This window comes from Equus przewalskii, chromosome 19, assembly GCF_037783145.1.
Source record: "Equus przewalskii isolate Varuska chromosome 19, EquPr2, whole genome shotgun sequence".
Classification (NCBI taxonomy): domain Eukaryota; kingdom Metazoa; phylum Chordata; class Mammalia; order Perissodactyla; family Equidae; genus Equus; species Equus przewalskii.
The window spans coordinates 52,823,941-52,884,519 of NC_091849.1; the positions used below are offsets into that span (position 1 = coordinate 52,823,941).

General features: G+C 36.6%; 1 protein-coding gene across 1 annotated transcript; it reads left to right on the forward strand.

Moving 5' to 3' along the window:
* The first annotated feature begins 8,086 nt into the window (after window positions 1–8,086).
* GFRAL (GDNF family receptor alpha like) lies at window positions 8,087–59,139 on the forward strand. Its single transcript, XM_070584805.1, has 7 exons — window positions 8,087–8,225; window positions 20,365–20,421; window positions 21,261–21,591; window positions 26,789–27,039; window positions 55,698–55,793; window positions 55,882–55,954; window positions 58,327–59,139. The coding sequence occupies exons 1-7, from the start codon at window positions 8,087–8,089 to the stop codon at window positions 58,424–58,426; spliced, it is 1,047 nt and encodes a 348-aa protein (XP_070440906.1). The 3' UTR covers window positions 58,427–59,139.
* The last annotated feature ends 1,440 nt before the right edge of the window (window positions 59,140–60,579 follow it).

The window sequence follows — 60,579 nt, forward strand, 5'->3', positions numbered from 1 at the left end:
TGTTTCAGGTAAAACAAGGTCTTTAAAGTAAACTCAAATGATTTAAAATTTTTTTTTAATCTTATTGAGGTCATAATAGTTTATAACATTGTGAAATTTCAGTTGTACACTATTATTTGTCAGTCTCCATATATATGTGCCCCTTTACCTCTCATTCACACTCCCCAACCACCTTCCTCTCTGGTAACCACTAATCTGTTCTCTTTGTCCATGTGTTTATCTTACACATATGAGTGACATCATACAGTGTTTGTTTATCTTTCTCTATCTGGTTTATTTCACTTAACATAATACCCTCAACGTCCATCCATGTTGCTGCAAATGGGATGATTTTGTCTTTTTTATGGCTGAGTAGTATTCCATTGTATATATACACCACATCTTCTTTATCCATTCATGACTTCTCAGGCACTTGGGTTGCTTCTGCATCTTGGCTATTGTGAATAATGCTGCAATGAACATAGGGGTGCATAGGTCTCTTTTAATTGTTGATTTCAAGTTCTTGCATAAATATCCAGTAGTGGGATAGCTGGGTCCTATGGTATTTCTATTTTTAATTTCTTGAGAAATTTCCTTACTGTTTTCCATAGTGGCTGCACCAGTTTGCATTCCTACCAGCAGTGTATGAGGGTTTCCTTTTCTTCACATCCTCACCAACATTTGTTGTTTTTTGTTTTGGTAATTATAGCCATTCTAACAGGTGTAAGGTGATATCTCATCACAGTTTTGATTTGCACTTCCCTAATGATTACTGATGTTGAACATCTTTTCATGTGCCTGTTGGCCATCTGGATATCTTCTTTGGAAAAGTGTGTGTTCATATCCTCTGCCCAGTTTTTGATTGGGTTGTTTGATTTTTTGTTGTTGAGTTGTATGAGATCATTATATATTTTGGAGGTTAAACTTTTATCAAATATATAATTTGCAAATACTTTCTTCCATTTGGTGGGTTATCTTTTCATTTTTTTCCTGTTTTCCTTTGTGTTGCAGAAGCTCTTTAGTCTGATGAAGTCCTATGTATCTATTTTTTCTTTTGTTTCCCTTGCCCAAGTAGACATAGTATTCAAAAAGATCCTTCTAAGACTGATGTCAAAGAGTGTACTGCTTATACTTTCTTCTAGAGGTTTTATGGTTTCACATCTTGCTTTCAAGTCTTTAATCCATTTGGAGTTAATTCTTGTGTATGGTGAAAGATAATGGTCTACTTTCATTCTTTTGCATGTGGCTGTCCAGTTTTCCCAACACCGTTTATTGAAGAGACTTTCCTTTCTTCATTGTATGTTCTTAGCTCCTTTGTCAAAGATTAGCTGTCCACAGATGTGTGGTTTTATTTCTGGGCTTTCTATTCTGTTCCATTGATCTGTGTGTCTACTTTTGTACCAGTACCATGTTGTTTTGATCACTCTAGCTTTGCAGCATATTTTGAAGCCAGGGATTGTGATGTCCCCAGCTTTGCTCTTTTTATCTCAGGATAGCTTTAGCTATTCAGAGTCTTTTGTTGCCCCATGTGAGTTTTAGGATTCTTTGTTCTATGTCCGTGAAGAAAGTCATTGGGATTCTGACACGGATTGCTTTCAATGTGTAGATTGCTTTAGATAGTATGGACATTTTACCTACATTTATTCTTCCAATCCATGTGCATGGAATATCAGTCCATTTGTTTATGTCATCAGCAATTTCTTTCAATAACATCTTAGAGTTTTCACTGTAAAGGTCTTTCACATCCTTGGATAACTTTATTCCTAGATATTTTATTCGTTTTGTTGTGCTTGTAAATGGGATTATCTTCTTGAGTTCTCTTTCTGTTACTTTGTTATTAGAATATAGAAATGCAACTGATTTTCATAAGTTGATCTTGTACCCTGCAACTTTGCTGTAGTTGTTGATTATTTCTAATAGTTTTCCAATGGATTTTTTAGAGTTTTTTATATATAAAATCATGTTGTCTGCAAACAGCAACAGTTTCATTTCTACATTGCCAATTTGGATACCTCTTATTTATTTTTCTTGCCTAATTGTTCTGGCCAAAACCTCCAATATTATGTTGAATAAGAGTGGTGAGAGCAGTCACCCTTGTCTTCTTCCTGTTCTTGGAGGGATGGCTTTCAGTTTTTCCCCATTGTGTATGATGTTGGCTCTAGGTTTGTCATATATAGCCTTTATTATGTTGAGGTACTTTCCCTCTATACCCATTTTACTGAGAGGTTTTTTTTTTTTAAATCATAAATGAATGTTGGATCTTGTCAAATGCTTTCTCTGCATATATTGAAATGATCATGTGATTTTTATTCCTTATTTTGTTAATGTGGTGTATCACATTGATTTGCAGATGTTGAACCATCCCTCCATCCCTGCTACAAATCCCACTTGATCATGGTGTATGATCCTTTTAATGTATTGCTATATTCGGTTTGCCAATATTTTGCTGAGGATTTTTGCATCTATGTTCATCAGCAATATTGGCCTGTAATTTTCCTTCTTTGTGCTGTCCTTGTCTAGCTTTGGGATCAGGGTGCTATTGGGCTCATAAAATGTGTTAGGAAGTGTTCTGTCTTCTTCAATTTGTTTGAAATAGTTTGAGAAGGATAGGTATTAAATCCTCTTTGAATGTTTGGTAGAATTCTCCAAAGAAGCCATCTGGTCATGGACATTTTTTTTTGCAGAGGTTTTTGATTACTGCTTCAATATCTTTACCCGTGATTGGTCTATTCAGATTCTCCATATCTTCTTGATTCAATTTTGGGAGGTTGTATGATTCTAGGAATTTATCCATTTCTTCTAGACTGTCCAATTTGTTGGCATGTAGTTTTTCATATTATTTCCTTTAAGTCCTTTGTGTGGTATCCATTGTAATTTCTCCTTTTTCATTTCTAATTTTATTTATTTGAGCCTTCTCTCTTTTTTTCTTGGTGAGCTTGGCTAAGGGTTTGTCAATTTTGTTTATCTTTTCAAAGAACCAGCTCTTAGTTTCATTAATCCTTCCTACTGTTTGTTTGCTTTCAATTTCATTTATCTCTGTCCTAATTTATATTATTTCCCTCTTTCTGCTGACTTTAGGCTTTGTTTCTTCTTTTTCTAGTTCTGTTAGGTGTAGTTTAAGATTGCTTATTTGAGATTGTTCCTATTTGTTAAAGTGGAACGGTATTGCCATGAATTTTCCTCTTAGGACCATTTTTGCTGCTTCTCATATGAGTTTGTATGATGTCTTTTCATTTTCGTTTGTCTCCAGGTATTTTGTGATTTCTCCTTTGATTTCTTCAATGATTCTTTGGTTGTTCAGTAGCATGTTGTTTAGTCTCCACATATTTCTCACTTTCCCAGCTTCTGTCTTGTAGTTGATTACTAGTTTCATAGTGTTATGGTCAGAAACGATGTTTGATATGATTTCAATCTTCTTAAATGTATTGAGGCTTGTCTTTTTTCCCAGCATATGGTCTATCTTTGTGAATGTTCTATGTGAACTTGAGAAGAATATGTATTCTGGCTTTTTTTGGATGGAGAGTCATATATGTATCTATGAAGTCCATCTGGTCATATTTTTGTTTAATTCCAATATATACTTGCTGACTTTCTGTCTCGATGATCTATCTATTGATATAAGTGGGGTATTGAGGTCCCCTGCTATTATTGTGTTGCTGTTAATTTCCCCTTTTAGGTCTGTTAATAGTTGCTTTATGTATTTTGGTGCTTCTATGTTAGGTGCATATATATTTATAAGAGTTATGTCCACTTGGTGGAGTGTCCCTTCTCTCGTTAAATACTGCCTTCTTTGTCTCTCATTGCGTTTTTTGTCTTGAAGTCTACCTTGTCTGAGAAAAGTATAGCAACACCTGTTTTTGTGTGTGTGTGTGCATGTGAGGAAGATTGTCCCTGAGCTAACAACACCTGTTGCCAATCTTCCTCTTTTTGCTTGAGGAAGATTGTCCCTGAGATAACATCTGTGCTAATCTTCCTCTATTTTCTGTATGTGGGATGCCACCACACCATGGCTTGATGAGCGCACACCTGCTTTCTTTTGTTTGCTGTTAACTTTGAGTGTCATCTTCCAACCCTTTGCTCTAAGACTGTGTTTGTCTGTAGAGCGGAAATGTGTTTCCTGGGGTCAGCATGTTGTTGTGTCTTGTTTTTCAATCCATCCAGCCACTCTGTGTCTTTTGGTTGGAGAATTCAATCCGGTTACATTTAGAGTGATTATTGATATATGAGGGCTTAGTGTTGTCATTTTATCACTTGTTTTCTGGTTCTGTATTTCCCTTTTATCTCATCCTATGTATTTCCAACTGCCAATTCAGTTTGGTGCTTCTTTATGATGGTTTTCTCTTTATTTATCATTTGTGTCTCTGTTCTGATTTTTTGTTTAGTGGTTACTGTGATGTTTGTATAAAAGATCTCATAGGTGAGATAGTCCATTTTCTGATAGCCTCTTATTTCAATAGACTAAGCATGTTCCATCCCTTCCTTTTCCCCATCTAAGTTGCTGTTGTCACAGCTTATTCCATTTTGTGTTCTGAGCTGGTGGTTAAAATGAAGTGATTATTGTTATTTTTGATATTTTCCTTCCCTTTATCTTTAATGTTATAATTAAGTCTTGGGTGATCTGTTCTGATAAAGAGCTGCAATTTTCTGATTTTATCTGTCTATGTATCTCCTTTCTCAAGGCTTTTAAACTCTTTCTTTTTCCTTTCAGGCATGAGGGCCTTCTCGATCATTTCATGTAGGGGGGTCTTGTGGTGATGAACTCCCTCAGCTTTTATTTATCTGGGAAATTTTTATTTCTCCACCTTATCTGAAGTATGTTTTCACTGGATAGAGTATTCTTGGCTGAAAGATTTTGTCTTTCAGAATTTTGAATGTGTCATTCAACTCTCTCCTAGGCTATAAATTTTCTCCTGAGAAATCCACTAAAATCCTCATAAGGGTTCCTTTTTAGGTTATTTTCTTCTGCCTTGCTGCCCTTAATGTTTTTTCTTTGTCATTGACTTGCCAGTTTTACTAACATATGTCTTAGAGAAGGTCTTTTTACATTGATGTAATTAAGAATTCTATTATTTTCATTTACTTGTCATTCCAACTTCTTCCCCAAGTTTGGGAAGAAGTCCTCAGCTATTATTTCTTTGAACAAGCTCTCTGCTCTTTTCTCCCTCTCTTCTCCTTCTGGAATACCTATAATCCTTATGTTGCATTTCCTAATTGAGTCAGATATTTCTCAGAGAATTTCTTCATTTCTTTTTCATCTTAGTTCTCTTTGCTTCTCCATCTGAAGTTTATCTATGTTTCTGTACCTCAAATTACTAATTCTGTCTTCCATAATATCAGCTCTGTTATATAAGGACTCCAGATCTTTCTTTATCTCATTCATGGTTTTTCATCTCCAACATTTCTGATTGTTTTTATTTTATAGTTTCAATCTGTTTTGTGAAGAATTCCCTCTGTTCATTAATTGTATTCCTGACTTCATTGAACTGTCTTTCTCAAATTTCTTGTAACTTGTTGAGTTTTTTTTTATGATAGCTATTTTGAATTCTCTGTCATTTAGATTGTCAGATTTCTGTGGCTTCAGGATTGATTTCTGGGTACTTGTCATTTTCCTTCTGATCTGGGATATTGGTATGTCTCTTCATGCTATATGATGGTGGGGACTTGTGCTATCACATGGTCGTAGTATCTGGTTGCAGACTCCACCTACTACCACTGAGGAGAGGAGCAGAAGCTGTGTGTTCTGAGCCCACTGTGATCCATGGCAGCTATGTCTGTCCTTTGGAAGCTGTGCTGACAGGGCCCATCTGTATTTGCCCACTGGCTGCCACTGCTTTACCCACGTAGGAATGCAGGTGCTCTGGCTGACCAGCCAAGTTGGTACACCAAGCAGGTGGGGGGGAGGGGTGCTTTCTTTTACATGTGCAATCCTGGCACTCCCACTATGCATTCACTATCTGTCCTCTTGGACTGCTCTGCTTGGTGATGATACCCCTGCAATTGCTTAGCCTCCTTGGTGTGCAGCTTCCCCACAGGCTGGGAGGCAACTCCAGAAGTGAAGACATTCCCATAGATGGCTGACCTCACCCTGCCTCCTCTCAGAGTTGCATGCTGGGTGCTGTGCACAGTCCCGTACCCTAGATCACTGCTCTTCAGGGAAGGAAAGGAGATCCCCTTACTTGCCTCCCGAGGAGTCTAGCACCTCCACCTTCAGATGTATGGCTGCATGGATCTCTCAGACATCTATTGTATTGTGTGTGTGTCCTCTTTTGATTTATGAACGTCCTTTTCATTTTTCCTTGTGGGCAAGAGACTAAGGGAAGAGCTAACTCCACGATGATGCTGATGTCACTCCAAATGGTTTCTTTTTATTGAGTTAAACTAGGATTTGATATTTTCTCTCACTAGCCTAGGAACTAAGATTATTTTGTTCTAAATACTTTCAAATACCTATCAAACTTGATATTCAAGGGATTCACCTTTAATTGCTTGTTAGTGAATTTAGTTACAAAAGGGTACTATTAGTTAATCAAGGGCCCTGACACATTGAGATTGAGGGCAGCTTTATGCAAGATTTCAGATTATTTTTTTACTTATCTCACCATGTATAATGCTACAATTGTATACATACTTCTCAGCAGCACGGCAACAATTTTTCAAATAAAATATTCTTTTGCTTATATGTTAATATATCAATGATAAAAATAGAAAGATATAATAAACTTTTCAAAAAATTGTATTCTAACATGTTGGCAAGTTTTATCATCCTGTATTATGAATAGTATAATACCATAAAAACCTGATAACTTTTCTGGAAGTTTCAGTAAGAGAAATCCAAAAATAAAAATAAAAATATGTTCTTCCATGACTCACTTTGTTTCTGCATTCATTTCAGGGTGAGTAAATTCTGTACTGCTCATGTCCTTGCCCATCTGCATGTGCTTCCTCTGTTTCCCAAAAGATATTAGGTGTGGTGTGTTGGGTTGAGAGGCAGCAACCTATAATTCTGACGATGCCAATGTTCACAATCTCCATCATCAGGGCTCCTGCCCAACTACATGATCTCAAAGAATGACACAGGAAGTGAGATTTCCTTCTCTTCTCTGTCCTTGAGGGAGTATATGGAATGTTCATACTCCAGAGAAAATTACAGCTCTCTAATCCCACATTCTTCTTACTGTTCAGGAAAAGAATTTCAGAGACATAATTTGCTCAAAGTAACACAATAATTTTAAGATGAGAATAGAGAACAATGACCCAAAAGATCTTTTATTTGTTTTGATGATGAAGCTCTTTGTTACGTTATGTAGTACAATTTAAGAAGTATTGTTAAAATATTGCATTCAGTGTGTCATGAATTATAGCCTATTTATTTCAGTATACAAATAGCAACTCATTTGTAGTGAATTGCAAGATTTGCATAATTATCCCATACATGAAGCTGAAATAGAAATATTCTCAAATACACAAATGAAATGAACTCAAGTAGTTTTATTCAGAAAAATGAATAAGAGAAAGTTGTTGGGTAGATGAATATGGCTTTTTAAATTAAGAAAGAAGATGAAATATTGGTAATTGTGAAAGACTCATTATTCAATAGTATTTATCAAGTGTTTTCTAAGTGTCAAGACCACTTTATTTCCCATGATAAATTTAGAGTTACCTGCACATCTCTTATTATAATGTTAGAATAACATGTAAAATCAAATAGCAGATTAAGACAAAATAACTAATAAAATAGCTAAACTGACAAAATGGCTAATATTCCAGAACATTCTGGTCACCTCATATAAAGGAAGCCTTGATTATTATTGAAAAGCAAAAGTTGGCATTCTAAGTGGAGATAAAGCTACTTTAAAATACAGAAAGTTTTACTCTAAATTTTTGAAAGTAAATATTGGAGAAAAAGACAGTAAAAGATAGATTTTTATTTGCTTAAAAAATCCCTTATATGGACATCTTACAGGAACCCCAGATAATCTTACTATAACAAAGAATTACTCAGATTAATGGGTTAAAAGCATTTTGGGCAGAGGGCTCAAAAACTCTATTCAGATTAATATCTGAGGTGTTAACTGTTTACCTGTGAAATCTAGGTAACACTCGCAAGATGAAGGATTCATCAAGGTGTAACGTGAGCATCCAGTCCTTTGTGGAAAGCAATGGCCAATTTAAAGATTGTCTCTGCGCTGATGACCTCTATTGTACTGTTAACAAATTGCTTGGAAAAAAACGCATCAATGAATCAGGTAATACATTGTTATATGGAATATTTACAGTCATGAAAAAGAAAAACACAATTTCAAAAGTAACCACATCTATGTAATTTGATTAATTCTCTTTTTGATAACAATTAATTCTTCATATAATTTAAGGTTCTATGAGCTGTAGATCTCAGTAAGTGCATGATATAGTTCTCTAATTGGTATCCACAATTTCAAGCTTCATTCAATTATAATCCATCAGAATATAGATTCACTCATTCAATGTGTATATTTGTGGGGCTCATTATGGTTTTGCACAAGACCTCAATGATAGAAGACAAGTAAGATATCATTTCTGTTGTTAAAGAACTCCAGGTCTCCTAAGAAAGACCTAAACATAACCACTTACCTAGAATTATAATTGCCTTTGGATAGGAGCATTTAATATGCATTTATTTACTGCCTACTCAAGGTGCCAGGCAAACGCTAAAGTAGTGGTAAGCAAAATAATCTGCATGTGCCTTGAGGGCACATAGATTTTCCAAGGGACATGTGAGATCAAATAGTTCTAGAGTGATCAATTTCCGGGTCCTTAATGTCCCTATGTACTCTCTCTGAAAAGCGGTCAGGTTGGAAATGCACCTGTTATCATAGAGTACTCACCTCTTCTTTCACAATCAACCTTCTCCCGCTTTATAGGAGTTAGGTTTAACTCTCATATATCTTGAATGGTCCCATTGTTGAACCCCTCCAATCATTTATGGTGAACTCATTTGGTAATTTTCTTTTTGTTCTTTTGAGGAAGATTACCTCTGAGATAATGTCCACTGCCAATCCTCCTCTTTTTGCTGAGGAAGATTGGCCATGAGCTAACATTTGTGCCCATCTTACTCTACCTTATATGTGGGATGCCTGCCACACATGGCTTCTTAAGCAGTGCATAGGTCCACACCTGGGATCTGAACCAGTGAACCCCAGGCTGCTGAAGCAGAGCATATGAACTTAACTGCTAAGCCACCAGGCTGGCCCCTCATTGGACAATTTTCTGTTATGTAAGTTTGCCTTTTCCAAAATTTCATATAAATGGAATTATGCAACATGCTGCCTTTCGAGCCTGATTTCTTTTATTTACCATAATGCATTTGAGATTCATCATTTTACGCATAAGTTCTGTTTTTTGAGGAGTAGTTTCCATTATATGGTTATATCACAGCTTGGCTATCCATTCTCCTTTGAAAGTTATTTGCATTATTTCCAGATTTTTAGAGATTATAAATAAAGCTGCCATAAATATTCACATACAAGATTTATATAAATGTAGGTTTTTATTTTTATTGGGTAAGAAATTATTGGGTCATATGGTAAAGTGTATGTTTAATTTATAAAAAGCTTTCATTCTGTATTTCAGATTTGATGTAATAATCAATGTATGAAAGTTCCAGTTGCTCAACATTCTCAGTAGCACTTGATTTTTTTTTTTTTTTTGGCTTTCTAATACATATTTAGTGATATCACACTGTGGTTTTAATTTGCACTTAAATAATAATAATGTTGAGCGTATCTTCATGTGCTTATGTGTCATCTCTTTATATTATTTGGTAAATTGTCTCCTCAAAATTTTCCCCATTTTTAAATTGAACTTTGGCGTTTTTCTTGAGTTTTAAGAGTTGTTTCTCTATATTGAATAGTATCTATCAGAATATGTGTTTTGTAGACTATATTTCCCAGTATATATCTTTCATTTTCTTAAGTGTCTTTCAAAAAACAGAATTTATCATTATTATTATTTTTATGGATCATGGCTTTAATGTTGCATTTAAGAAATTTTTACCCAACCCAAATTCACAAAGACTTTCTCATATGGTCTAGAAGTTGTGTAGTTTAGGTTTTACATTTAGGTCTTTGGTACATTTCAAGTTAATTTTTGCATATGGTGCAAGCAATGGGTGGTATTTGATTTTTTTCCATATGGATATCTGATGGTACCACTATATTTGCCGAAGAGACTATCAGTTTCACCTTTCTCAAAAATCATTTGGTTGTATATTAGTGGTTTTATTTCTAGACTTTCTTTTCTCTCCAATGATCTATATTTCTGTACTTCTGCCAATACTTTACAGTCTTACTGTAGCTTTATAGGATGTCTTGAAATCAAGCAGTGTAATTCTTTTAACTTTATTCTTTTTAAAAATTGTCTTAGTTATTCTCCTTCTTTGCTTTTCCATATGAATTTTACAATCAGCTTGTCATTGTCTACAAAAAATCCTGCTGGCATTTTGTTTCAACTTACATTGAAATGTAGATAAATTTGGGTAGATTGACATTTTCACTATAAGAGTTTTAAAATCCATGAACATGGTGCTTCTTTCCATTTAGTTAGGACTTCTTTGGTTTCTTTTATCATTATTTTATAGTTTTCAGTCAATAGTTATTGCAGACATTTTGTTAAGATTTATACAAATATACGTCACTTTTTTGATACTATGGAAAATGGTAATTTATTTTACATTTTAATTTCCAATTAATCCTATCTAGTATACAGAAATACAGTTGATATTTTATATGGACTTTATATCCTGTGACTTGCTCAACTCAATTATTAGTTCTAGTAATTTTCTTTTCCAGAATGTATAGGATTTTCTATGTGGACAACCTTTATCTGTGAATAGAGAGAATTTTATTTCTCCCTTTCTAATCTATAGGCTTTTATTTCTTTTCCTTGCTCTATCATTCTGAGTAGGACTTTCAGGATCATTGGGAGTGGCCATCCTTGCCTTTTTACCTATGTTAGGGGGAATGCATTCAGTTTTGCACCATAAAGAGTGAGTTTTCAGCAGTGCTTTCTTCGCAAATTCCCTTTATCAGGCTGAGGAAATTCCTTTTTATTTCTAGTTTGCTTAGAGCTTTTTATCAGGAATGGATAAATGGATGTTAAATTTTGCAAATGTTTTTTCTGCCTCTATTGAAATTATTATGTTTTTACTACTTTAGTTTTTTATATGGCAAATTTTATTGTTGATGTTTGAATGTGGGATCCAATCCTTCATTCCAAGGCTACATTCTGCTCAATCATGACGTATTACTAATTTTATATATTTCTGGATTTTCAATTTGCTAATTTTTTGTTGAGAGTTTTTAATCTATGTTCAAAAAGGATATTGGCATGTTGTTTTCTTTTTTATAATGTATTTGTCTGGTTTTGTGGCCTGGGTAATGCTGTTCTTTTAAAATGAGTTGGGGAGTATTTCTTCCTCTTCTTTATGCTAGAACAGTAAACAAATAATTGGCATTATTTCTTCCTTAAATGTTTGATTCAACTCACCAATGAAGATATCTGTGCCATTCTTCATCGGAAGATTTTAAATCTTCAATGTGTTTAATTGTTATGAAATTGTTCTGCTTGTTTATTTCTTCTTGAGTGAGCTTTGATAGTCTGTGTCTTTCAATAAACTTGCCCATTTGTTGGATTTATGCTGAATTTTTATTTTTAGAATTTCCATTTTATTCCTTCTTTTTGTTTCTATCTCTCTGCTAAGTTGCTCCTAATAGTCCCAAACTGTCTTTCAAATGTTTGTGGGATTTGTAGTAATGTCTTCTCTTTCCTTCAGATACTGGTAATTTGTATCCTGTCTGTCTCTGTGTGTTTCTGTCTTTCTCTCTCTGTCTCCGTCGTCTCTTTCTCTCTTACGCTCTCTCTCTCTCTCAGTTTTGCTGTTTATTATTTCTTTTATTGTCTTTGGTTTGACTTGAAGTAGCTCTTCACTCTCTATTTTCTTAAGATAAAAGCTTATATCACCGATTGGAAGTTTCCTTCTTTCCTCATATAAGCATTTTATTATATGAAGTTCCTTCTAAGTGCTGTTTTAGTTACATTCACAAATTTTAATATGTCGTGTTTTCATTTTTATTCAATTCAAAATATTTTCTCATTTCCCTTGTGATCTCCTCTTTGATTCATGGCTTATTCATAATACTATAGTTTAATTTCTGAGCATTTGATGATTTCCCAGATATCTTTGCTATTTATTTCTAATTTCAGCCTCATTAGAGAACATATTTTATATAGTCAATTCTTAATGACAATGATCATTGCTATATATCACTTGGATATTGTGATACATATACACTCACAGAGTACTTGAAGTTACAGAGGAAGAAATAATGATGACTCAGCAGGCTTCACAGAGGAATGGTAGACTTGGGGCTTGTTGGGTACCTTGGATTCATTTGGGAGACAAAATAAAATGTACATTCTAAACAGAGGAAACAGAATAAAACAGAGCACATTTGAGGAGCAAGAAATCCTTTGTTAAGCTGAATTGTAGAATGGAGGAGCATTAGGTGATGAGGCTAGAAAGAAACCAGATGTTTATATAAAGGAGGAAAGCTGAACTTACATATCTTTCTAAAGAGATTAGACTTTGAACTTGTTATGATGAGCTGCTAATGCATTTTAAACAGAGGGAATGCAGAATCAGCTTTTCAAAGGATATCACAGGCAGTGGTGTAGAGGATGGAATGGAGGGGAGGGAAAGATGCAGGCCAGGGACATAGTTAAAAAACCGTCGGGATAAATTGGGACAGAGGTGATATATGCCTAAACTAACACTCTGGTGCTGAGGACTATAAGGAAAAGACATAGTTAAGAAAAATTTCTGAATTATAATCAATAGGAATTGTGACAGCTGGATTCGAAGAGTATGAAATGTATTAATCTTGTTGTACAAGTTGCTAGCTTAGGACAAGGGTCTTGCTGTACATTGAGACAGAAAAGAAAGAATCAAGTGCAGGGTTGGGGACAGAAGTGATGAGTTATATTTTGGAGACATTGCATCTGGGACATGCTTTAGAACATTCAAAATGTTAGCATTTTAAGTTTCACATGATAAAAAAAAGTAGTTTAAAAAAAAACAAATGAAGGAAGCTGCCACATCTAACTGGCATTTGGAAACGTGGATCTTGCACTGAAGAGAGTAATCCAAAATAGCTATTCAGATTTTGGAGTTAAATTTTATAAGAAGTAGATAAAAACATGAAGGAGGATAAGATTGGCTGGGAAAGGATATAAAGTGAGAAAAGATATACAGTGAGAATAACATATTTTGATAATAACATTTATGATCTAGTTGAAGAAACCAAAAAGAAGGTGTTAAAAACAGAAAAAGAAAGCGCAGAAAGAATTTTTGAAGCCAATGAAGCAGAGAAGGACATGGAAAAAAACAGTGAACAATTACAAATGCCAAGAAGAAGTCACATAGGATAGGGACTGAAATGTATGAGTTAGCTAATTAGTAGGCCTTTACTAGTTTTAGATTGAAGTGGGATGAAATGAAAGCATATTGAAATACTAAAAATATTTCTTGGCTTTTGTTTCAAGATGATGAGACAATTTAATTTACATCTCAATAGGCATTTTTATCATACCAAGTTTTGACAAAATATAGTTACCAGTCAACAGGTACATACAAATTTAGGGCAGTTAAACTGAAATCAGTTCACATATTTAAACCATCTTTTTCTATAGTAGATACTTATTAAATGCTACTATGCGGTAACATTGATAAGCCAGGAATATAAAAACCCTGTAGAAAAGAAGAGCTACACGGTCTCACAAGTGCACTTCATGATGGACCTGCCCTGGTTGTTATGCTTACAAACAGCATTAGCTGATTGCTTATGATTTAGCTTAGAGTGAGAAAGGAAGTGATCATTGAAATCTTACCATTCATCCTATCTCAACTGCAGCATCCTCCGCAAATTCTCTGATCATCGCTCCAACAAGACATGACCTCTCTTTCTCTCTCCTTTGCATTCCCAAAATGTTCTGCAGCATATATAGGCATGCAGTTTTCTGTGCATCGATAGGTTGTAACTTTCCTGAGCAAACCAGCTTTGGCATTTCTATCTTTCTTTTTTTTTTTTCTTAAGATGATAAAGCATTCCACCTAGTGCTTGACTCGCAGTAAATAATAAATATATAATGTATTTTTAATTTAAGTATTTTTAATTTTTAAGCATATTTTGAGCATCTAAATCGTATATCCATTCACAAAATATTTATTATTCAGTTAATGTGTGTAGACATTGTATAAATGCTGGAGGATGGATGCAAAGATGGATATGACAGTCCCTGCTCTTGATTAGCTGAAAACATAATAGAGTAAAATTGACATTTAGCCAGATTATTTAATTAGTCTAGCTTATTAAATATATATATGCATACATATCATGTATGTATATTATACAATAGGTTGACATTTAAACAGTTTTACCAGTTATGTCAAAATATATAAAATTAACAATATAATAGAATTAATTATATGAAGATAGTATTCATTCATGTGCATCCTGTTCATGCAAGCTTGCATATGCTAGCCAAAAGGGATAGAAGAGATGGCGTCTGTACTGGTATAGGAGCCTGATTTACATAATTATAACACTCCATGGCCAGCCATTATTTGAGAAATGTAGAAAAATGCTACAGCAGTGTGTGCTTCAGAATACATGCAGTTCAGAGGCTACTCTGAACGGTGCTCTTAAGGATGCCCCAGCAGTTTTTAAGTAAACATTTTCATGGCGTGAAATTGATTATGTTATCTTTATTGTGCATAAGTATGAGGCATTTGTAAAAACTAAGTTGTAAGAAAACTCATTTAATAAAGCAACATTTTTTTTTAAAGAGTGACACCTAAGCTGGCATGTGTTGCCAATCTTCATTTTTTTTTTTCTCTTCTTCTTCTCCCTGAAGCTTCCAGTACATAGTTGTATATTCTAGTTGTAGGTCCTTCTGGTTGTGCTATGTGAGACGCCACCTCAGCATGGCCTGCTGAGCGGTGCCATGTCCACATCCAAGATCTGAACTGGCAAAACCCTGGGCCACTGAAGTGGAGCACACGAATTTAACCACATGGTCAAGGGCTGGCTCCAAAGTAATCATTCTTTTTAAAGAGCAGAATACCCTAGAAAAAAAAAGTGATTTTGGGACGAATGTCAGTGTGAAGGTAGTTTTCGTTGTGGAGATCCACTTAAAGTGCCTCATGAAGCTAAGACATTCAGAAGTAGAGTGCGCACTTCTGAAGCCTATGTTAAGCTTCCTTCGAGTCTAATATTGAAGTTGTTTTTATCTTCTTTCTATAAAGTTTATATAATTATTGGCTTATTGGAACTATCTAACAGAATATGCATTCTCAGTGAGACATATAACCTCAAAGGGGTGAAAATTGATAGCTGGGAGTGGACAAAAAAACTCTTACTCTTTACAAGGTATACCTACAGTTCCTAAACAGATATGCAGAATGTCCACGGAATTAAAATTTCACAAGCGGGTAGGAGAATTAGGAAAAACTGTCTAAAAAGATTTGTTAAGAGTGAAATAATGAAAAAAGGTGGAGAAGAACTTCAGTGTAGGTACATTTCTAGGAACAAATGGAAATTCATGAAAATTTATGCAAGAGAAATAGTGAATTATAATTATTTAAAGTTACACATGATTTCTACCAATCGTCACCAAAATATAATGAAAAGACAAAAGTAAATGATAAAAATGAAATATCACTAAAAGAAATAGAACATTACCATTGTATGGTTACATACACTGTAAATAATCAGTGTTTTTTATTTTAATTTTAAAAATTCAAGATTATTTATAACAACCCTCTTGAAATAATTTTTTAATGATTTTTAAAGATAATAGATATTGGAATATTTATAAAAGATATGTCTATATACTTTTTAGAAAACATTAAAGGTCATTAATAAATGAACTTATTTAATTTTTAGTTAACTTTTTTTTTGCTTTATTCCTAGAAGAATCAGCAGTGTCCTCAGATTTGGCTTTACAATCAAATATCACACAACGGCTCAAACAGAAAGATACATCACTAATGGTTGAGAAAAACAGTGACTGTGTCATGGCAGCACACATCTGCCAGGAATCTGAACACTGCCCTCTACTATATGAGAAGTTTAAGAAAACCTGTAGGAGGGAATCAGAACAATGCAAGACCCTGGATGGACGCTACCTGTGTGCAGCTTTAAGAGAAAATCTGAAAGAAACAATCTTGTGGAATTGTCAATGCAATGACTCTTCAAACGTAGAGTGCATTGAAATTTGGAAAAGTTTGTTTGAAGACATTTGTGTACAGGATGCTCAAATGAACCAAGTTCCAGCCTTCCAGGAAGACTACGAAGATGGATTCAACCAGGATGTTGTTTCAGGTTGGTATCAAAAGAAGAATTTAGGAACATTAAGTATAATCCCAAATCTGAGTTAATTAAAGAATATTTCATTTCTGATTCCAACTCTGTCATTTCTTCCTGTGTTTCTCCTAGAAAATTAAAATAAAAAGTTAATACTATGACTATGTCCAAAAGTTATTGTGAAGAAAGAGGCAAATGCTAAAAGGTTTTAGCATAATGTTAATTTTATTCATTCATTCATTGAACAAATACTTATGAGGCATTTACAATGTGCTAGGTCTTGTGCAGGAGGGTTAAAAAACAAAAACAAAAAACCCATCCTTCATTCAAGGAGCTTATTATTTTTTAGGGGATTTAAAAATTAAAGAAATAGATCAACTGTGGTAAGTGATGATTATTTATTTACTTAATAGACATTTCTTTTGAGTGCCTACCATGTCCCCGGCCATGTTCTAAGACCTGGGGAAAAAGCAGTAAACAAAACAAAAAATCACTGCTCCCTAGGAGTTTACATGCTAAATGGAAGAGTGTCTCGAGTCAGTTTCCCTGGAAACAGACTCTGAGACAGAAGTTGCACACACAAAATGTATTGGGCTGAGGACTCAGGAACAAGAGCTAGAAGGAAGTGAGGAAAACAGGATTCAATGAGGGGAGTCATTGAAATGCAGTACAATTGCCACAGCAAACTTAGTTGATTCCACAGGAAGCTTGGACCTGGAAGGACTTTCCAGAGATGTAACCCATTGAGGCTAGGGAGCTAATCCTTGAACCCCTCCTATGAACTAGTCCTTAGATATGAGCCGTCCAGTGGAAAAGTCTGTAACCTTGAGTGTGGCAACTGTCTTTGGATGAGGGCAGTGCCTGGAAGAGGACTAGTGTGAGCCATAACCCAACAATACTCCCAGCAGCTGGGAAAATGAGTACCCAGATTACTAAAGGGGGGATCTTGGGAGTGGGCCACAGTATCCAGTACAAGAACAAAGAGAACATTAACAGGGTAAATGATTCTAAGATATAGATTTTAAACAGTATGAGCACTAAGGAGAAAATTGAAATCGGTAGGGGAGAAAAGAGATCTGAGTGAGAGATTTGGAATTTTAATAGGATGGTCAGAAAGTTGCTCTGAAGAAATTATTGTTTGAGTAAAGATGAAAAGAGGTCAGGAAATGAACCATGCAGATATCTGGGGAAAGAAAACTTAAGGCAGAAGAAACAGTAAGTTGAAGATCCTGAGCTGGGAATATGTCTGGAGGTTTGAGGCAGAGCAAAGAGGACACCGTGGATAGAGCTGAGGGAGCGAGGGAGAGAGGTGTAGGAGACGAGACCAGGAATAAAACAGGTGGCGACATCATGTAGGTCTTCCTAGGTTGTTTCCAAATCTTTGGCTCTTATTCTGAGTGATATCGGAAACCGTTGAAGAATTTTGGCTCAGGGAGTGTCATGGTCTGATTTATATCTTTAACAGGATAATTCTGTTTTTTGTGTTGTTAAGTAACTGGAGAGAAGCAAAGGCCCAAGAAGGAAGACCAGTTAGGAGGCTTTTATAATGATGCAGCAAAAGATGATGGATGATGGGCCAGTGTCGGAAGTCATCAAATTCTGGAGATAGTTTGAAATTAGTGGTTCCTATGGGATGCAAAAAAAATAAAAAGGAATCAAAGTTGACTCCAAGGTTTTTGTCCTGAGTAATTACAAGGATGTGGTTACCATTATTTTCATTAGCTAGTACAGGAAGAAGCTTAGGAAGAAGAGGCTTTAGTGAGGGACAGAGGAGAGGTCAGGAGTCAGTTTTGGACATGTAAAGTCTGAAATGTTTATTAGATATCCTAGCAAAGATATCATATTAGGCAGTTCTATGTATGGAATTGATGCCTAAATTCTATATATGACATACAGAAGTGAGATCTGTGCAGTAGATGTAAATTGGGGGTTATTCACTAGACCATGAGACTGGATGAGATGGATAGAGTAATGCATTGGGTATTTTGGACCAGAGTTGTAGCAGAGTGAGAAGATACCAGATTCTGTATGTATTTTGATACTAGTGGATCAATAAGATGGAACAGTGTATATTTTTTGATGTATACGATGTTTTAACTCCAATGAAGTTCTGATTGGTACATGCTTCTATTTAGTCCCATGAAACATTAGCCTTTAGCATCTCTTCAGCAATTAATGTTTAAAATATCCCCTGAGAAAAATATGTATATACATACGTATGTACCATATGAAATTAGAATTTAACGTGCAAACAATTTATTATAAGACCTTACTCATAGCATAGAAAATAGTACACCTACAAGACAGAATTTATTTTCTCATGCTAAAATAACTATTTTGCTGTGTTTGTAATAATTACTCACATAGCGAGTATATCAGTCTGCTCGGGCTGCTATAACAAAACACCACAGTCTGGCTGGCTTAAACAGAAATTTATTTTCTCACAGTTTTGGAGGCTGCAAGTTCCAGATCGAGGACAGGCAGGGTCGGTTTCTAGTGAGAACTCTCCTCCTGGCTTGTAGACTTCCTGGCTTTTTGCTGTGTTCTCGCATGTCATTTTCTTGGTGTTTGTGCAGGGAGGGGAAAGAATGAGTAAGCTCACTAATGTCTCTTCTTATTAGGGCACTAATCCTATCTGATCAGGGCCCCACTCTATGACCACATTTAACCTTAACTGCTTCCTCAGAGACGCCGTATCCAAACACGGCCACCTTGGGGGTTAGGGCTTCCACATATGGATTTTGGAGGGACACAAACATTCAATCCATAACAGTAAGTAAATTTAGTGTTTATGTTTCAATGATAGTTTCTTGAATATGTTTCAGTCAGTGGCACAGCCATAGCAGTCATTTGCAAAAGCAGAGTTATTATTAATCTATAATAGAAGGTCTAGCCTAGACTTTTGTATCTGTTACAAAAACTACATCACTCTCCAACATTTGCTTCTTGGGATTTCATAGCACGGGAGAAGGAACATCCCAGGCTTCCTCAGAGGCCTAGGAGAGTAGACTCCAGAAGAGACAGTGATTCTTGAGCTGAGACTTAATCAGTAGTCAAATGAAAAACTGCATATGATGAGAACAGATGGAACAATGTAAGGAGTCTGGAAAAGGCTGTGACATACCTGGGTGTTAAAGAATTTTCTTGTGATGGTGTCATCATATGTGTGCAGTAGGTAGGCAGACAGGGAGTTTGGATAGACAGCTCAAGTTGGGACAAATGGAATCATGAAGGGACATTTATGCCATAACAGAAGTCAATATCTTACTCCATAGCTAATAGCAAAAATTTAATTTTTACTTTAAAATGAAAATCATGCAAAACCCCATCATTTTATGCATATGTTTATTAGTGCTCCTTATATTTTATTTTGATTTTTGTTTATATGTCTATATTTGCTACCAGGCTGTGATTGCTGAATGACAGGGACTACAGATTTGTGTCTTCAATATGGTACCTGGTACATAGTAGGGATTCAATTAATGTTTCTTGAATGAAAGATTTTAGAATTAGCTGGCTACTGAGTTCCCTTCCATGAATGAGATTCTCCAATTCTGTAACTATAATTCCTAAGAACTCTGGGAAGCTAAGATAATCAGAGGTGGAAATAGTCTTTAAATTATATTTCAATCTAATGAAGACCCTACTGGGGAGAGTGTTTTGATTCCTACAATGCTCCTCCTGTTCTTCCTCCCAGACAGATTCCTTGTTTACTTCAGTGCACATGGCCTAGTCATCAGCATTTGTTTAAATCTTCAAGTAACTGAATCCTCAGAGCAGGGCTGTGTCACTCACTTGAATGATATTTCAGGGGTTTATTTTTCTTCATCTGTACCTCACTAATTTTGAGTATCATGAGTTAAATAAATGTTACATGAGCCTGTATGTATTTTTGCTTGGTTACTCATTTATAAATGTCACCCACATTCTCCTTTCAGATAGAAAATTGTTCAGTAATGAAATAATCTCTTTTATTTCCTTCTAGATAACATGAAAGAGGGTAACAAATTCAAGTGGAATCTGACTGCTCTTCCTTATCATGGTAATGTTTATAAATTGTAATTTTTATCTGCACTGTAAGCACTGGACAATATAATTTAAAATGTAGTTACTAGGCTTCTTAAAGATATACCAATGCAAAATAAATTTTATGGCTTTTTAATAGTTCTATTATTACCAAATGCTACAAAATCATTTCATTTCTTCCACTAAACTATCAAAGCAAGGGCTTTGCCCGCGTGCATCGTCTATTTATGATCATGCTGAGGAATACTTTACAATGAAAACCAAAGACTAGATCTTGGTTAAATTTCAAGGACATTTGATCACATAAATTAAATCATTTGAGGCCAAATCTTTTTGCATACAGTATATGCGTGTAGGGGGGAGACATTCACAATGTACCTATGTTTTCTAGAATATAAACAGCTTTCTATGCTGAAATAACTATGTGGAGCCTTTAGTCAAGATTCTCCCTCAAAATATAAAGTGCAACAGAACAAGGCTCATGTTGATTTGAACCAATGAACTCACCATCAGCTGCATAGCTCAAATGCAATTTCTGAAGATTTATTGTTTACATTTCAGAAACTTGGACTCAAGGATTTTTCCTTCAGCTCAGTTTTGGCGCTACACACTTCCCATCTCTTCTGCATCACAATGGGTATCCAGCATAGATGAAAGATGATTCAAATAACCCACTACTCGGGTCTCAGGAAATTCAGACTAACTCAAAAAAAACAAAAAAAGTAATGTTTGCCAAAAATAGCACATTGGTACATCATTGTATTTTGCTCATAGACTTCTCACAGTATTTTGCAGATTCTGTATGTACAGCTTTATGTTTACTTTTCCATGACCCAGGCATATCATTGATTTCAGGAATCAAAGGGATCCCGTCCTGTTTGGAAGTGGCAGAGGCGTGTGTAGGGGATGTGGTCTGTAACGCACAGTTGGCCCCTTACCTTAAGGCTTGCTCAGCAAATGGAAATCTGTGTGATGTGAAACATTGCCAAGCAGCCATACGGTTCTTCTATCAAAACATGCCTTTTAACATTGCCCAGATGTTGGCTTTTTGTGACTGTGCTCAATCTGATATACCTTGTCAGCAGTCCAAAGAAGCTCTTCACAGCAAGCCATGTGCAGTGGACATGGTTCCACCCCCGACTTGCCTCAATGTAATTCACAGCTGCCGAAATGATGAATTATGCAGGTGAGTAAAAACACGCATACCTTACTTTCTTATTTCGGCACCTTATTTGTTACAGTCCAGTCCTAACACTTGATCTCATTACATTAGCTAGAGTTCCCACCATCACCCAACATAATGTAAACAAGGCCAGACAATGCATACTTTTGGATCTGTGGTGCATGTGTAGCATGCATTTTGAAATTCAAATGCAGATGTTTTTGGAATAAAAAAATTCAGTATGTCAGGAGTTGGTAGCCATGAAATAGCATTATCAAAATTATATATTCAAGTTAGACTAATGAATTAATACACTTGACTGGTACGCCAGGTTTTTAATTTGTTTTTTGGTATGATTATTTAAGGCTGCTAAACACCATAGAATTTTAACAAGGTGACTCTTCAAACTTCACATTAATCCTTTCTGTCTCAGACTGGAGATCAGGAAGAAGTTCACTTGAGTACTGCTTGGATATTACCAGGACACACGTATGACGTGATGTCAGAAATCTACCCATTCTCCTCTTCCCAACCTCATACCTTGATTCTCAGGGGAGTAATGTTAATCATTTGTTTGTTTGTTCAAAAAATTTTTTTCTCAAGCACCTACTACTACTCTAGGCATGAGTGTGCAAGAAACAAAAATATCTGCCTTGTGGAGCTTATAGTTTAGTCAGAGAGACAGATAATAAATAAGGAAAATGTATATTATAATACAAAGTAATGAGCACTCTGGAGGTTAACAACAACAACAACACAGAATAATGGGGATTGTAAATGGGCAGAAAGTTTTGCAATGCAAATGGGGTGGTCCCAGTAGGAAGCATTTGACAAGACTTGAAGAAGCGAGAAAATGAAACTCTCTCAGTAAATACTGAGAAAAGAGATACCAAACAAATGGACCAGCCAGTGCTGAGGAAGAGATGTGCGTGGCATGTTCAAAAAGCAGTGAGGGTAGAATGTGCAACGGGGAGAGCAATGAGGGGTTAGGTCAGAGATGTCACTGGATGAGGTGTGGGCAGGTCTCGATCATGGAGGGCCCTGAAGGACGCTAAGAACATTGGGTTTTACTCCGAGTAAAATGTCTGGACAGGTTCTGGAGGATTTTGAGGACAGGTAGCAATGATTTGGCTCGCTTATTAAAACTTCCACTCTGGCTGCTAGTTGAGCCTATACTGTACCTTTGCAAGTAACTCCTCCTGGGAACCGTAAATCTAATCCAAAATTCAGGCTTTTTCTATTCCTCATTATGGTCTTCATTAACACATTTCCTTCTATATTCACGATGAATTTATCTTTTGTGTGGTAAGAGATTCACAGTTAAGTGGGCTCCTTGGACAAGAGTAAGAAGATGGAGGAAGTAAATTGAGGACAGAGGAAAGAAGACAGAGGAATAAATTAGATGAATCAAAACTACCTGTAACATTGATGTTACCATGTTGAAGGAGATTTCTTTAAGACCCAGCATTAAACTGTGTAGTTTTTGGATTCATCGTTTGCTTCTTTTGGGGATAATTCGTCATACGAATTTGTTTACCCAGTGCCTTCTATCAGGGACTGTTATATTTAATTTTACTTAAATGAATAAAGCTCCATATATAGCAAATTCATTTAACTGTCAAAATAAACATTAGTGTAGAGGTGTCACTCAGTATGTGATAGCTTGGAGCAAGATGTCACATTTGTGACCTTGCTTCAACCACTGGCAAATGAGCTAAAAGATTTAAGGCTATCGACTTCCCGAAGGGTCTGGGTCTTGGTAAACTGCTTTCTTTTGGCCTTTTAACTGTCTTCACTCCACTACTCTCAGTCGTTCTAACTTGCAAAGTAGCTCCAGATCTTGCAAACATTTGTCAAAAAAGACAACTGCTTCCCTATAACACACATTCTATACGATAAAAGGGAAAGATCTAAGCAGAGTGCTAGAGCATTGACATATTTTTTTGCTTCAACTTATTATATAGAATGCCAAAGTTCTTAAGAAAATTATCTTTGAGGATTCTGTCGTACAAATGTTTATCAATTATTTTAAGGTGTATTAATTATTTCTCTTGAGTGAAAAATAAAATTGACAATAAAGATATTTTATAATGCAATTATACTTTTCAAACTCATTTATATCTTAAAAATCCTTATTTAGTAAAATATTGTATCTCATGGATTCTAAGATGTTAATTTTTACACTAAATTTAATATCCCGAATGTATTTGGAATGAGTCAAGCACAATGACAAGAAAGCATTTATTAAATTTAAACAATAATTTAATTACCAACAAATGATTTTAGTTGTAAGAAAACAATGGTATTTCTTACAATCAATGAAATATGGTAAAAACATTTGATTATACTATTTTTCTCATATCACAAGTAGAATATTACTATCTGTTAATCTATCTGCACTAAAAATGAAACCGAATACCATTTTAATCAGGCATGGGATGCCTTTTTTATTTGTTTTAAGCAATCCCTGCAGAAACACCAGATGTCTCCAGGATGGGTACCCAGTTTTACCTGATTTCAGAGCCAGGCCCTTGGTATTCTGCCTCATTATCCTGAAGTTAGTAGCCCTCAACCTTCAGAGCATGATATATGGGAGCTTCCCTATCAAATTACATATTTTAGTGGCAAGTGATGGAATCTGCTGTTATAGCCCTTGAGAAGCCCATGGTGGATCATGAAGCACACACTTTTGCATTAACCTCACATTGGCATCAACGCCTTTTCAGATTGAGTGGTACAGAGTTGGGGATTCTGATTCTCCTCCACAAGGACTCCTAGGTTTAACGGCCTCTCCAGACTGCTTGGTGTGGGGTCTTGAATATGACAGGCACTCAAAAGATGTCATCTCATTTCCCTCCACTTTTGAATATCTTGCTCTTACTTAATTTCTGTAATGTTTTAACGTCGATATACACGTATCTTCTTATGTAATTTCTATCTTTCATAGATTAGTTCAGAGAGTAAGGACTGTGTGTCTTTGATTTCTTTTCACTATGTGCAGATAGTCCCTTAAGAGTACTTAATAGAGGTGATGGAAATATTATACACTATTAATAGTCAAGGTGAAAAGACAAATCTTGTGATTTTCTCAAGCAAATTTTGCCTTAGAGAGATTTCCAGCATTTATATTAAATTATTGTTAATGTAATTCAGATGGAAAAAAATCTCCAAATGAAAAACCACTTCTTCTGTGCAGAAGTTCAGCCCTTTCTCCCTTATCTTTTTTGCAGAAGAGCATGTACATGGGGCAGAGTAGGGCACTTGGGTTTGAAAATCCAACTTCTGTCCCTGTTCCAATTCTTCAACTCATGATAGGTCTTGGAACTCTTTTGTTCATTTCAAAAGGCCAAAGAAGGTGATATAAAGGCCATTTTTCGATTAATTTTGTCCAGTACAGATGGGAGGTGAGATTATGTTTTGCCAATTATAAATGTTTAGAAACTTACAAAAAATTATAATACATTGTATTTTAAAGTGCATGAACTCAAGAAAGTAGTGAAAAAAAGTATTTGCTTGGAAAAAAATTCTAAAACTACTTTTTAAAGGCAAAACTCCACAATATACACATTTCTTTTAAATGCTGTGGAATATTCACAGAGTTTGACTACATATTAGGTCACAAAAGCAACTATAATACATTCTGTGTGTAGAAATTATACAGACATTCTCTTACATTTTGCAATGTGTTGGAAATAAATAGCAAAAATAAATCAAAATGACTAATTCCATTTTTAAAATTATTCTTTTAAGCACTCAATTGTTTGAAGAGTAAATCAAAATAAAAAATTGCAGAAGATCAAGAAAATAGAGATAATGAAAATACTGTATATCAAAACATTTCAAACCTAAAACAAAATTTCTATAATATAAATATTTTTTGCCATATATAAAAAGATTTTTAAATGATTTAGGTAACTAGTATACCAAAGTATTTTTATGATCTTTGAATTTTTAATTAAATGTCCTTTAGTTCATCATTTTTGCAAAACTTCGCAACTAATTTTCTGAATGAAACAACTTCTGAGTGAAATACTAAGGAGGTAAATCATGCAACTTAAACTTAGTAAACGCATATTTAAAAAAGAATAAATGGCACCTAGGTGCAAATTTATTCTCTATCAACCCCATAAATGACAATTAATATTGTCAATACTTACATTTAGATGACATCTTTTATATCATTCTTAATGGCATTAAAGGAACTTATTTATTCTTCTGGCCTCAGAATTATGTGCTTAAAAAAGTTGTATTTCCTTAAACATAAATTTTAAAATATGCTAATTAATTTTTACCATTATATTTAAAAGCTGAATCCCTTAAGATGATTTAAAATAGGAGATTATTGAAAATAATGTGGTTTATGGATTTAAGCAGAGTAGCATCATGACAGCAAGTAAGCTTATGACAAATGTCATGACTCAAAAGGTGTTCACGCGTGTTGGATGGTGACCTATTCAAGAAAGGGCAAAATGTAATTTTAGGTGATAAATGTTAAGTAGGAAGATTAATATCCTTGGTTCCACTGGGAAGAACATCTTCTGACTTTAAAAGTTTCAAAAGTGAAATTATTGTACATTATCCTGACTTTCATTCAAAGCTAGTAAAGCAAGAATCAAATACGTAGTCAGAAAAGCTATGAATGGATGTGGTTCTGATGGAGTATCTTGGCCATTACACAAACTCAAAATGTTTTACTTTAACTTAGCTCTCGCTACCAGAAAATCTCAAAACATTTTGTAAATTCTAATTAGTCTGCTTAGAAATGTTGAGAAAGAGTGTGGTACCTCCCATCTTGTGGGAAAACTGGCTTGAAAGGTGAAGAGCCTTATCTGAAATCACCTGCTACGAGACAAAGCCCGAATGCTAGCCACGAAACCATGTTCTGCTTTAAGAAATCTTGCTAATGGATCTCCCAAGTAGGTCTCACTGCAAATCATCACCCAATGAAATAAAATTAACAATGAAGGAAAATTCACCCAGGGAATCCTAAACTTAGCCTCTGTCTTTCATCACAAAAGGAGAATAATTCAGAGGGTTTCTCTCCTTTTTCTTCCACAGTCTCTGCTGGGCTATTTGAATGTAAAAAATTAGTTTTCAGCTATGTGCTGGCAATCAGGAGGCACTTTGTTTTATGTCAATCTTTCATTTTGTGAGGCAGCAGTACACGTTAATGTGAAATAATGTTATTTGGAGGTTAATTCCATTTCTTGACTCTTTCTAGGAGGCGCTATAGAACATTCCAGGCAAAATGCTGGCAGCGGGTGACTAGAAAGTGCTACGAAGATGAGACTTGCATCAGTACTGTAAGCAGGCAGGACCTCACTTGCTCGGGAACTGATGACTGCAGAGCAGCTTACATTGGTACCCTGGGGACGGTCCTGCAAGTGCAGTGCACCTGCAGGGCCGTTACACAAAGTGAAGAGTCTTTGTGCAAGATCTTCCAGCATATGCTTCATAGAAGGTCATGTTTCAGTAAGTTCCCCAAATAAAACTGCATATATATTATATATATATAAAAAATATATATGTATTTCTTGTTTCTGTGTATACAGCACAAGTAGTAATCCAGCACAGAAAATTTGTTCACAAAGACAACTTTATATTTGTTATTCCATTTTAAAACCCATTTTCTGATTATATTTTGTGCATTTACTATTTTACTCATTTATCAGCAACTGGTACATGTTTTTAATTTATGTGACTGGTCACTCATAGTTATCACTTATTGATTTCAATAGTGTAAACGATTTATCCTATCAGAAAACTGAATGCATCTAATGCTCTATGGCAAGGAACAAATCACCCCAAAACTTAGTGGCTTAAAATAACCATTTATTTGCTCACAGTTCCGCACATCGGGCTTGGCTCAGTTGGGCAGCTCTTCTGATGGTCTGGTCTGGGGTCACTCATGTAGCTTCAGTCATCTTGTAGTTCAACTGAGGCTGGACAGTCCAAGACTGTGTTTAGCAAGCACTATTGGTTGGGATGGCATGGTTCTCCTCCATCTGACCTCTTCAGCAGTAGACCCCAGGACTCTTACGTGGTGACAGCAGCTTTCCTAGCAGCTAAGCCCCAGTGTGCAAGTACTACTCAAGTGTCTGCTTCTGTCACATTTGCAAATGTCCCTCTGGACAAAGCAAGTCACATGGCCAAGCTCAGAGTTTCTGGGGGAGGAGACTATGCAAGGATGTATATACTCAAAGTTGGATTCATCAGGGGGTTATTAATTTAACAATCTACTATATGGCTGTCCCAACCTATGTGGAACATATTTACCTTTGGATTTAGTGTTTCTCTCTTTAATATGTCTGCTGACCCACCTGTAGTGATGGGATGGAAAACATGTTGTCTAAAGTTATTATTTACTCTATTTTAGGGATAAGAAATCTGAGATTTAGAAATTTAAATAATTCAACCAGAGTTTCAAAGTGAGTAAGTGGTTGAGAGGGATTGTCTATGAGTCTAACAGAAAGAACCTAAGGATGTGATCACATACTAATTCAAGACCTCTCCAGTATCCATCTTCAGGGTGAGTCCATGTAACCATGCAAGTCCCAAAACATCCCCAGGCCCGGAGGCCCTTAGGTGTAACCACCAACCCTGCAGGCATCATTCGCAGGAGGAAATAATAGACATGCACTATTTCATTACAAACCAAATCTTCATATTTATGAAAAATGTTTGACACATACACATACGCATGTATCTTTATCTAAGCTATCTAACAATATACAGATACACACACATTTTCAATTTTTTTCTGTTTTTCTTTAGAAATACTTGAGAGATACACATTAGCCTATGTGATCAAAATTATGATTTGTTGAGTATTGGGTAATAGGCACAGAACTCAGAGTGTATGGTTTTGATTCCAATAGAACTTTCTGTGGAATTCTACAATTTTTCTAATTGGCACTACAGACAAATTTCAAATGAAATCAGGATACGAAGAGGAAAACTGGAGCATTATGTGTGTTGACTTGTATTCTCAAATAATCTTCCTTTCTGATTAATATTAGATGGTTAATTCTATTGGAACTAAAGGTACTTACAGTGAATGGCTTATAATATTACAGAAGAAAATACCAAATAAAATAAATTAAACCAAAAGCAATATTTACAGTTATCTTATCACGGTTATTTATAAGTGGTTCCTCCATATTCAGTGGTATCCAGAAAAAAAACCCAGTAGATGCTACAGGTTAGTGATAACTTGGTTCCTTGGGTATAAGTTCCCTTAAAATGCCAGTCCAAGCAATTTATTCTAGTTCTAAATCTGATTTTCTCCCATATGTTTTTTTATTATTATTGCATTTTACTTTCATATCTTTTGGCTACTATAACCTATATAGAGGAAAAATTATTCATGGAGAAACAGTAGAAATGGACATTTTAAAATACATAAACATTGTACTGCTATGCAAGATTTTAGAAAAGTGAAAATTCAAAACTGTTTCATTTTCTTCACTCACCAAGTAAGACTAAACTTTATGAGATTTTCCCCTCTATTACCTACTAACAGTAGGAATTTCAAGTGGCAGGTTTATAGAATTAAAGGAACCTTAAAGGCCTTGAGTCACAGTTCTCAGAACTTCAGATAATAGGAAAAGTTTCAAACGAATACAAGAACCAAATCCTTAGGTCTCGCTAGTTCTAACAAACCCTTATCCCCTGCCCCATATACTTGGGACAATGACTTTTTTTGAGGGAGGAGGAAGACTGGCCCTGAGCTAACACCTTTGCCCAACTTCCTCTATTTTATACGTGGGACGGCACGATGCCATGCCTTGATAAGCAGTGTGTGGGTCCATGCCCCAGATCTGAACGAGTGAAGTGGAGAGCGCAGGAACTTAACCACTATGCCACTGGGCTGGCCCCGCACAATGACATTTTTGAATGAACTCTCTCTAAGTACTGCCTCCTGATTTCTCACATCCTCCCAGGACGCTCACCCATTACTAGAAAGATCCCCCTTTAGCTTCTGCTCACTGTACAGGAAAGGGGCAGAACTGAGTAGCACTGAGAGAACAATCAGGGAAGGTTTTTGGTTGTCACATTTGTTTTGCTCAGAAGCATTGTTTTGCAAACTTATTTGACCTCAGACCACAGTAAGCAAGGCATTTTACATTAGCCTTTTACGTGCAATGTCTTATTTTTTTTTAATTATTATTCTATTCCATCAATTTTTTTCAGTGCTGACTACTACCCACTGAATTGATTTCATGACTCACTAATGTGCTGTTCTCTGAAGTTTGCAGAACACTTGCTTGGAGCATCGGTTTGTCTGGAAACGATCTTCCTTGATCTATCCAAGTCAGAGTCTTATAACGATTATAGAGCAGCTAGCATTTCTTCACTGCTTATTTTTGGTCACATTTTCTAATTTGATCTTAACAATTTCATCAGCTAGATACTATTATTTCCATAGTTTCGCACTTGAGGCAAAGGAAGCTAAGAGATTAAATGGCTTGCTCAGTGTTCTACATCCATAGTGCGGTAGAATCAGAATCCAAACCCTGGCTGGCTGCCGTGGAGCCCACTGCGTCCACCTGGCTGTAAGACTGTAAAGACCACGAAGCTGTGTCTGTACAGTATGCTCCCAAACCCTCTCGGTCAGAACCTCTTAGTTCTGGTCTCAGAACTAAGCTTGGAAAACACGCTTGAAGAACACAGCTCTGTTCCTGCGTGTAGGACCACACTTAGGCAAATGAGCATCCTGAACAAACTGTATTTGGCCACCAACTTCCACTTAACTACCAACCTCTGAATGCACGTAGACTTGTTTTTCTCTGGTATCTTGCAGCACAGAGCAAATCAGTGGCAGTTAGAGTTGATAGAGAGGTGAGAGAAATGGAAGAGAGAGACATGAGTTAAGACAGAGAGGACCACAGGAATGGGAAGGATCGAAGGATCACTGTTGTGTTTCTCTGTTACACTGAGGCGTTCAGTCCACAGATGCGGGCTTACCTGGCACTGACAGGAATGTTCTCTTCATCTTGCTCAAAGTTGTCTTTTTCTATGGCAACTGTAGTCATCCAAAAGAGATTTGGAAATATCTTCATTCTGCCCCTAAAGATTCATTCCTTTCTTTTTGAAGAATGATTTAAAAAAAAATAAAAATAAAAAGAGACTCCTTATCTCCACTAAATCCTGCAGGGAATGGAAGCATAGCAATACAAGGTGCTACAAGCTTAAATACAATTTAAAGAATATGGATATAAAAACAAATTAAATTCTTCCCCCAATCCCATTCTCTAGAGAGTCAAGGTTAAGAAGGTTGGTGTACTTTTTTTGGAACCTTTTCTTTTACTTACAATACACACGTACCTTGACTACCTTGTATACACCAAACAGATGCCTCCCTCACCCTGACACATACATGCACACATACTACGTTATTGTCACTACCAAAAGTCTAGTTGCCATCTGTCATGGTACATGTGCCCTTTTACCCTTTCTGCCCTCCCCCACCACCATCCCCTCTGGAAACCACCAATCTGTCCTCTCTATCTATGTGTTTGTTGTTCTTGTTGTTGCTGTTTGTTTGCTTGTTATGTTTTTTGGTGAGGATGATTGTCCCTGAGCTAACAGCTGTGGCAGTGTTACTCTATTTATGTATGTAGGACGCCGCCACAGGATGGCTTGATAAGCAGTCTGCAGGTCTGCATCCAGGATCTGAATCCACAAACCCCGGGCTGCTGAAGCAGAGCACACAAACTTAAATACTATGCCACCAGGCTGGACTCTCTTGCTGTTTTATTTTCCACATATGAGTGAAATCATATGGTATTTGTCTTTCTCCTGACTTATTTCTGACTTATCTCACTTAGTGACTTATTTCTCTTAGCATAATACCCTCAAGGTCCATCTATATTGTTGCAAATGGCAGGATTTCATCTTTTTTATGGCTGAGTGGTATTCCACTGTGTGTGTGTGTGTGTGTGTATCTCACATCTTTATCCATTCACGTGTCCATGGGCACTTACGCTGTTTCCAAGTCTTGGCTATTGTGAATGATGCTGCAATTAATATAGGGCTACATATATCTTTTTTAATTAATGTTTTGGTGTTTTTTGGATAAATGCCCAGAAGTGGAATTGCCGGATCATATGGTAATTCTATTTTTAATTTGTTTAGGAATATCCATACTGTTTTCCATAGTGGCTACACTGGGTTGCATTCCCACCAGCAGTGTACAAGAGTTCTCTTTTCTCCACATATTCTCCAACACTTGTTATTTCTTTTCTTTGTAGTAATAGCCCTTCTGATGGGTGTGAGGGGATATCTCATTGTAGTTTTGATTTGCATTTACCTGATGATTATTGATGTTGAGCATCTTTTCATGTGCCTGTTGGCCATCTTTTTGTCTTCTTTGGAGAAATGTCTGTTCAGATCCCCGCCCATTTTTCAATTGGGTTGTTTGGTTTCTTGTTGTTGAGCTGTATGAGTTCTTTATATATTTTGGATATTAACCCCTTATAGGATATATGACTTGCAAATATCTTCTCCCAACTGGTAAGTTGTCTTTTCATTTTGTTGTTGTTGTTGATGGTTTCTTTTGCCATGCAGAAGCTTTTCAGTTTGGTGTAGATCTTGCCCCGGCTATGTGTTATGTGGGTTATGTAAAGGGGGAAATTTTTTAGCGGCTTCTTGAATAGACAACCATTTTTCCTCAGCTGGATTAAATTCGATTGCCATTTTAAAAGATAGTTTTTTTTTGAAGTCTTATAGTTACCAAAGAAAATTTAAAATATAAACACAACTATGAAGAATAATGGTATCTACCATTGAGTTTAAGATATAGAACATTGTCATTATTTTTTAAGTGCCTTTCATATTACGTTCCTTCTTCCCCTAACACAGAGGTAACCAAGCATACACTGATACACACATGCATGATACATAACTGAGACAACACACATGATGTTATCCAAGACAGTGGCTCTCAATCATTCCTGAAGATGAGAATCGCCAAGAGATTAAAAATCGAGATACCCAATAAACTAATACAATTACATTATATGGAGGCTGGACCTGGGTATCAGCAGGGCCAATTTCACCGGTGTGTGGCCAATGCTGTCGCACAGGACTCTGCACTCAGAGGGCCCCTGAGCTTAGGGTTTCATGTTCTGCAGTCACAGCCTTGAAATTCGTACTATGATCTTTGAATTTGTGTTTTGTAAATGAATTCCAATGGAGCATATGTGAGGAGCTTGGAGCCTTAGCCCCTGTGTGTTCCTGCCCCCTGCCACTTTCCTGGGCTGGGCACGTTCTCAGCTGCCTGCCCCACCCATTGGTGCCCTGGGCCTTGTTCAGCATCCCTCCACTCCCCTCACCCCCCCACCCTTCACCTGTCACCGGATTTGCCTTTTTATTTTTTTAATGATATTGAGCCTTTCAGTACATGGATGTAGATCTTCTTGATGTCTTTCAATAAGTGTTTATTATTTCTCAATAATATTCTTTAATTTATAATAATTTTCTTGCATAGCTTTGGCTATAATTATTTCCAGATATTGCTAAATATTACAAGTGCTGCTGTAAATCATCTTTTTAGGATGATATTTTCAAACTCCTTGTAGTTGAACTATGGAAATTCAATAGATTTTACACATGAATTTTCATGCAGCAACATTGTTAAATACTCACAAAATTTAACAATTTATTGAATTCCTTTATATCTCCTATGTAGATAATTATACGCTTTTCAATACTTATAGTTTTGTCCAATGCTCAGACCTTTCCTTTCCTCGTTTCTCTTTCCTCTTCCACATCTAGGACCCACAGAAAAGTGTTAAATCTAAATGGTGACGCTGAGCACACTTGTCTTGTTCCTGATCTTAAAAGGCATTCTTTCACTATTCTGCCATTAAGTATAATGTTTCTCACAAGTTTTCTGTAGATACTCTGTGTCGGAATAGAGAAGTTCTCTTCTATTCCTCGACTGCAACTCCCTTTTAAGAAATCATTGTTGAATTTTAGTAAATGCTTTGTCTACATTTGAAGATGTCATTAGAAATTTTTTCAGCACCTTGTGGTCATTTTCTTGTGGAAGGGTGATTTGTCCTGATGCCAATTTTGTCATACTGCCAGAAATAGAAGTACTCTATTCATTTCTAAATACACTCAAGAATATCCATTTGTATGAAAAAGGAAAGAAAAAAAAAAACTCGCTAATTAACACCTTTTCTCCTCCCCTTCACAGCAAATTTCCCCAAAGAGTTGCCTGTGCTCATCTCTTCAATTTCTTCATCTCTTACATGGTGATCTACACACTCCAGTCTGGCCGACGGGTATAGACCCCTCACAAAAGCATCTTTCCTACAGGTTACCAACCACATCCAACTCAGAGATTCTGGAAGTCCTTGTCATGCTGGAATTTTAAGCCACCTTCGGGAATAGATTAATACTCTTTCTTTCTTGACACACATTTTTTTCTCTCGTCTTGTCTTCCTCTGATTACTCTGGATGCTTCTTCTATGTCTACCTTGTAAGCTTATCCAATTGGCCAATTAATATTTGTGTTGCTTCAGGTTCGGCTGTAGGCTGTCTGCTAGAGTAACTCTATAATCTTGCCCTAGGAGAGCTCATCCGTGGCCACAACATCATTACTCCTTAGGTTGATTTTCAGTCTTTAGGGCAGACGTCTTCTCTAAGCTTCTGACACAATTATCTGCCCACGCACTTGATATTTTCTTTTGGATTTTGAGATTTTGCTAGATCTTGGGTAAGGTGCAATTTAGATGTTGCGGTGCCTTGTAGTATACAGGCAACTCATGAACTAAAAAGAACAGCTGTTCCCTGCCGTCCTCCCGACATGAACATCAAACACCATGCACAGACACTCTCTCTCTCTCTCTTTCCATATACGTATGTGCTATAACTATATATTCTAACAGGGGCAGCATAACCTCAATAAAAACTCCCTTTCAAAATAAGGAAAAATGGGAGAGTTACCACACACAGTGTTGAGACCCTACTTGATGGGCATTATGAAGTCTCTCTGACAGTGTGGATTTCCTTGGATAACCAGGAAGGACCACCTTCTATGGCTCTCATTTTGCTCCTGGAATGTTCTTCCTTATCCGTCTTCCTCCATAGCCATGTCTGAAGTAGGTTTAGTAGGTTTCGTAGCTTCCCTTTCTGGGGAACTTGGAGCTCTCATAGACCGTATCCTGCTCACACAGTTTGAGGAATTGAAAGTTGTTTTAAAGTTTAGCAGTCACAGACTTTTTGCAAATAGACTGGTGGCTACTTTGGCTGTATAATCTCTTAAAAATGTGTTAGGTTTCTAATCTATTTGCTTTTAGTCAGTTACATGTGCCAATATCCACAATAAAAAAGTATTTTATGGACTTAGTTCCCAAGTCTGCCTTATTTCCTTGCTTCCTCACCCCCATGCCCCTCCCTCTGATTTAATGATTTAAGCTAATCTAAACAATAGACTTGAGTGAAAATGTAATACCCTTAATTAGATTTTTGCTGCATGGTTGAGTCAATTTGTTTAACTCAGAAATACTGGGCCTTTTATAACTGGAGATCTTTTTTAGTCTTATCTCTTACTATTTGGGATCTAGAAGCAGTCAGTTTTCAATGTTATAGAGTACACATTTTAATCTCTCTGATCTCGCTTGAAAACTAGCCAGTTTTTACCTAAGCTCCTATCTTTATTGTAAAACTGCACAATTCAGTCAATAGTAATCAACTCACCCTATCACTCTAGCTCTTTCAAGCTGTCTTGTTTCTTTTGGGACCTTCAAGGTGCTTTGAGAAATGCATCACAAAACTGTCTTCATGGCAGAAGAAAGGCGAAAGCATTTAGCCTTTGGATCCTGTCTCCTACTTCTCAGGAGTGGCCCATGAGCCTTGATTCCCTGGAAATTGTATACAGTACATCCATGAATGCTGAGTGGAGCCCCATGGACATTTCACAGTGCAGTGGCACAAGGCATATGGTGCAAGGCCTAAGGTGAAGCATTGTCAGGTTGCATCTGCACAAAAATAGATTAGGCATTTGGGAAGTATAATGGTGAGGAACAAAGGCAAATCCATGTCCACAGTAGGTATAAATTCCAGTATGGATGCATCACTGCCTCCTTCAGGGTGGGAGTGTAACGGCATTGTCAGTCTGCCACCAACCTGCCAAATTGAGGTCTCAGTATAGGTCTCTGCCCTTGCTAGGAGGTTTGGCCTTCAGCACTGGCAGAACTTTGATGGATCAGCCTTAAGGAGAGGGATCCAGTCTGTGGAGCCCATGCACAGCCTTGATCCTTGTTACCGTAGCTACTCTCTTCATGCTTATTGCACAGGCATTGTGTGGCTGAAGAGAGGGCATGGTTGGCCTCACCAGGTAAATCACCAGTCTACCTTGAGGTCCTACTCTCTTGTAGATACTCTCTGCTAGGCATTAACCTCAGATACAAAGATCTGCCTCCTTTGAGCCGCTATTATGAGTCCTTCTACATGCCTTTTCACTTCATTTCCTTGTCTACAGTCTTCAGGTTTGCTCTTTTCATCTCTCTGGTCAAGCAATTTACCACTTCAGTCTGAACTTCTATCCGCTTCTTTCTCTACAAAGTGAACAATCAAGAGTACTGTTCGCATTCTGCCTCTGGAGAGATTTCCCTTCACCAGTGTCTTCTAAGTGGATTTGTGGTGTGACAGCTGTCTATTTACAGTTAGCCCTGATATACTGTGCTCATCTTTCTGGGAAGCAAGGACTTAATGGATCTGATAATAGCCGGTGGCATGTTAGGAGCTATATTTCAAATACAAGATGGTCGTCCACTGCAGATGGCATAGCCTTGCTCCAGGACCCAAGGGGTCTGTGCTGTAACTCTCCTATTAGGGTTTGCTGGAGACCACCTATTCATCCGGAGAGTGTGAATGAGATGAAGTGTACAAAGTGCCTGTTACATAGCAAACAAACTATACATTTTAATTGCTCTTACTTTAAAAACCATTGTTTTTGGTTCAGGATTTAGGACTGGACCATTGAATTTCTTTTTCTGATGTTTTACAAAGACTACGCACATTTTTAGGAGTTTTGAGGAGTCTATATTAATGTTTCACCAAAACCAGTTGGTTCCACAGCTCATCTTAGGAACAATCTTTGCACTATTAATGAAGAACCTGCTGATCATAAAGACCATACCAAAGATGGAGAAGACGGACATTGAATTTTTGGTTCTCAAACCTGTTAATCCTCAGAAATATCTAGAGAGCGGGGCCGGCCCTGTGGCGCAGTGGTTAAATTCACACGTTCCACTTTGGCGGCCTGCGGCTAGTCAAGCCATGCTGTGGTAGGCGTCCTACATGTGAAGTGGAGGAAGATGTTAGCTAAGGGCCAGTCTTCCTCAGTAAAAAGAGGAGGATTGGCAGCAGTTAGCTCAGGGCTAATCTTCCTCAAAAAAAAAAAAGAGGAAGAAGAAGAAATATCTAGAGAATCTGTTTAATTTATATATATTTGGCCCTAACCTCCGTTATTCTAATTCAGTGGGCCTGGGATGGAGAGCTCAGAAATCTGTGTTTAAAAAAAAAAAATTCACCCAGGTGGTTCTGATTTTCAACCAAGTTTGGGAACCACTGCTCTAATCCACAGGTGGGAAAAACCCTGTCACCGGCCAAGGGTTCCAGAGCCTCCTTTTGCTCACACCTCTTAGGGAATGAGAAACCTCTGTGCTCAGAAAGGCAAGACTAAGACCATGCAGCTCTCAAGGTGGCCTGCTTCACCCCAGTGCCGAAAAACACAGTTGGTACCCATTAACCACTCCATCATAGTGAATGAATGAATGGATGAATGAATGAAGCAATGTCTACTATATCTCTTTTGTATCACTGTCTTCTGAATACCATTGTTTTTCATTCCCTTATTAGAACCCTCCTAATAATACAGCTTCCCTACTAAGAGCCTCACTCATTTGTGTTTCCACTTAAGCTGGAATTTTAAATTCAAATATTTGAGCAAAAGACTCAGAAATTAACAAGACTAGGCTGCTACTGCTCATTTTAGTAAAAACATTTCAAGCCCCTTATATTTTCTAACACTTTTCCTTTTTATAGATCTACTTTCAAAAAGTCTGAGTAATAGGAAACTGTTTTAGTTGATTCTTGGGTGGTGTCAACACTGTAAATAAGCAACTGATCCAAACACATTTTTGCTCTAAAATGTATGTATCTCCTTAATGAACTACATGATATGGTTAGCCCTGTTAATAACGACAATGAAAGAAGATTGTCCTCAATAGATTTGCAGAACTAGCAGCTTTTGTGAAATATTAATATAACACTGCTAAAAATGTGTATAGTCTTTTGAGAAGCTCAAGAAAAGAGACCTTCTCATTAGTACCGATTTCTACTACTTAGTTTCTTTTTTGTAACCGTACTTCTCACTCATCTGTCTGTTGAGGCCTCATCTTAGATATCAAGATTGCTAGCAAGACTGTTTTATTCATCTTACTTGTCTGCATTCAATGGGTAGATTATTTATCTGGCTGCATTTCATCTTGCCTTACAACGTTTGATCTGTCTGTTCCCAGTGAAGGTCTCGATCTAAAAATAGCATTTCGTTAGTGAGCATTTTTATAGAAAGTCCTTGAAACATACCCGGGAATGTATGGAGGTGCATAATACAGGGTATTATATATTTTTTCTAAGTTACATAAAATTCTATACTTATTTTTAGCAAAATAATTTAAAGATTGTGCAAAATGGATTAATAAAGGCTTAAATTCACTTTTGTAAATTCTCATTTTAATTTTTATTGTCATCTGATACCTGGCTGTCTGAGAAAGGAAGATTATAGACTATAAATAAAACAGTGAGCCAAGTGAATTGTGAAAGACATTTCCATTGCAAAAATCTCTCTCTTTCTCTCTGTCTCTTTCACATATGACACACACACACACACACACACACACACACACACACACACACACCGCCTTCTCTTACAGCCAATTCATATAGGTTAGTATTCCAGGAGCTTTATGTTAAGTTTTGGCTTTAAATAAATCACTTCATCTAGACAAAACCACTGACTTTTTCTTGGTTTCTACACAAAACTCTAATTCACGTCCAGTTTCCTTCAAATTCAGTCCAGGTGCTAAAAATGTCTCTTGGTTTTCCAAGGAACGTTCAACAGAATTTCTCTACTCTGTATTCATATTTATAACATAGCCTCTAAATAGTCCAGTATTTTGTATTTTCTGGATTAAAGTGGCTCCATGGTGAATTTGCAGTCCAGCAAATTCATAGACGCTCACGTATAAATGTATCTTTTTCCTCTTAGAAATTAATGATGATTCCTTTAGGATCTTATTTTTCATTATTTGCAAACTCTTTTGAATTCTACAGAGAACAGGCATGTGTGTTACAAGTTAGCAATAAAAAGAATAATAAAAACAAATAAACCATTTCTTTAGAAAGACTTTAGTTACCACCCAATGTAAAAATTCAGATCCATGGTAAATTCTGTAACTTTCGCCTTTTATGCTATTTAATTTATAGACTTAGAATTCTGGATATTTCTTTTGGTTTGGGCCTCGGTGATAAATCAATGTATTTCATCTTTATTTGCTTTCAAATGTAAAATTTAAACACAGCCTCTTCTATGTCCCTTCTTCCTCAGCCGCACTCTTGAATTTTGGTTAAAAACTATGATCAACAACAATGCCTATAATAATCAGATGCCATGTATAGAAGTCTTAACAGACTTTATTAGAGAACATAGCCTTGGAGAGGCAATACGACCACAGAATGTCTGGGTTCAAATAATTTCTCCATCATTTACAAGATAAGTAATTGTGCACAAGTTATTCACTCTCCTTGCCTCAATTTCCTGTCTGTGAAATATAATAATCAGTCTTAACCTAGAATGTTGGTGCAAAGATTATATCAGTTAATTCATATAAAGAAATATTCAGAACATAGTAATATTCAGTTAATATTAACTCTTCCTATAGATTTCGAGGGATTTGGAAAATCACGCAAATCAATAATTTTTGCATAATCATTATGATGTCACAGGTGATGTGGGAGACGATCGTTTCTGGAAGATCTAAAGTGTTGTATTTTCTAGGATAAGTGACTTCTTAAATATGATATTCTTTGAATGATTTTAGGGCAGATGATGAACTTGGACAATTGGTCTCAGACTTTAACGTGTATAAGAATCACATAGTTTTCAGTTAAAATGCACATTCGGATTCAGGAGGTCTGGAGTGGAGCCTGAGATTTGCATTTCTAACAAACTCCCAGGTGATGCCAATGCTCTTGGTCCGGCGATCTCACTTTGTGTAGCATGGGCCTAGACAATCTCTTAAGGACACTTTAAGAACAAAAAATCTAATGTAATAGCCATATAACAAATAATTTACGTATCTGGTATATAACAACCTGTCTGCTACTGAGAAATAGGTCAACCTAATCGCCCTGATGCATTGTGTCAATCTAGGAATCTGTTTTTCGTGGACACTAGGTGTCAGTGTCATGAAAGCGTTCAAGCAGATGTCCTTATAATTTCTTAAAACTCTTCTTGAGAGAGTGACTTAGAGTAGTGGTTCTCAAACTTCAGCTGCTTGTGAATCACCTGGAGGGGGTCCCCGACCCCAGAGTTTCTGATTCAATAGGTCTGAGACTGAACTTGGGTATTTGCATGTCTAACAAGTTCCCAGGGGTTGCGGATACTGCTTGTCCAGGTAACACACTTTAGGAATCACTGGCTTAGAGTACTCGTTGATTCTTTCCTGAAATCAGCTACTGTCTAGCAATCCTCTCTTACTTGAATCATCAATGTCAATATACACTTCTGTACCTCCAACGGAGGAGCTTCAACATTCGTTGTTTTGACATACTGTGATATTGTGATTTATAAGAAATGTATATTTGCTCTTCCACCCTGTTTCTAGCATAAAGCTCCAAAAACCCTTGGAATTTCCTGTGATAGAGGGATAAAGGTGTCTTTTGTTATATTGATGAGGTGACTTTTAGAAGGCCCTTAGGTAGCCTAAGGATGGAGACTGGTCACCGGAGGAACTTACCTTGTGATTAGAGGGTTAGAACTTTCGGTCCCACCCCCTGACCTCTAGGGAGAGGAGAGGGGCTGGAGGTTGAATCAATCGCCAATGGCCAATGATTTCATCAAGCGCACCTATGTAATGAAGCCCCCATAAAAACCCCAGAGGACCAGTTTGGAGAGCTCTGGGTTGGTGAACATGTGGAGGTGCTGGGTGAGTCGTGCCTGGAGAGAGTGTGGAAGCTCCATGCCCTTTCCCCATACCTGCCCTAGGCATCTCTTCCATCTGCCTGTTCCTAAGTTACATCCTTTCATAGTAAACCAGTGATCTAGGAGGTAAAATGTTTCTGAGTTTTGTAAGCAGCTCTAGAAAATTGATTGAGCCTGGGGAGGAGGTCGTGGGAACCCCTAATTTAAAGCCAGTCCATCAGAGGTACAAGTACCTGGATTTGCATTGTATCTGAAGCCAGGCAGAGTCTCAAAGAACTGAACCCTCAACCTGTGGGATCTAATGCTGTCTCTGAGTAGATAGTATAAGAAGTGAGTTGAACTGTATGACACCCAGCTGGTGTCTCAAAATTGCTTGTTGTGGGGAACCACCCCCCACCACGTTGAAATTGATCTTGGAACACCAAAAGAGATATGATCCCTAGAACCATAATTCTTAAATGTGTTTCAATTTGCTCACCAAGTTGATGGAGTAAGATCTCATCACCCCCTGCCCCCACTGTCCCTTATCCCCACACAATAAACATCCCCAGAGTCAACAGCAAGAGAGGCACTGGTTTTGATTAAAGAATAGTGAGGTGATGCCTGTTTTTTATTAACTATAAATAAATTACTAGTATATCCCAGATGTATTAGTACCAAGATGGTCATGTTATAAACATGAAAAACTAAACATGGATCACTGGAAAAACTCTTATTGGCCCCACAGTTTCACTGTCCACGATGATAACCACTGATCTGATGGAGAAAAGTCGTGAGTCAGAAAACGTCAGAACAGCGTCATCTCTTGAGTTTCAGCATATAACTCACGATATTCAGAAAGCAGTGCGGGATGTGGGCTCCACGCTGAATGAGATTAGGCTTGGAGGTGAGAAGCTACTACAGGGTGAGGGAGATAGACCAGTTAGGTAATGTTACTCGTTTGAACTTCCAATGTGAAACCTCATTATAGTTGAGGAAGTCATATTTCTCTTGCTAACTTCCGTGACCTTACGGACACTTTGTCCTGGCAGTTGGAATCTGCATCAGATCTCTGCATATAGAAAAATCTCGGGCCCTCTAGGTCCACCCTAGATTTGCCCAACCTCCCAAGGATAGCAGTGAATAAGTCAGACTCAGTTACCAGGTTAGACTACATGGAATGCTCTAATCTCTCTGACAGTGTACTTGGGACGTTCCTGGAAGGCTCCAGAGTTTAGAGTAGAGAGGTGGAGCCTATAGACAAGGTCTTCCCATGCATTTAGCTTTACTACATTTGACAGCACTTGTTATGGAAAGTAAAGACTATCAGGTGTTGGTGCTGTTCGAGCACATTATCACCTGCCTCAGAGAAACTGCAGAAAGAGTGAATGACTAATGGCCAGAAGCAGATCTTTAAAACATCCAATTAATATTCATAGTATCAAGATCTGGACAAACTCTTGAAAATAATCCTACATTTGACAAACCGCAGGAACGTTTTAACGGATCTGCTTGCAAAGTCATCTCAACATTGTGAAATGATAATGTGGGGAGGACTGAAGCTATATAAAATATCCTTAAAATGAAGGTTTAATAACCATCTAAAGGTGTCGCTTGCCGGTTTAAAGCAGTACCTGGCTGAGAACGCTAACTTGCTTGTCTTTTGTTTACTCAGAGTCATGTGACCTAATTGAGTGCTTGCTATGTGTTCAACACTATTCTCTTCATTTTATGTCTTGTTTACTTTAATTTTCACAAGAAATATGTAAAGTAGATGATATTTCTTTTACTGAAGAGGAAACTGGGGCCCTAGAGGTTCGTAACTTGTCCAAGGTCACACAGAAGGCAATAGTGGCAGGATTTACACAAGGCAGTCTGGGGCACCAGAAACTGTGATTTTAACAACCAAAACATACTCCTCTCATCTAATCAGGTGAAATTTATCATTGTCAATTGATTATAAATATTACACTTCCTAGGGAACATGTGTATATAACAAAGGAATCCTTGAAAAATGTGCTTGATGGGAGGCAGCATGTTATCATATAAAGAACGGGAGCCCAGGAAACAAGTTGGATCCCTAACTACAGCAAGTGGTATGCAAGAAATTGGTTATCCTCTCCCCAGACCCCAGATTTCTCACATATTAAATTTTAGTAAGAGTTTAACAGAAATAGATGATCTCTGATGTTAGATGTGCCCTAATATTCTTGGATTAGGCAACTGCAGATATGTATGAGGCCAGTACACTTTAAGGAAACTTCCATGCTGTCTGTATACAGGACAAGCTCTGGAATGATTTTTTTTTTTTTTTAATGCCAAAAAAACCATTAGTCTGCCAAGAACTTTTCCTTCCTCTGATTTTACTGAAATTTTAAGAAAGCCTGTATCATTTCTTTCTTTGCCTTTGGAAAAGTACTTATTCTTTCAGAGATCTAAATTGAAATTTAGAGTAAAAGTGTTTTCTGTAGGATTGTATTACCTTTTATTGCTTTGTTTTCCAAATTCTAAATAGCTTCGTAAATAATGTATCCCAAACTCACTAAATAATTGTAATAGAGTGTGTTTCTTTCCTTCTATTATTTACAAGTTTAAATCTCTAAAACTGCGTATTTTTAGCAAGGAACATGATAAATTTTACCTAAGGCACACTCAAAATATGATGTGAAACTTTTGTTGTATTCAAATCCCATAAGTTGGCCTTTTTTGCCACTTTGACCAGGCACTATTGTGTGTTGTGTGTGTGTGTGTGTGTTTAAGTGAATATATGTCTGTTGGCTTTTGTTTTTGTAAGTACATATGGATAGAGAATCATTAGCTGTTTTAATTGGGGTAATTTAAAATCAGATTACAGAGAGAGACCCAGCTTCCTTTCATCTCTCTGAAGAATTGACTGAGAAAGGCATCATATCTAGTTGCACCTTCCACCTTCACAGGCTAAGATTCCAATCAGATACTCTAGGCAATAATCTGGCAGCTTTCTCTGAGGACCTTTCAAAATTCAAAACGCCCTCAAGGGAAGAGCCCCAGCGGGATAGCCCTAAAGATAGAGCCCATTCCAGTGGAGACAAATGCTGGCTTGAGTTTCACCACTAGGTTTACTTGCACGCAAAACTTCCCAATAAAATCCAGCTGGCTTAAATTTTGTCTGCAGACCTGAAACCCAGCAAATTTGGCTTGGCTTCCTATTTTGCAGAAAATGCTTACCCGGCTGTAATCTGGAAATCCTGAAATGTACAAACCCTCAGCAAAAACAACAGGAGAACAGCTGCCTCCTACCTTCACCTTCTCCCAACTCTACCCTTAAAAGCTCAGGTATTATTAAGGGAGGGGAAAAAGCCTGCCACTGAGCATGAAAGACAGTATGAATCATCCATGACTACCTTTGTTGTTTGCTCTAAGCCAAAAAGGAAAGATTAAAGAGTTGCCATTGATGAGTGAGACAACTCACATTTTGGCAGCACTAAAGAAGGAAGGAGCATTTAAGATCATGGAGGGAAATAAAACAACAAAACAATACTGTTACAATTTGAACAATAACAGCCTTCAGTATGTGAAAGCATAGTGTTATCTTTTCCATTTTCCACCCTTATGCTTTCATTGGCTTCGTACAATCCCCTGGTTGCCTATAATTGGGGATGGAGTTAGTGCCAAAGCTGCATAAAATAAGCAGTCTTTCCTTTATACTTTCTGTGCATCATGATTGTGTATGTGAAGTCATAAAAATCATTTATTATGAGCATGTGTATTCCTGGCTTGAAGAGCCAAGTGTTCTTGTGACAACAATATTATAGCATCAGATGTATTCCCATAAAACACCATATGTGGGCACTTAATAGTTATTGCCCTGGCACCTCATGCTAGGATATCATCTTAAAGAGGGGACTCTTTAGAAAAACAAGAATGTTTGATACTTAGATGATTAGAATCCCTTAGATGAGATAGGTGAGCAAGGAGTAGAGATTTGTCATGAATCCATTGCTAATGACAATCATTCATCTTCCATTAGTATCAGATTGTCCCAAAACATCTTCCAGAGTTCTTTTCTTGGGTTCAAGAAAAGCCTTTACAGCATTTCAAACATCAGTAAACATTCTCTCAGTCTCAAAGTTGCAAGAATGCCCTAACATCACACTGATATCTAGTAAACTGTAAGAATGGGCACAACATGATTTTTATTCTTCTCACTCATTACAATTCTTTGTGGCTTGTGGTGCAAAACCCAGTAAACAAATTGGTTTTCTGTCTAGATTAAAGAATGTGGAATGGATGAAAGTCGCTTTATGGCAAAGTGTGAGCGCTTGGTGATGTTTTTAAAGGATGCCTCTCAGAACCTAATCCCCATTGTCTCTTTCCTTTCTTGAGCCTCTGGCTTCGGGTAGAATGGCTTCCTTTGGTTGCCACTGTGGCTGAGGACTGAGCTTTCCCAATTCCCAATATGCTCTGAGTTTGCCAGACGTCTGGGACTGACGTTTTACCGTTGCATTAGCACCCATGTCGAGAGGCCAGATACTGTAGGCATACACTCGGGACTTTCAAAACAACTCACCTGCAAAAAGAGGCCAGAGCCCACTTGTTCCTGATTGTACCTCTGCTGTAGTTGGGAGTCGAGGCAATTTGAATGGAGAGAAGCCATACAAATCAGATTGCAAGGCTTCCTTCAAAGGGCAGCTTATCTTAGTGAAGCACTGCTGTGTCACTGGGGTCTGTGTAGAAAGATGCCTCTGTTGATGTTTTAAGTTTCCAGGTCAGCCATGATTCAGTACCTGCATCTCTATTCACTCACCCTTCCTAGTGTAACAGATTTCCTAAAACGTACAATGGTATTTTGTTTAAAGTACATATGGTAGCTATTACACTGAAAATGTACACTAAGCATATGTCTACAACCCTAATAGCTCCTTCCAACACTTCTACACGGCTGCTTCGACCCAGTCAATTTCTCTCACCGTTCTTTGGCCCCTACTTTCATTCTAGCATCCCTCCTCTGCAATGGAAATATTGTTGCTTTTATCTGTTTTCGTTCTTTTAATACTGCCAGGTAGCTGAAAGAGAACTTTCAAGGTGATAAGATCTCTTACTGATCCAAATAAATTTTTCTTCAATTGGCAAAACTGGCTTAGCAGTTCCATCCCTATATCTGGTTATTCTCCACCAATTGCTGATTTTTTCAAAGGCGTTTATCTATGAAACATGACTCCTAACCTCTTCCTCTCTCTTTCTCATTAAGAGCTTCTATTTCACTAGCCTACCATAAAGTGGTTTACAGTCTGACTTCTCTCTTTCACCTCCAAAATCATGTATTTTCCACCCTTTGCCAATAGTTCTCTGACCATGCATTGAAAGTGTCTAGAGAGCTTTTTGAAATTATGAATGTCCAGAACTTTATCCCTACTTTTCCCTTGACCTATTAAATCAAATCCTACAGTGATAAGGCCTAGGAATCTTTCATTTTAAATGCTCCACAGTTAATACTGATATGCAACCACGATCAAAACATGCTTTTCTAATTAAAAAATCAGAGCTCCTATTGTATGTCTACCCTCTGCAAGATACTTTATATGTCTGGTCTCATTTAATCCTCACAATAAGCCAATAAATATTATTATCCCATTTAATAGAATAGGAAACTGGGCACAGAAGGGTTTTTTTTAAGTACTCCAGGTCGTACGTTTAGCAAATTTTAGAGCAAGGACTTGCCTCTGCAGCTTGAAGCCGAAGGCTGGCCTCTTTCCACTATGCTGCACTACTTCTCACTACCTTCTATTGTTTATACCCACTAGTAGCCTCTATTTCCAATTCTCATTATGTCTTTGGGGGTTTATTTAAAGTGACAAAACAGCTCAAAACATCCGTATTTCCAAGGGCCTAGTGCCTTGTACTGTAATATAACCTGAAGGTGTTTACGAATAAAAGTAATGTGGCCCTATTTGACTGGAGTATGATTTAAATCCCGGTATAGATAATGATGTTGCATCTCATACTTATTTTTGAGAATAAAGTGAACTTGAGAGACAGCAATGAATGCATATCCTCCTGTCCACTATTTACCCCCAAAAGGGGGAAAGTGTTCCCATCCCCAAGATGAAGACTATTCTTCAATGCTCTCCCCACTTTTCTCTGAGTTCACTATCCTCCTTTCTCACCTGTCTTTAACCTTATTTTTACTTTTTGTCTTCTTCCTCTACTGAAATTCAATATAAGAGAGGAGAGAAAAGAAAGAAGTAATACTTACTAAGCGCATACCATTTGTCAACATTTTTCATTTGTGATGTATTATAATTAGTCATCTTTGCTAGGTTATGTGGTTACAAACAATCTCCAAACTTCAGTGGCTTACAAACACAAAGTTTGATTTCTAGGTCACGTTACATGGAGGCAGCTGTGGGTTGACAGCTAAGGCTCTGCTTCCCATTTCTAGACTCAGACTAAAGGCATAGCCACTATTTAGAACATGCCCTTCTCATGGTAGAGACAAAAAACAAGCAATGGAATCCCTCTCAAGCTTCCGCTTGAACATAACATACGTCATTGCTGCTCACATTTTTGACTAACTCAAATCAAGGTCAAGCTCAATGTCAGAGTGGCAATAAACATACTCTTCCACATAAAGCAGTGCTCTAAGTCACATGGCATTGGGTGGTGGATGCATAATCCATTACAGAGAAAGAAGAGTGAATTTTTGTGCAAAATAATATAGTTATTATTATTTTGAGTTATTAATCTCAGTTCCCTTTCTACATTTGAGAAGCATTAAGCTCAGAGGTTAAATTAGCTTGTCCATGGCTACTGCAGCTGGTGGATGATGCAACCAAGACTGTGATGGAGTTCTTTCTGAGTCCAAAGCCTGTATTCTTTTCTCTGAGCAGCCCGGTTGAAAAGTAGAGAGACAAACACTATGGTTCTCTCTTATATTATTCTTTCATCTTTAACACCAAAACTATTCTAAAATATCATGTCATCTCAAGAACCCAAGAGTCATCTCTGATTGAACTCTCTGCATTTTCAATATCAAATACAACTCTATATTACATAATATTTAATATTGATACTTATTGAGTGCTTATTTTGTGCCAAACACTGTTCCAAACTCTCTTTATGTATTGTCATATTTAATTTTTAACAATAAATTTTGTGGTAGGTGTTATTCCATTTTAAAGATAAGGGAACAGAGTCCCAGTAAGTTGCCAGAAATGGCAGAGCTGGGGTGAGACAGAGCCGGTTTTTAATCCATGTCTGACTCTAACGCTTGTGCTACTATGCTGTGTACTATGCTTTCCAAGAAAAACCTCTTTGTTTTAAATATACTCTTACACTTCCTCTCTTCTCTACTCCAGCTTCTACCTCCTATTTTTAGTTTTCATGTTCTCATGCCTAAACTGCTGTAACTTCCTAGTTAGCTCTCCCCACCCAACCAGCCTATTTACCATGACTAGACTAATTCTCCAGCTCAGCTTTAGTTATGTTATTTCTGCCTGCAGAAGACAGCTCTTGCTCTCCACTGCTCCTGTTTTCATCCTTCCCACATGGAAACTACTTCATCTGATTCCCAAGGACACCCAGAATGCAAATCAGCCTTATTTCCCACCCTTCGGCAAATGCATGCTTTCCCCTGGTGTCCTTTGTTGATCCCCTCCTCACTTTATTCACATTATTCCCCCCCCCCCGCCCCCGGCCAAAACTAGATTGAGAACTTCATAAGAATGGGGTCACGAATAATCCTATGAAAATACCCCATTGTTGATGGTGCCGGCTTTGAAGCAGGAAGTAATTACTTAACTGAAAAATCTTTACTTGGGTCCAAATGTGGTGGTTTCTTCCACATAGCCCTGTGGACATTTATAGGTGACTAGGTATAAATGATCCATGAACTCCTAGTTCTGCTGGATTGAGTCTCCTAAGTAGAGGGCAGATCCTGAATCCTCCATATCCCATGAGGACAAGTTGAAAAACTGAAGAACAGCAGATCAACTGGCAGTGAACGTGGAACTAATGTTGATTCACACCAACCACTCCAAGGGGCAATAGGAGCAGCATGAGTCTCCCAAACCACAGGATGAAAAATTTGCTTGATTCCCAGGAATAGAGAACAAGAAAAATTGTGGTTTCAGGTGCTTGTGAATATGAGTTTACTAGAGGAAATGATTATAAATTAGTGCCTACAGTTATGGACACAAAATACTGTTAGTATGGTGTCCTCTGACTTTCCATTTACTAAGTAAAAATAAGAATCCTCAATAAATGTCTTATACCCACCCAAAATATATAAATATTTGTATATTATTTACATATACCCATGTTTTCCAAGATTTTTTTTTTATGGATTCCCAGATATATCTCATGGAGAAAATGAGTTTAGGTAAAGTGTGCCCCTCTACTGTAGTCAAAAAACTAGAAAATTCTTGCAGCCAAAAAAGTACATAATTTATTTTGTCCAATCTAGAATTTTCCAAAGTCATTTTCTTATGGAAGCTTTTATTTGTCCAGCATGTAAAAGTTTTCTACTGAACTAGTATTTCATGGAACACAGTTGAGAAAACTCTGCCTCTCCTAACAAGCTTTGAATTTACGTGTCTACCTGGAATCAGGTTTCTGAAATAGAAAATGACAGAGGGTTCTACTTCGGTAAATTGGCCACAAAGATTTTTCCAGAGAAAGGGAAGGAGAAAAAGAACGATCAAAGGAATCGCTTCTCTTATCCTTGTTTTCCCTTCCATTGCTCCCTAAAACTGCACATTCTTTCTCATGAAGTTCCCCAAAGCTCTATTATCCTAATACTAGTTTTCATCCTCAAAACAATCTTGCAAACGTAGGTATTACCAGTCTCATTTTACAAATGAGAAAACTAAAGCTCAGAGAATTTCTTTGCTCTTAGATATCTCCTAATCCAAGACACTTACCCCCTGCCCATGGGTAAACAAACTTGACTGTTAGAATTCATTGCCAGGCAAAATAGCTTCTTAACATGTTTTTGTAGGTTGGGTAACCATATGCAGTGCAGTTGGTACATGAACTTACATTTTAAGAAATGATGATAATATGTGAAAAACGTGATTTACGTGAAGACCCTTGGCTCATGTCAGTTAAAGATGAGACAGAGCTAAACATTATATAATCATATACTACACAGTGCACGTCACTACACAGTGACAGATGTGCTATTTGAAATGTGAAAGCTACTGATATATACATTTTGGCCATTAGAGAATTGCACAGGCATGGCATTGTGATAGCCACATTATACTGTAAATTAGATAGATGTGGTATTTATTCTCAAGACGGTTACTGTCTAAGGAGAATTAATAACATGTATTACATTTTTATATCCAACTTTTCCCTGAAGATTTGCAAAATTATGTGCAGGGGAGATGCTGCAATTGTATACTTTTTTTCCATTTTAAAACTCAATAACTTACAAAACTTTCCGAATCATTTCATCATTCCAAATGACTATGAAGACCCTCCAAAATATATCTCTTTCCTTTGTTTTTTTCCTAACTCTCTTTTCCCTCGTGCTTTCTATCAGCCTATGAGGAAATTGTGTAAGCCAGCCAGGTAAAGTCTTGTACATTTCCAAAAAGGTAGCCATTAGTGAGTCATTCAGTTCCAAATGGAAACGTCAGAAAGCTATCTGGAAAATTAATAGTATTGTCACGTACGCTTTTTCATAAAAAAATATTTTGTACATTAAAAACATCCATCTATGAAAACAAAGATTTATGAAATTGATAAAATGCAGTGTAAGTTATTCCCATTCTTATCTTAAATTTGTCTTACTACAAGCTCTCCTACTGCTTTTATAATATAATTCAAGGTAAAAATTACTATTCACTTTTGGGAATACATTCTTTTTCTATTAAACTCATTCCAGATATAGGCAGTTTTTAAACAGTGGAGTTACTTTATATTTTTTCTAAGATTCAGGTTGTTATCGAGGTAGACATAGATTATAGCAACCAAAGCAATAGCCCAGCCTGATTTTAAACAGTTATACTAATCTTTTGTGTATTATTCTTTGTGTGCCCTTTGCTCTGGAAAGCTTTATGTATGGTCCTAACTCTACATCTGCAAAAACAGAAAATTCTCTTACTGATAATGGGTCTAAGATAACTGCCTTGAAAATTGCAGCATTCAGTTTTATATTTCTGTTAAATGTCAAAGTTAAAGTGGTTGATTTATCTGAATACATTGAAAATGATGAACATGTTTCACAGGTGTGTGCAAGCTGGAGTGTCCTATCGGTGGATGTGAGGCATTTCAGATGCTTTAGTTGTTAGAGCGTATTTCACTTCTTCTATTGTGAATCTCAACAACAGAAACATACATAAGCATGAACATTTGTGATCAGACACTACTATTAAATGCTTCTTATTGTACAACATTTATTGTATAAGTACAACTTGCCCATAATATTTTTCAAATCTATTTCCTAATCCAATTGGCAGCCACATTGAAAAAAGCTTCAAATGTTTTACATGTTACATGTGTTTTGTAATGTAATCCACCATGAGGTGGATTTTGTATATAATTGGTAGAAGATTTTGCTACAAATCACGTCTTCACTATTTACCAATTCTGTGATCTTGGACAAGACAACTATTCTGTCTGATATTTTTTATTAAGTTGAGCTAATAACTCCTATTTGGTTAGTTATAAAATTAAGCAGTGTTTGTCAAAGTGCCTTGTAAACTATTAAGCACCACGTACATAGAAGTAAAGTATCTTGGGGCTGGCCCCGTGGCCGAGTGGTTAAGTTCGTGCACTCCGCAGCAGGCGGCCCAGTGTTTCGTTAGTTCGAATCCTGGGCGCGGACATGGCACTGCTCATCAGACCACGCTGAGGCAGCGTCCCACATGCCACAACTAGAAGAACCCACAACGAAGAATACACAACTATGTACCAGGGGGCTTTGGGGAGAAAAAGGAAAAAATAAAATCTTTAAAAAAAAAAAAAAAAAAAGAAGTAAAGTATCTTATGTGTCATATGGATAGGTACATGCATCTGTCCCTTCCATTCTGTGAAAATATATACGAACATGTGTATATATATATATATATATATATGTATGTATGTACATATATTCTACTAGCAGCATCAGCGTCACCTGCAAAGTTATAAGAAATTCAGAATCTCTGCTTCATCCTAGACCTACAGAACTGAAATTGGCATTTTAAGATAAACAGAAGATTTATATTGAAGTTTGAAAATATTGCTCTATGTGGTCTACTTACAGTGTGATCTCTCTCTTTGTCTCTCTCTGAAAACACAGACATACACATAGCAGCCGGAGAGTTAGGCAGTGATACCAACAAAAGAATGTAGATTTACTATCTGGAGTTGAGAAAAGAGCAGTCTAGAAAAGTACTTTCTATTTTAACTAGAACTGAGCATCAAGAGTAGTAGAAGGGTAGAAACTATTAAATGGCTCATTCTTGGAATGGTGTTGACTATCAGTCAAGAATGAGGCAGAATGGATCATTGCACTGGAAGTTTGAATTAATCTAAGAAGGCTTATTCAATTTTGCAATTCTACTATACATACACATGTGTATTTATAGATATATACTCTAACCATGAATATTCTATTCCTATTTTCAATCTATATGTTTAGACATAGATTGGCAACCATCTCGTGTTTAGCCATAGTGCTAGAAGATAAACCTAAGACATGGTTTTATTTCCTTTGAAGTTTGTGAACTAAATAAATGATATGCCTTGTTGATGCATGTTATGACCGTTCAGGAAAAGTATATTATTTAGTTCATTTAGTCTATCCTCATTATATGTGTTTACACCTTGTTTTATCATATTACAAATGTATTGTCTTCTCAAACTTAAAGATGCTTATATATTTTCCTTTCTTCCCAATAGCAATGCTCCTTAACTCCCTTTTAGAAGGAGGTTTTTATACACTATGATTGAAAGAGTTCATGATATATGGAATCTCAGTCCTGATTCTTAGGTGTTTATAAATAATTAAAAACTCTCTTCCAATTTGGGAATTTATATACCTTCAGATGAAAGTGTTTTGACCAAATTAGAAATAGCACCAACCTTTGGATACACAGGAAAGTCATCCTTGAATTTTCATTTTCACCAAGATATTGCCGCGGTATTGGCTTTCTTTTATTTAAACATGGAAAGATGACAATAAAATTTTAACTATGCCATGTGATGCATTAACAATTCAAAAAACAGCTAAAAAACATATTTTCTAAATCATTCTATGAAAATGTTCACTTCACAAAATTTTTCTTCCAACCAGACTCTTCTAGGTTATGTTTTAATTAAAATTTTAATTGAAGGTTTACAAATGTGTAGTTTGTGATATGTTTAATTTCTAGTTCAAGTATTGTGACATTTATTTTTAAGCCATTTTGTATCTGGTCTACCACATTTTTTACAACGTATTTACCATTTCATATAAATTATGCAAAGTAGAGTTTCAGTCTCCATCAGCTCTCGGCTTCTGCCACCCAAGGATTTGCAAAAGAAAAAAATAGAAATGATCGGGTCTCTGTAGCTCATTTGGGGAGAAGACTATTTAAATTTGTTCTTAATGTAAGACTGAAATTAATCTTGATTTCCCATCAAATGCAGGGGGATTTTACAATATAGTTCATAATAGCATTTAATTCCTCTAGGGGACGAGTTAAGATAAACAAGTCACTGACAGTGTTTATCTATAAATATAGCAGATGGTGTGGGACTGAGGTTGGTTATTAACTCTGCCGACTTTAATTTCATGGTTATAAAACACTGTAAACCTCACTGTTTATAAAAGGCGGGGAAGAATCTCCAGTGGGCTTCAGTAGCCAAGAAACTCTCTGTAACATTAATCTCTCGCACTGATATTTGGTATCCTCCTAGGGTGCAATATTTAAGATTGTGGAGTGATTGCTAGACATATTAAAATTTTCACTGGGATCATTAGCTAGCATTTCTGTCATTGATCTATTATAACTTTGTTAATGAGTTCCATGTGAGTGAAATTTAGTGAATGAGACAATTCTTTCTAAACCTCGCTAGGTGAATGTTTAACAATTACTGTAGGCAGTTGTATATCTAAATGATAGACTAATTTATCAAAATAGTACATTTTTTCTTATACCAAGATGAATTGTGATACCTAACTAGACCAAATATACTTAGGGATAGAATTTCAAAAAGGAAAACTAGAGCATCGTTCGAATAATCTGCCAAAGTGTATCACACACCTTTACGTTTAGGCCGTGAATCTGCCAAAAACTTCACAAAATGCCATAGAATTAAAAAGAAGTAAAATAATTTATACTTCATATTCTGAATTGATTTAAATATGAAATTTTATTATGATCATTTATTTCACTAAAAATCCACATGCTCAATTTGATTAAAATTCCTTCAAAAAGAAGGACCAGTATTGTAAAAATGATATTATTTGAAATAGCTCAATTTTTTCATTCCAATTTTATAGTAAATAAAAAATATATTTTATAACCACAAAAGTGAAAAAAATTTCACAAGTTCTATCTCTATTACTTTTTCATTAAGAAGAGTTGATTTTTTCCCATCCTTCCTAAGATCAGACTTCTATAAATACATGATAACACAGTATGTGAGTTGGAGATTAAAAAATATTGAACTAAAAATGTCTTAACTGCTTTAGAGTACCAGACTCCTCGAGAAAGGGTTTTCTAATGAGGAAATCCTCAGTTACTTTTCCAGCTCTTATATCGGGCTGCTTCTCCTGGGCCCACCCTGAGAGTTTTGTTACTCATCTGAAACAGTCTGTTTCCTGTGATTTCTACTGATTGTTCCTAACATAGACCTCAAACCCTGGCTTCCACGGAGCTGGCTTCTGAACAGCAGCAGCCCTGGGTGGAGAATGGAACTGTCAGTAATATATCTTCTCATGTTCCTTCCTGCTCAGGGCCTAGCGCCACTCATTGTCATTGGATGTAATATCCACTATTTGATACACTCATTTCTGCAAACTGTCTACTCAAACTTAGACTTCCAGGTCTCAAAATGCATGAGGCATCTATAACAGAGGGCAGTAAAGGCTCTCTCGAGGGGGTTCTTTCTTTCTTTCTTTCTTTTTGAGCCTCAAAATCCACCTAAATCATCATCAAAGAAATTGGTTATTTGGCTATTGGTATGTTTGACATTCATATTTGTGTTGAAATGAGTCAAAACTAGAGGTGATTTCACATCAAAGTTATCAACAAAAACCACCTAAAATAGATCTATTAATTAATTTTAAGGCTTGCACCTTTTCTCTGGTGAGTTCTGAGGTGAGGTGGAAATGTCTTTGGAAAAACAGAACCAAGAAGACTAAGGCTGCAGAGTTGCCAAGAGGAGCCCTTAAGTGAGACAAAAATAGGTGACAACAATAGAAACATAAGGGGTAACAAAGGGGAGACAAAATATGGGAAATAAGCAAAGGCAGACATTGAGGAGTCTGAGTGGAAGGGTGAAGAGTGACTGGTTAGGGCCCCTCCTTTATAAGAATTCGTAAATACAGTGGGTCTTAGGAAAATGAGATGTGATTAAAAGCACATTAAAACAATCACTCTTGTAAAGAAGGAATCTTTTTAAATATCCCAATGGTAGCCTAGAGTTACTGTCTCTTTTTTCCTATTCTCTATATAAGATACAATGAACTCTCTTATAAAATGTAATCTTTTTTCTAATCATGGTTTGAAAAACAAAACAAAACCCCAAAAACCAGTTTATATAAGGTAATTATCTGATTAAAAGGTGGAAAAAAAGCTGTCAACATTTAAGAAAAGTGTTCTCACTTTCATCCTAATCCATCAGATTTTATTAAAATACTGTCATAGGAATACATTGCTGCCCTATAGTATAGAGCAAATTACAACCCATGGGATAAAATTAATGCATGACCTTTAAATACTTTAATCTCATTTTCATTATTTTCTTTCAGATTATCCTCTCCTGTCTAATGTCAAAGGCATTTCGTTGCATAAAAGAAAACATGCAAAGGAAATCACTCTAAGTGGATTTCGTTCCGCCTTCAATGGTCAGTTACAAATCAACCCTCTGTGATGTTTTTATTATTTATTCTCTCTAAAAATCCAGTAATTTTTTTTTGAACCTTTTGTTTCCAGGAGAAGTAATCTATGCTGTCATGTGCATGACAGTCACCTGTGGAATCCTTCTCTTGGCTATGTTCAAGCTGAGGTAACTGGATACAGATCAGAAGGAAGGATGGAAGGGAATCAGCCCTGGGAAAGCACATTGCACATGGCAGAGCTTACAAAGGGCTGGAGAAGGAAAGCTTCTCCGTTAAGACACCGTAAATCAACTTTTAATGTGGGATAGGCCGGTGGAAACCTTCTTCTCAGTCTTCATATGTAGGGGAAATGTGATCATAGGGGATTTTTTTACATTGGCTTTTACAGCACATATGCATTGTTCCCCCCCAATTAAACTGTGATCAATCTTTCCCCTGGTTTTCCTACAAAATCCGAATTGAACTTTGCTGCATTCTTTATTCAAATCATCTGCAGGATTAATCAGCGCTCACAGTGGACCTGTTGTATACGTCATACAGTGGATATTCACCTGAAGATTTACGCTTCAATCTAATTTCTTATCTATTAATGAATTTTATTCATGTTTTAATATACAGTTATAAAGAGACATTTAATGAGGCCTCCCAATGTACCCTTAGAAAGATTTATTGCTATTATTCACTCTTTCCAAATCTTCTTTTTCCTTGGCTGCCTTCATTGCTGGAATGGGGTAATGCTCCAGCTACATGTGAGACTCAAGATTAGAGACATATTAATCCCTAGATTTCTAAATGTCTAGGGTTTAAAATGTTTCCATTTATAAAACATTTACGAATAGAGACAAAATGGTATACATTAGCTTACCTTTAATTTAAAAAATAGCTTCATATTTAAATATCAATGATGTTTATTTGCTTATTCATTAACATATGTGTGTATTTGGATATAATTTGAATGTCGTAAGTGTTAATGAAGAAATATATATTTATGTGTGTATAATATATGTGACACATATGTATAATATATGTGACATATATTATACACACACACATAAAATATATTTATTAGTAAGATTAGGCCCAAAGAGGAGCAGAGGCCATGGACATTTCTCTTATCTCGTGATGCTCAGCAAGGAGGACTCGGTAAACTACACAATGCATGTACACATATTGCTCTTCCAGAAATCTCAGACTTAAAGGCCTTGACAACCAGGCAGCTGAAACGAAAGACTCAAGTGGGGAGGTGTATGCAACACGAAGGAGTCGGGCAAATGATGAGCGTAGGCTCTGCCTAAGGACTTTCAATCTTACCGATTTTTAAATGCAATGCCAGCTAAACATATCCACTTGTTGGACCCCACCCCTCTAAACATATAATTTGATGCTTACCAATACCAAGACTAAAACAAACTGCTTTTCTCCAAGGCCTTAAAAATTGTATTTGTATGAGACGATATTCCTTGGGTTCCAAGATATAGTTTAAAGGCCAAATAGTTAAGTTAGTTTTAAGGGGAAAAATAGCATTTGGAATTTATTAAACTTTCCTTTATTTGGTTTAAAATATTTGAGAGCACTGTTCAGTTACTGGGCCTGCCTCGATATTTCATCACAGACATATTGTTTCAGAGACCTGCAAACGGTTTTCTAGCCTAGCAAAAATCTTATTTTAATAGTTCTCAATCTTTATTTCTTAGCGCCACACACATAATGTATAAAGTTCACACCTGCCACATGGGCCCACAGTTTTTTCCAGGTTACTGTTGTGCCACAGATAAATAAGGTGACAGCTATTCAAAATTCCCTGTGTATCTGCTGTAACCTTTCTTTCTTTCTTGTCTACATAGAAAGGCATACGCTTTTACTGGATGACAATGGGAGCAGTATAGACAAAAGTTTTGAATTTGCTGTAATATGTATTCTAAAGCAAATCATTCATTGTTAAGTATGTCATATTTAGTTACAAATTACTTTCCCTCCCAATTTAAAGTTGATCCTTACATGTAATTTGAAAGATCCAGATCCAGAGTTAGATAAATGATAAAAGTAAAAGCCGTGGTGGAAAGAAAGAACAAAACAAAACAAAAGCATCATCAACAACAAAACCTATGTGCTCTCTCGTCTGGAGATACATAATGCCTCCTTCATGACAGAAGGCTGGTGCCACTCACCTGGCGGTCAGGTCTAATCTTTGTGAATACTTTTCTGCAGTAAAGATTACGGTTTTTGCATTTGTTTCATGTTATGCTAAATTAAAACAGCCCTAGCCATTCAAAAAAATTTGCAGAGGAACCGATAATTAAAAACTTAAATTTTTGAGGAAAGAAAGGACTCTTTTTGAAAATGACTTCTTGGAGATCACAGACACACGCATGATACTTCTTTGAAAGACCATGGAACATTCTACTATTGGGACTTTACACTTAGGAACTCGATTATGTTTCCCTTCTGGGTGCAGAATCCATCCAAAATATAAGCACACACACATTTATAAAATCCTTCAAATGGCATATTGTTAACTGTTACTTTTATTTTTCTATAGAACCTTCAGAATATCAAGTCAAACAAGAGATCCTTCTCCAATCCAAATACCTGGAGGACTCATGATTCATCAGGAGTCACGGATCATTAACTTTCTTTAAAGCAAGTCTTTGTAGCCAGTCAACAGAATATCCTAACCATCATCAATAAGGAAAATGTTAAGATTGATTTAATGATGTTGGATCATTAAGTATAATAATGTAAAGTATAATAATATGGCATGATGTTAGATTTACTTTTTCTTAAGAAAATATTGAAGTCTAAACATAGGTGATATCTTTTATGAAACTGGTACAGAATAACAGAATTGCCCTCAAAGGCAAAAAGTATTATCCTAAGTTATGGTCTGCATAATCTTGTTCATGATAAATTGGAATCCATATAGTAGTAATTAGTTGCATCATAATATGACAAATTATAGTTAGTGGGGCCTTTTGTTTCTGATCAATTTTGTGAATTCCCATTAACTTGACAAAAGGAAAATGCTAATAAAAATATCCAGTATATTTGTTATTTGTATATCCATTTTCAAATCATTAGCTAAATCATTAGCATTGACTTTAAGTTTCTAAATATATTTGGTTAGAAAATTAGTCTTAAAAATCAGAAATGGTATCTTCGGATTTTTGTAATTTGAATTTGGACTTGACTTTTCTAACTTGATGTCCTTATTTGACACTCATAAAGATGTAAGGCAACATTGGCTGAAAAATCAGTGTGCATTTCAATAATGATATCTTTTATTTGTTCATTTATTTTTTTTCTATGCCAATTATTATGAACTTCTGCAATAATAAAGTAACGTCATAATTGTTACATTCTGTATTGTTTCTATATTGATGCTCTTGGCCTGATTTGACATCAGAGTTATACTGTGATTAGAAAATTGTAGAAAAGATGTTTTGAGTTAAGCTTTTGATACATATATGCTTCTCAGCTGTCTGCAATCATATTAGTACCCAGTGCAAAGAATAAGTATGAACTTGTTTCACCTATAGTGGCACAAGGGTACAAATATTCAATAACCTGAGCATACTAATCACTAGTGATATATTTACAATTAAAGATCAAACATTTTTTACTTGTTTGGTTTCATGTCTACTGCTGTTCACTACACTTCAGATCCAATTGTCTACAGTAAATTAAATTTGAAGTTAACGTTAGGCCATGTTTACTCAGAGTAATTGAAATAGCCATCCTTTATCTTTTAAAACAAGGAAGAATAATTTGGTGAATCACAAATTCCCCTCAAGGAGTTCTACGTACTCCAGTGGCTGTTAACTGTCTAAGTTACTGTGAAGAAAATGGAGGCATTTCTGTCTCCAAATCACTGCCATTTAATTTGGGCTCGCTAATGCCTGAGAATACACAAACTGTTCTCTGGAAAACCGAGGAAGGAGGTCAAGTTGCTTTTTAAAGTTTGTGTCGAGCAGAGAAGGGGACGACAGAGTGTGAAGTAGAAGGGCTCCCTTAAAATCGGAACCTTGTCTCCTAGGCCAGCAAGAATGAGTAGGCCGTTCTAGGCAGAATTGCAGAAGCAAGAATCAGCATGGAATGCTTAGAGAACTCTAAATAGTCATCTGCCCCTAGAGCAGGGAGTCCAAAGCAAGAAAATATGGAAGCCAGCCCAATGGCAGAATTGTTAAGTTTGGGTGCTCAGCTTCAGCATCCCGGGATTCACAGGTTCAGATCCTGGACATGGACCTACACACCGCTCATCAAGCCATGCTGAGGTGGCATCCCACACAGAACTAGAAGGACTTACAACTAGGATATACAGCTATGTACTGAGGTTCTGGGGAGGAAAAAAACAAAAAGAGGAAGATTGGCAACAGGTATTAGCTCAGGGCCAAACTTCCTCACCAAAAAAAGAAAAGGAAGAAAACATGGGACATAAAACATTAAATATGGGACATCCATCAGGACTGAGATGCTGAAGTTCCTTAAATATGAGGCCAAGGAGTTGAGACAATTTGAATGTGGTTTTCGGCCCCTTCAGGACATGGCCCCCATCTCCACCCTCAACTTTCACTCTTCTGTCCTCCGAGAAGCCTTTCATTGCCCCAGGGTCAGGTACTCAGTGCTTCCTCTATCTTAGATAATGCACCTCACTACAATGTATTCTTCATTACTGTTTTTCTCAGCAAACAGTAAGCGCTCTGATCGAATCTGTTCGCTCATCTCTGATTTCCATTCCTTTACACATTGGGTATACTCAATTAAAATTGTTCAATGAATGGATTGCTTCATTTGG

Coding starts and splice junctions, on each gene's coding strand:
- GFRAL (XM_070584805.1), top strand. CDS start 8,087: ATGAAGGATTCATCAAGGTGTAACGTGAGCATCCAGTCCTTTGTGGAA. Junction 8,226..20,364: donor AAAACGCATCAATGAATCAG/GTAATACATTGT, acceptor ATTTCCTTCTAG/ATAACATGAAAGAGGGTAAC. Junction 21,592..26,788: donor CGAAATGATGAATTATGCAG/GTGAGTAAAAAC, acceptor GACTCTTTCTAG/GAGGCGCTATAGAACATTCC.